Source organism: Amphiprion ocellaris, chromosome 20 (assembly GCF_022539595.1).
Source record: "Amphiprion ocellaris isolate individual 3 ecotype Okinawa chromosome 20, ASM2253959v1, whole genome shotgun sequence".
In the NCBI taxonomy this organism is placed as follows: domain Eukaryota; kingdom Metazoa; phylum Chordata; class Actinopteri; family Pomacentridae; genus Amphiprion; species Amphiprion ocellaris.
In genome coordinates this window covers 30558716-30612364 of record NC_072785.1, presented here as the reverse complement: position 1 = coordinate 30612364, position 53649 = coordinate 30558716, and the positions used below count along the sequence as shown (strand labels likewise).

At 36.9% G+C, this 53649-nt stretch overlaps 2 protein-coding genes across 2 annotated transcripts; both read left to right on the top strand.

Moving 5' to 3' along the window:
* The first annotated feature begins 3168 nt into the window (after positions 1–3168).
* Positions 3169–16228, top strand: LOC129347769 (uncharacterized). Its single transcript, XM_055005979.1, has 5 exons — positions 3169–3180; positions 3572–3842; positions 10733–10768; positions 12478–12578; positions 13008–16228. Exons 1-5 carry the CDS (start codon positions 3169–3171, stop codon positions 13407–13409), a joined length of 822 nt encoding a protein of 273 aa, XP_054861954.1. The 3' UTR covers positions 13410–16228.
* A 1548-nt stretch (positions 16229–17776) lies between these two features.
* Positions 17777–52952, top strand: sgpp1b (sphingosine-1-phosphate phosphatase 1b). The gene is made up of 3 exons (XM_023270636.3): positions 17777–18788; positions 31764–31853; positions 46038–52952. Exons 1-3 carry the CDS (start codon positions 18069–18071, stop codon positions 46587–46589), a joined length of 1362 nt encoding a protein of 453 aa, XP_023126404.1. The 5' UTR covers positions 17777–18068; the 3' UTR covers positions 46590–52952.
* Positions 52953–53649: the final 697 nt, after the last annotated feature.

Genomic DNA, 53649 nt, shown 5'->3' with positions numbered 1-53649 from the left:
CTAATTAAACATTTAATTTTTTAATTAAATGTTTTGACTTTTAAAGGTTTAATAATCTAATTAAATGTTTTGTATTTTTCTCAATGTGTAATATTCTTGTTTAATTGTATTTTTTAAATGTTTGTCTAAAATATTTCATCTTTAATGTTTAATATTTTTGTTTAAAATTTTTTGTTTAATTTCATAATTACATGCTTTGTATCTTCCATTTAATTATCTAATTAAATATTTTGTCTAATATAATTTAATTGTATTTAATGTTTAATTTTCTTTTTAAAAGTTTTATTGTATTAAATGTTTTTTTCCTTTGATTTAATTGCTTTTTTACTGTAGTTTATTTCTTTAATCTTTTTTTTCTGTCAAGATTTTAACCTCAACCTTAAAAATGAAATAAACCCTTAAATCACAATGAAAATACTTCTATTGTCACAATCATGAGTTAGTCAGTTATTCAGTTTATCAATTCAACTTTATTTGTTTAGCACCTTTCACACAGATGACAAAACTAAACAAGCAAAGAGAAAAAAACTGCTAAAACTATGATTAAAACTCCAAAACATTTTTTTAAAAAAGATTTAACATGGTAATAAAATCTGTTGTGTCCAGGGGATGGAGGGAGTTTATTGAAGTCTTCTTGGGCTCACATGGGAAATCATTTAAAATATAAACTTGATATTCAGTCTAAGGAAACTGCAGAGCGACAGAAGAACCAACAATATCTCCTGTTTTCTCCTTTAATGAGTCGACTCTTCTTGTGCTTTCAGACCAAAGAACTACAGACTCTTCACAACCTGCTCAAACTCTTGGTACAGGACCTCACCACACGGGTCAAGAAGGTTTCTGTCTCATTTCTACTCTGAAGCTCACCTTCTCCTGCTCAAACTGCTGACAAATGTTTCTGCTGCTCTAAAGTCTGGTCTCCAGAACTTCCTAAAAACTCTCAAAGTCTCTTCTGCTGCAGGTTGCTTTGTAGAACTGTTCCAGAAAACCTCACTAAACCACATGGAGGGGCCTCAAGATAGTCGTCCAAATGAAACCATACAAAAACCAAACTAGTACAACCTAAACACTAAAGTCTACTGCAGCCTACCAGAGAACCTCTGAGAACAGAGAATCAGGACAGGAACTCTTACCTTCTGGACAACCAACGTTGGTTCACAAACAAGAATACAGAATGTGTCTGACCAAAAACCTCTGAAGACTCACTACAGCCAAGATAAAGACACAACTCAGCTGTACCAAATCCACTAATCACTGCACACATTAGCACCATGTGCTAACTGTGGCTAAAGAACCACATTTACTGAGACAACTATCCAGTACAAAGCCCTAAAACACACCAAGAAACATATTAAAGCCTATTTTACTGCTGGAAGCTGCAAGCCAACGCCTAAAAAACAAACTAAAGCAATGGAGCCAAACCCAGTTGACTGGTGAAGAGAAGCAGAGGAAATGTTTGTCTGCAGCTAAATAAAGCAGGAAGACACTGAGCTGCTCAGGTGTTCCTGATAACACCAAGCTGCTCAGGTGTTCCTGATAACACCAAGCAGCCACCTGGACAGCCAATAGGAACCCAGCTTCCTGGAAGTCCAGAGGGCTGGGTTAGTGAAGGAAATTTAATTTAAAGTTGAAGCAGAAAGTTAACAAAGAAAGTTGAAAACCACCTTCTGATACCTGAAATCTCTGAGTTTTCACACAAAGAACACCTGAACATGTCAAACTGGTTCCATAGTAGAACCATCATTGTAAAAATGTCATAGTATGGTGTGTTGCTCAGAAAACATTAGGACCCGTCTGTCAGGAGACAAACATGTAAGAAACATGAGAACAGAGAGAACCCAACCAGTAGGTCACAGTTTATCATCCCCCAGTCATCTCCTGAAGTCCATATGGTGAGAGACATCAGTATCTGGTTGTTAATTTACCAGAGGATGCTTATAATCATGCTGATGTGGTCTGTACTCTACAGTATTTTAGTGACTCAATAAATGCCTAAGTTGTTTTTTTTAAATGCTTTTTAGTTTTTAATAAACATTTAACAGCCTATATGTAATCAATAAATGGCCTTTGCCTATCTTAAGAAAAATTCACTCAGAACTCTGATATGTTAACAGTACTAAATAAATCAATAAATACATGCATACACACATAAATAAGTTAGTACATTAACTGTGTTAAGATAAGATTTAGGTTTTAAATAAAGTTGTTTATATTTTTGCAGAATCCAGTATTGCTCACTGGTTGGTCATTACATTTTATTAGTTTGATTTCACTGTTTAAAATGATGCCACCTCTTTTCAGACAGAACCTGTGATAATAAAATACAAAATTTTTAGTTCCGTGTTAATAAAGCACTTAAAGCTTTAAGTATGGCTAAATGCTTTTTTCAGAATTAAATATATCACTCCTTAGGTGGTAGTGGCCCCAAGTTCAGTAAAGTTGGAAAGATATTCACAGATTCAGACTTCCAGCTTCAATAACTCATTAGATATAGGTTGTCAAAACATAAACGATGCCTCTTTCCCATTGTTGCAAGGCAGACAATGTGCTACAAGCCCAGTTTTATCAAAAGTAGCTGTCTTTCAAGCTACACGAATAACATTGGTGTCTATGGAGTGAACAGGGTCCGTCTGCAATTTGCAAAACCTCTGCAACAGTAAAGAGAGACAAATATTCAATAACTTCACTCTTATACATTGTAGTGTCACTAAAATCACTGCAGCCTTCAACTGGCTCCTGTTGACAAAGTGTTTTAACAGAAATGTAAATGCTGTAATATGATTCTTTTAATGAACCATGTAACTTGAATGGATGTGATGCTGGTGTGACCACAGTGCACACGTCTGATGTTGCTCACAGTGGTCCAAGGGACGCTCAGGGAGTTTGTGTGTTTGCTCACACTCAGACTGAAAAATTACAGGGAACATTGGTCCTAACCTAAAATTGACCTTAGCTGGTTAGATTTGTGCAATTAGTGGAATTGTAGGGTCTTAAGCTTAATAGTTAAATTAATCTGGTTTATTTGTATTATAAATATTGTAGGGTTTATCCTTGATGTTTATGTTAGGTTAGTCTGTGTATTTATTTCAATTGTAAGGCCTTCACCTTAGTAAACTTAATTGGTTAAATTAATATTGCAGGGACTTCACAGTTGGGTTGAGTAGTATAATGAACGACATTGTAGGGTCTAAACTTCAATTTTTAAGTTAGATAAATTTGCTTAATATTATGGGGTCCAAACATAAATATTTAAATTAGTTTTGTAAATTTGTATTTTATGATATTTTGTCAGATCTTAACCTTAATATTTGAGTTAATCTGTTTTCTTTGCATTCTAAATAAAATGTAATATGATACTGTAGGGTTTAGCCTTAATGTTCATGTTAGTCTTGTAAATCTGCCCAATTATTTGACATGTAGGGTCTTAGTTAGGTGGTTTAATATCTGTTGTTATATAAATAATGGGGACTTTATGCAGCTAAATTAACTCTTGACTAAAATAAAGTGAATTTGAAACAAACTTTAAAACGCTCCTCATTGAAATGGTCTAAATCGTGTGTTTGTGGTTCAGGAGGCAGAAAAAACTCGTTTAAAGCTGGAAGATGCTGCCACGACGTCACTCGGTCTCCTAGCAACAGGAAACATCTGCCTCCGCCCGGACCAATCGGAGGGCGGGAACCGGAGCCTCCTGTTGCTGCAGATCTGGGATCCTCTCAGTCCGTCTGTCCGACCGAACCGAACCGAACCGAGCCGAGCCGAGCCGAGCTGGAGGACGCTGGAGAGGAGCACCGGCAGCAGGACTCACCGGGAATCTACCGGGATTTACCGACACACGTCCGCCGGTAAGAGGCGTTAACGGAGGAGCATTAAACCGGCAGCTGCTCGGTTTGAAAGGCGGAAAACAGCCGCATGGAGCTGCTTTATATTAAAAAACACCGAAAATAAGGAAAAGAGGAGTTAATATGTGAAAATAACGACCGGAATTTAAACTGACAGGATGATGTTTTATTGAAAACTGAAGCTAAAGTCTCTAAATTTATGATTCTGTTAGGATTAAATTCATTAAAGTAGAAAAACGAGCCGTTTTAATTCTCATGTTGTTGTTTGTGTTTAAAATGCAGATTATTATTAATAAGAGCTCATTTTAATCAGTATTTAATTCAGTTTATGTGAGTCTTCAATGAAACTAGAGACTCATCTTTAGTTCTGGAGCCTCATTTGAACATGTTTAATGTTTTCTGACTGTTTTTAAATGAATTAAAGTGAAACTAAAGCTGAGCAGCTTGTTTAACTCCTTCTTCTTCTTCTTTGTGTTTGGATGTGAGTCACTCAGACTTCTTCCCACTCATGTTTCTGTTTCTGCTGTTTGAACAGAAACAAACATCAGGGATCAGATCAGGACGTTTCCTGGAGAACAGACTCAGAATTTAGGCTGGAAAATCTGAGCTTTTATTAGAACAAGAGACACAGAAAAATCACAATTATTATAAATAGACGAGATAAGGTATTTTTTTATTATATTTAGTTTTTTAATTATTTTTTTGACTTTTAAATAAACACATAGAATATATACATTTTTTTAAAAAAAATTTAAAAATTTAAAAATGTATAACATTTAAGTGGTGAATTTTTTGTATTTTATTTTGTTAATGTTCGTTCATTTTTTTATAATTAGTCCCATTTAATTTGCTTATTTAATTATTGTCCTATTTTCTTTTCCCTCTTTATTTAATATTTTTATTTATTCATTTTCCTAATTTTCTTAATTTTGTCATTCATCCTTGATGCCTTTTCATTTTCCATATTTTTTTAAATTTCCTTCTTCTCAAGATATAAAAAAACACTTATTTTATTTTCTCACATTTCATTCTTTATCTATTTTAATTTCAATATTATTCCTTTGTCTTTTTTATTCATTGTCTCACATTTATTTTTTCCATTTAATTGAAAAACATCAATTTACATTTTTTTAAAATTAAAAGTAATAAAAGTATTAAATAAAGAGGGAAAGGAAACTAGGACAGTAATTTAAAAAGCAAATTAAAAGGGAACAATAAAACTCAAAAAATAAAAAAAATGAATGAAAAATAGCAAAATAAAATACAAAAAAATTACCCACTGATAATTTTTACATTTTTGTATTTTTAAAAAATATTTTTAAAATGTATTAATTTCTTCATTTTTCTTTTCTTTACAATTCTAAATAATTTTAATGTGTTTAATTTTTTCTTATTTTTCCAAATATTGAAATATATTTTGATCTATTTTTAGCTTTAATTTTTTGTATAAATTTATTTAAATTTGTTTTAAAAGCCTCTAATTTATATTTTTCCACCCCCCCCCCCCCCTTTTCCAAATTTATAAAAAATAATCTTTCTTTTCTCACATTTTATTCCATGTCCATTTTAATTTTAATATTATTCCTCTTGGTCCTTTTTAATTAATTGTCTCACGTTATTTTTTTCCATTTAATTGAAAACATTAATTTATATTAATTTTTACATTTTTAAAAAATTATTTTAAAACATTTTTCACCTTTCTTTTCAAAAAAAACTAAATTTTAATATTTACATTTTTCTTTTTCATTATTTTGTAAATAATTTAAAATATTTTATATCTTTTTTGCTTTCATTTTATATGTAAATTTAAATGAATTTCATTTATATCTTTCCCTTTTCTCACTTTGTTTCGTCTGTTTTCAGCATTAAAAGAAAACTATTCTCATCTAATTGAATCTGATATTCTCACTGGCAATATACCTTAAGACAGTTGTACTGTCTGTCCAGAATACAGATTCTTCCAGTGGCAGTTGTAGTTCTTTGTTCAGGAGTTTGTTCATTTTTACAGCAACAGCTGCTGCTGTTAATTCCAGTCTCGGGATGGTTGTCTGCTTCAAAGGGGATACTCTCGATTTTCCTATGAAGAATGAACAGTGGATTTCACCCTTTTCATTAATGGCATGAAGGTAGGTAACCACACCATAACCCTTCTCACTTGCATCTGCGAAATGGTGCAATTGTACAGACATGATGACTCCAAAACCGACTGGTTTCAAGCACCTGTTCACTGTGAAGCCATGCAACTTCATGAAATCAGAAAGCCATGACAATGCCTTGCGAGCCAACTCATAGGGAATATCTTCATCCCAAACCAGTTTTCTACCACAAAGTTCTTGCATTATCATCTTGGCTGGGAGGATGACTGGAGACAAGAACCCCAGAGGGTCATATATTGAACTCACAAATGAGAGGATGCCTCGTCTTGTCTGTGACATATGTTTTGCGTTAATTCTGACCTTGAATGAGTCTGATTCAATACACCAGTTTACTCCAAGGACTCTTTCATCAGGTAGTGCATCGTGACAGAGATCTAAATCTTTGATCTCTTTTGCTCTTTCTGACTCATGGATCGAGGTAAGGACAACTCTGCTGTTGCTCACCCATTTGGTTAAGTGGAATCCTCCACTTTCACACAATGATGTTAGTTCTTCAACCATCATACAAGCCTGTTTCTCATTGGACACTGAAAGAAGGCAATCATCTACATAAAAATTATGAAGCACTGCATTTACTGCAGCAGGTGTCATTTTGCCCTTAGCATCCTCAGCTGTCCCTTTTAAGGCAAAGTTGGCACAGCTGGGTGAGGATGTTGCACCAAATAGGTGCACAGTCATCTTGTACTCTACCAGGGGTTCATTTAAGTTTCCATCAGGCCACCACAAAAAACGTAGTAGATCAGTGTCTTCTGGTGGTACTTTAACCTGATGATACATAGCCTCAATGTCTGACATTAAAGCAACATGTTCATGTCTGAATCGTGTCAACACTCCAACTAGTGAATTTGCTAGATCTGGTCCTTGTAAGAGCTCTCCATTCAATGACTTGCCTTGATACGATGATGCACAATCAAACACTACACGAAGTTTCTTCTTCTGGGGATGATACACTCCGTGGTGGGGTATGTACCAAACTCTTCCATTGTCTGTCTCAAGTTGTTCGAGTGGCACTTGAACTGCATAGCCTTTGCTCAGTAGGTCAGACATGAAGACTTGGTATTCATTGTGCAGCTCTTTGTTTTTGAGGAGTTTCCTTTTCAGGTTTTCTGCTCTCTGAACAACTAAATTACGGTTATTAGGCATCTTGACAGATCTGTTTCTAAGAGGAAGACTTATGCTGTAGTGTCCTTCGACTCTTTTGACAGATTTAGCAACAGAGTCCATGAATTGAACATCTTCTCGGGACATTTCCTGCTTTTCTTCACAGGCCTTCTCTGGAAAATCATGGTTAATCTGTTGCAGCAGCAAAGTTTCCACATCAGCAATGGAAATGCGATTCACTGACACACTTGTTTTGTTTTCCAAAGAGAAAGTGTTGTCTTTGTGAATAGGACCGTTGATGACCCAGCTTAGGACTGTTCGAACTGCATATGGACCGTCGTCATGACTGTGGACAACATCCCACGGTTCCATAGCTTTGTGAGCATTGGATCCTATTAGAAGTCCAACATCTGCATCTATTTGTGGCAAATGGATACCATGCAGATGAGGCCACTTTTCCAAATCCCTTTGCACAGGAATACTCTCCCTTGACACCGGAATGTCCATGTGAGTGTATGTTTCGGGTAGGTCAATGTAAACATTCTCGTTCACACCACAGACTTCCAAACCTGTAACAAGGTAACTTGATTCTAACTTCTCCTGGCCCATTGTGTGGAGAAGGATCTGAGTTTTCTTGCCCTCTATGCCAAGCTGTCTCATTAACTTCTCAGAACAGAATGTGGCTTGACTACCATAGTCCATAAATGCATAAGTCTCAATTGTCTTATTACTTTTCTTTACCTTGATGTAAACAGGTATGATTGACAAGGCACAGGTGTTGTTACTGGCCCCGGTAGCAACACATGTTCCACTTGAAACAAATGCTGGTTCACTTAAAGTGGCGTTTTCAGTTGCATGTTCCTGAGTGTTCTCAGCAGTTTCATCCTCTTCTCTTGTGACATGGAGCATATTTGGGTGTCTCTTTGAGCAGTAGTCACAAACCATTCTCCTTTTACACTGTTTACTCAGGTGCCCATGTGTTAAGCACGCAAAGCACAGTCCTTTTCCTTTAAGGAATTCTAGCCTTTCCTTATAAGGCAGTTTTCTGATTTTGTAGCATTCAGCCAGTGTATGTTTTTTCTCACAGTACATACATGACTTCTGGAAGGCATTATTTTCGGGTGATCTTTCCTTTACAATAGGTACTGCACTTGTGGCAAATGTGCTTCCTTTTGGTCTAGATGCTCCAGTTCTAACATTGAAGTAGGCCTTTCTCCTGTCATCAGATTCTTTAATGTCACCAAACAGTGGCTCTAATGCTATCTTAGCTTGTCTGTTGACAAATCTGACAAGGTCATGAAACTTTGCCCTTCTTCCGCTCATCTCTTGGATGTCAAAGGCAGAAACTCTCCACATTTCTCTCAGTTTATATGGGAGTTTGGCTACAATGGCTCTCAGGTTAGTGTGATTGTCTAATTCTTCAAGCTCATCAATGTCTTGCATTGCATTGTTACAGCCACTGAGAAACAAGGAGAAACTGTTAAGCGCCTTAGCGTCATCTGACTTTATTTGTGGCCAGTTGAATGCCTTGTTCATGTAAGCAGTTGCTATTTTAATTTCATTTCCATAGTGATACTTTAATAGCTTCATTGCCTCTTCAAAGCCTTGCTGAGAACTTGTGTGTTGGCAGCTTCTGACAATATCTCTGGGTTCACCTCTGGTGAACTGTTCTAGATAATATAATCTGTCACTGTCACTTTCAGTCTTTTCATAGATTGTGTGTTCAAATGCCCTCATAAATGGTTTAAACTCCAGTGGGTCACCACTGAAAACAGGAATGTCTCTCTGGGGCAGATGTGATAGTCTCTGTTGTTTAACTAGCATCTCAGTTATGTCATTCTGTTTTAGCATTACTTCACACAGGTTTATTTGGGCCTTTTCATCGGCTTGCTGCATGTCATTCTCGTGCTTCACTTGGAAATTGTATAGTTTGTGTGATCGTTCATAAGAGTCTGAGTGGTCATTATTTTCTAATGGAGGTGAACTCCTTTGGTGACTGTATGTTGCACTTGCAGCAAGGAAATGTTCACCTTCATTTATACCTTCTTCACCCTCAAATTCTTCCAATACTTTTATTTTGGCAGTGGAAGCAGCAATGGCTGTCTCTAACTCAAGCTGTTCTTTTTTAGCCTTTATTCTGCATTCTTCCATTTCCAGCTCTTGCTTCTTTTTTAAGGCTGCTGCTCGTGCAATCAAGGCTGCTCTCTCTGCTTCTTCCTTGTGACGTGTGGATGATGCAGATGAAACTTGGGATGCTCTAGATGAGCGGTTACTAACCGCACCTCCACTGACACAGGAGCCTGACTTCCTTCTCACTGGTCCGGTAGCCATAGATGCGCTATCCTCTGGGCGTACATCATCTTGCTGTTGTTGCCTTGACACAATTGTCCACTTTTCAACTTCAGCCATAAAGTTACAGAAGTTCTCTCTTTTAGGTACAAACCAGAATGTTTGATCAGCATTTTTCTCTTCATTAGGCAGTAACCTGAGAACATCATCGTTTGACTGAATGAACTCATCTAGGAGCTTTGAGCATTCATTTAAATGTTCATCAACAATGTCTGGATTTTCGTTATTTTTCATCAAAGCATTGATCTTGTTCGTTTTTAATGTCAGTTGTGAGAGTTTTGCTCTTCTTACATTTACTTGTCTGGTTATTTGTTCTTCCAGACCCTTTTCTGTATACTTTACTGCCCTCTTGTGACCAATGCCGGTACTGCTGCTTTGGTCCTCTTGCCTGTTGTCAAGCGCACCGTCGTCCGCCATGTCTCCTTTGCAGCTCAACGTTCAGCAGGCGTTCTTGACATGAGATGGTCTATAACACAAAGCACTCGGTGCTTTCATTTGCAGTGTCATCTTCTGAAGACCAAAACATCTTTGTTGTGTCATTTTACGAAGGGCTGCGCACTCAGCTTTTACATTCAATTCTTGGCATGAGGCGGCGTGACGATAGTGCTTCTTTCTCGTGTCGTATTCGTCACGTCGTAGTTGTTTCTCATCACATTCACTTTAACCAGGCACTTATCTTCGTGCTTCATGCAGTCTTTACCGTTTACTGCGACTTCATGACGATGCAGTTGTCTCGTTAGTGAGCCTGGTAGTTTTACTTAATGTAGTGGTTATCTTAAGTTCTGTAGCTCTTTCCTTACTTCTCTTCTTTCTTGTTTCCATAACCACTTCATGAGCGAGAGGCGAGATATCGTTTTACGCGTTTATTAAGCAACATCATCATAAGAACCAAGATAATGATGACATGATAATGACAACGGTAAAACTACCGTGTTGCTCCACTCCCCCTCGTATACTGAAAAACAAAAACATAACAACTTCCGGCCACATTCTTCTTCGTGGCTGCATTTACAAGCCTACGGAAGCCTAACAGGATAATAATTAAGTCGAACACTTCAACCATCTCAATTTACAAAAATCTGCATTTCAGCACCGAAGATGATAATTTCTTAAATTATAACAGGACTGCAAAAATGGCGCTTACACTTCCTTTAGGATTACAGAAAGTTTTGGAAGCTCAAATATCATTTTTTGAAGAGTGCAGATGAAGAGTTCTGGTTTCATCTTCTTGTTCTTGTTGTTTTTTTCTCTGCAGGTCTTTAATGTTCTGATCTAAACTCCCATCAGAGTCTCTGAACGTCGACGCTTCATCGTCATCAGCAGGTAAAAACTCAGAGCAGGGGTCCGTTTCACGAAGCAGGTTTAGTGAAAACTCTGAGTTTGTTAACCCTGAAATAAGGGAAACTCAGAGTTTTCCGTTTCACAAAGGGAGGTAACTGAAACCAGAGACAGAGGGGTAACTCTAGCCTGTTTCACAAAGAGAGGTAACTGAAGCTCTCAGTCAGTTACCATAGTAACAGACTCTATGAATCTAACCTGGTCAGGACCAGGTTTTTCTCAGTAAACCTCGAGTCTCTCAGTCTCCGCCTTCTTTCAGTCACACACTATTTCATTTCCTCATTCATTCAGTCATCAGGTGAGTTTTGGCGAAGTCTAGTTCTGCCGTGTGTCAAAATGACGTCCTTTTATGAACGATCCAGTGGATGAAGGAGCAGAATTACTGCACAGAGAATTAAATATTCGTCAGGAGATTGTTATCAGACCGTGCATAGATGTTCTCACATTTCTGGACAGTTATCTTTTACAGCGGTACTGTTTCACGTCACAGTCCATAATCTACATCCAACCTCATCCATCCTTACATTTACAACATGACCAACCACAGTCATGCTCTCACATCCCAGCAGATATTGTGTGTTGTGCTGCGGTTCTTTGCAAATGGAAGTTTTTTATATAATGTAGGAGATGCAGAACACTTCAGTAAGACAACTGTATGCAGGACGGTCAGAAAAAGAGAAATAAATGCTTTAAAAAAAATCTATATATCTATATATATTTTTATATATATATGTGTATATGTATATATATATATATATATAGTTGGCTGAGTAGAAGTCTGTGTTAGTGTAAATAGGCTTAATTGTTTAACAGAACATGATATGGATGTAGACATTTAGGCTGTGTGTGGGATAAAACCTCTGCACAGTAAAACAGCCACTTAATATTTAGGCTACTTTACAATGTAAAACATGATCAGAATGAGGAAGCTCCATGAGATTATGCCGACTTCTTACCTGTTTTAAAAATGTTTTTATATTTCATCTTAAGCTTCTCCCCTGCAGGATTGCACCTAAATGAAATAACTTAATAGTCTACTATTCAAACAGTTTTCCCTGTAATATTATTGTGATTTAAACTTACACATTGACCCAGGCAGCAATGTTCTCCCACACCGTCTCCCTCTCTTTTACAGCTGCAGGTGTTGCACTTCTTTCTAAAAACGTGTTCAAACTCGCTATATAAGCGCATTAAGATTTCCAATTCAAACGGTGTAGTCCTCCGCTTCCCCGTTGCCATGGTGACTCGTCGAATCGGCGCTCCATTGATACTGGCTTTTCAGAGTTGTGGTGCACGCGCTTAACTCTGGGTGAAACTAATCCGAGTTGATTAAACCAACTCAGATCAGCTGTTCTGGAACCAGAAACTCAGAGTTTTCTATCTCAGAGTAGATCAACTCAGAGTTCAGGGTTAAACTCAGAGTTTGTTGAACCTGCTTCGTGAAACGGACCCCTGGTCTTTCATTCACATTTATCTGGATTTCAGTTTCTCTTTCTGAACATTTAGTCTGATGAAGTTGATCAGAGATGATAGAAGGACCTCTAGTGGCCACCGTGAATAAAACCTTCAGCTGGAGGATTTCAGGACAAAACATGAATCTAAACATTTAACGGAGCAAAAAAAAAAAAGAAGCTTTGATTCAATTTTTGCTCTAAATATTCAGACTTCTTGAATGGGTTTTTTTCTGATTCCAGCAGAAAACAAACAATCAACAACGTCGAAAGTTGCTTATTTCAAGAGGAAATATGCGGAAGAGGAGGATCTGCAGGGAGGAATACCAGGATATCTACAAAAAGTAAACAACTACTCTTATTCCTCTTCTTCTTTTCTTCCTTCTGGCTGATTTTCTGTCTTGAGGAACCTTGAACACTTCATATTCTTTTCTTTTTCATCTTCTTTTCTTTTTCATTTTCTTTTCTTTGTCCTTCTTCCTCTTTTGTTCTTCTTTTCTTTCTTCTTCTCTTTTTTCTTCTTCTTTTCTTTCTTTTTGTTTTTCTTCTCCTTCATCTCCTTCTTTTCTGTCTTCTTTCTTTCTCTCTCTCTCTCTTTTCTTTTTCTTTTCTTTCTTTCTTTCTTCTTTCTTTTCGTTTCTCTTTAGATTCTCTTTATTATTTTAATAATAATGATAATAATGACCATGATTGTGTTATTAATAATAATAATAATAATAATAATAATAATAATAATATAACAATAATAATTATTATTATGACTTCTCTTCCAGCACTTGATCCTCCAGGAGGACCGGAGCTGCATCCTGAAGCTGTCGCTGGAGAAGTTGAGGTTTCTGGAGGATCCGGAGGTTTACCTGCGACGCTCCGTCCTCATCAACAACCTGCTGAGGAAGATCCACCACGAGGAAGAGGAGCTGGAGGCCGACGATGAAGAGGAGGAGGAGGAGGAAGGCCAGAGGAGGCCCATGAACCCGGACGGGAAGCGGGTCAAGGTTCTGGTGACGGACTGCTGCTCTCCGGCCTTTGGTCTGGAGGATCTGCAGCGGTACCGGCTGGTTCCCTGCTACCAGTACCACCAGTACCACCAGTACCACCAGTACCACCAGTACCACCAGTACCACCAGTACCAGGACCACCCGGTGCTGCTGTACCACCTGGACGACCACGGCTGAGCCTCGGTTCCTCGCCGGTTTCTCAGAGGTCCAGTCAGGAGCTGCTTCCCTCCTGGTTTCCCTTCACGGGTCGGAGGCTCTGGTTCTGCTCGGGACCAGCGGGTCCACGTGGAACCGTGCAGGAGGTGGACTGAGGCTCGGTTCTGTCTGGGTTCTGCTGTTGTGTTGTTGTTGCTCTGGAAGCTCATTCAGGGATCTACAGACTTGTGGAGAACGTTCTGCTTCTGTTCTGCAGCTGCTCTCTGGGTTCTCACTTGTTCTCCTGAACTTTCTCTGGACTTTTTCCAGCTGTGAAGATCTTCAGGACCGTTTTTTTCTGTTTTTACCCTGCAGCTAGTTGCTGACCTCTGCTGGTCAAATCAATGAAAACAGAAACTCAGCATTCAGGAGCAATATGCATTTAATACGCAGCTTAGAGTGGAAGAACCGCAGATCCAGCATCAGCCACAACATTAGAAGCAACATTAGAACCAACATTAGAACCAACATCAGCCCAACATTAGAACCAACGTTAGAACCAACATCAGCCACAACATCAGAACCAACGTTAGGACCAACATTAGAACCAACATTAGGACCAACATTAGAACCAACATCAGCCCAACATTAGAACCAACATTAGGACCAACATTAGAACCAACGTTAGAACCAACATCAGCCACAACATCAGAACCAACGTTAGGACCAACATTAGAACCAACATTAGAACCAACATTAGGACCAACATTAGAACCAACATCAGCCCAACATTAGAACCAACATTAGGACCAACATTAGAACCAACATCAGCCCAACATTAGAACCAACGTTAGAACCAATATTAGGACCAACATTAGAACCAACATCAGCCACAACATCAGAACCAACGTTAGAACCAACATTAGGACCATTGACAGGAAACAGCCTGAAGATGATTTAACTACAGGTTCTGTTTCGTAAAACATTTGTTCTATCTGTGAAAATGCAAAAACTGGAGATTTCACAGGAGTTTTTTATTACATCTGGACCACTTTAGACCAGGTCCAGATCAAAAACCTGTGAGTTTAGGTGGGTCTAATGTGGAATAGATTGTCATGCAAAGGCTAAAGACCCTTTAAAACATCATTTTTGGTGAGGAAAGCCATTATTTTTATGTTAGAATGTAAAAACATGAAGATTACATCCATCTATGTTCAACCAATGATCAAAATAATGATACTTTACTCGTCTTAAACATCTGAAATTGTCCAAACAGGACAAAGGAGGAAACTTAAAATCCTGAATTCTGAGTTAATTTAATTTAACTACCAAAGTGTGATAAGAACGCGGGGCTGCACAGTGGTGTAGTGGTTAGCACTTTCACCTTGCAGCTAGAAGATCCCTGGTTCGCGTCCCGGCTTTCCCGGGATCTTTCTGCATGGAGTTTGCATGTTCTCCCTGTGCATGCGTGGGTTTTCTCCGGGTACTCCGGCTTCCTCCCACAGTCCAAAAATATGCTGAGGTTAACTGATTATTCTAAATTGCCCGTAGGTGTGAATGTGAGAGTGATTGTTTGTCTCTGTATGTAGCCCTGTGACAGACTGGTGACCTGTCTAGGGTGTCCCCTGCCTTCACCTGAGTCAGCTGGGATAGACTCCAGCCCCCCCATGACCCTAGTGAGGATTAAGAGGTGTATAGATAATGGATGGAGTGTGATAAGAACCAAAACACAGAATATCATGTAAATATTTACAAAAGTGATGACAAAGAAATATTAAATATATCAAACTAAAATAAAAAACAGCCTAATTTTCATATTTTTTGCGCAACACATTGCTATTATTTCATTTAATTGCAAATTGTTGGTATTTTTTGTGCAAATTGAGTCTCAGATGTCTCAAATCCAGCAAAAAAAATTAAAAATAAAGTAAATTTCACACAATATTAAGTTGATGCAACATTATTACGTCAACACAACCCTTTATAACAATGTTTGCAGCTTAAATAGTTGATCTAAAACATTAAATTAGCATTTTTAAAATGTGGAATCCCGTATTTCATTAAATTATGTGAGTGAAGAAGTCTGATACTGATTTGTCATGAAATGATTTGCAGAGAAAATGAAACTAACACAAACTGCGACACAAATTTTACTGAAATTCTCTATTTATGTTTTACATGTTTAATTAGAAGAGAACGTTCCAACATTTATCCTTCAGCGTTCACTACTGGCGACATTCAACCAACCAATTTATTTTATCAGTTTTAAAAACAAATCAATACAGATAATTATAAATAAACTGAATATAACGCCTGATAATGGCAATACAGTAGCTTGTTGTTGTGATAATATGAATGATTGTCTTTAATATTCACCGATGTTCCGTCTGCTCCTTTCTAAAGTGCAGATTAAATGTCGAATTATTGCTTTTAATGCTGAAAGTTTTCATCTTTCTGTTTCCCCTGGTTTGTTTTTCTGTGTTTTCTAGAAAAGAAAACATTTAAAATGTGACTCATGGAGGTTTTAAAGCTGAATTTCAGGATGCAGACGCCTTTAAATGAAAACAATTCATATTTTCTGAGATATTTTAGGATTCTTCATCTTTTCTGTCTGTTTCTGTGTTTTCAGTGTTTTGCAGTCTTTGTCCAGGAAAATGTTTGAAAATGTTGATAACAATCACTACGATGGGGAAAAAAAAAAACACAAACTAAAGGCAACTATTAAAGAGAATCTTGATATTTTAAATTAAGAATTTATATTTTGATGAAAATGAATATTGAATATTTAAGATCAACTATTTTAAAAAAGGCCGATAAACTTTTTTCAGGTGATTGATTATCGAATAAAGTCTGTAAAGTGATGCAGTTTGATGTCTAATCAATAATCTATCTATCTATCTATCTATCTATCTATCTATCTATCTATCTATCTATCTATCTATCTATCTATCTATCTATCTATCTATCTATCTATCTATCTATCTATCTATCTATCTATCTATCTATCTATCTATCTATCTATCCTTGCAGAAAAAGCGCGGTCACGGTGCGTCATGACGTCTCAAGTCCATCTACTGTGCGTGCACGCCCTGTTGCTTTCAGGTGCTTCAACCAAACTCCGACCTTCGAGGCTCAAATCTAACAGCCATCCTCTCTAAATTTCTTTCATTTTTAACTTTAAAATCATTTTTTTCCCCACAGTTTTCAACCAAATTCTACATTTTATAATAAAATGTGTTTTAAAAGAGCTTCATAATCAACATTAATCAATGTAAATTTGTCTTAATATTAGAATTTCATGCAGAATTTCTCTTGAAAACTTCATTTCTGTGCTACAGAGCATGGAAATGAGAATTATACAGTTCTATAATTAAATTCAAAATGTTTGCAAAAGCAAATTGACAATTTATTGGATTAGAATTTATTTTTTTCAGTGTTTGAATTGAGCTAAAACCCCAAACATTCAGTTAACATTATTCATTTTTAGTTAATTGAGTTTTTTTTGTTGTTGTTGTTATTTATGGGACGTTATGAGTAATTTTTTCTCTCTCTCAGCAGCACCTGCATCTCCTCTCCTGGACTATTAAAACAATTAGTGACCCAAATTATGATGAAATAAAATGATTATTATTAAAATTGAAATGAGCATTATTAACTGATAAGATGCATTTTTATATCAATGTAAATACAAATATATTTTTCCTTTAAAATATCTATTTTAAATAAACGAGGATTTTCAATGAACAAAATACAAATGCAAACATCCATTAATATAATACAAATTTAGTTTTATATTTAGTTTGTTAAAAAATTTAGTCATAAATAAATAAATAGTTTGATTTTACATAGAATAGATTTCTATAATTTTGTCAGTGATTTTATTCAATTAAAATATCTTATTTTTTAAATAAACTATATTGTGATCTTTTTGTACAAGCTAAATGTAATTATTAACATAAATTTAAATATATTACTAAATGTACTAGTCCATAAATAAATAAATAAATAAAATGATGTTTTTACAGAAATAGATTTGTAAATAATTTTACTTATTTGTAAATATTTTTATTCTTAAAAATAACTATATTACGATTTTTTAAAAATAAACTAAATCTAAATGTAAACATAGGTTTAAATATATCACATGCGCTTTTACATTTACTTTTATACTTCGATTATTAAAAAAATATTATATACACACACACACATATAAAATTGTAGATCTTTTTTAACCTGAAAGATACATACATAGATATATAATTTTATAATATATAAACATAAATTTTTATTGTTAATAATTTTGTGTGTTAAAAAAAGGAAAATGTTTATTTTTTATTAATTTTGAAGCTTTGATTTTCCGACGGCCTCTGAAGGCAGCAGCGGACGCGCGCTCCCGGCGGCCCCGAGGACCTGTCAGTTGCAGAAAGCGGGACCCTGAACGCAGCATCCGGACTCAGTGGAACCGCGGCTCCGGTTCGGTTAACGTCCGTTAAAGTCCGACCGAAAACGGTTTTTAATGTTTTTTTTAAACGGTAGAAGTCGCCGTTTGAACTTGTTCTGACTCTTCTAACGGTCCGGGCTTCACTTCTGACCTCCGCCGGGATGCGCGGCTCGGCCAGCTAACGTTAGCCGCGCAGCTAGCATCGGTGCTCGGGCACAGAAAGTAGCGTCCGCTGCGTGGGAGTCCGAACCCGGCCAGACATGGAGAAACTCAGGGAGCGGCTTCGATACCTCCAGGACCCGCACCTGGTGGCCCGTTTCCAGCACTTCTGCGGGGTTCGGGGGACGTTTTCTCGGAGCGGCGCGGGCAAAGCAGCGGACCAGACTCCGCCGCTCAACAACGGGGCTCTTCACCATCACAGCGCCGGGGAAAGTGACGGAGACAACTCGGCCGTTACCGGAGCCGGAGAGGGGGAGAAGCCGACGGGGGTCCGGAGGAGAATCGCGGATTTAAACCTCAAGGAAGGCAGCGAAAGTCCTCCGCAGAACGGGGCGGCCGGGGGGGCTCCGGAGCTCCGCGAGGAGAACGGCAGCGAAGCCCCGGTGAAGGTGAAGCCGCTCCGTAAGAACTCTCTGACGGGCGACGCTGGGCAGGAGTTCCTGATCCAGAACCGGTTCCTGTACTACATGTTCACGCTGGGGACCGAGCTGGGCAACGAGTCCTTCTACATCACCTTCTTCCCCTTCATCATGTGGAACGTGGACGTGTTCATCAGCCGGCGGCTCGTCATGGTCTGGGTCTGGGTCATGTATCTGGGCCAGTGCACCAAGGACGTGGTCGGCTGGTCCCGGCCCGCCTCCCCGCCGGTGGTCAAGGTGGAGATGTTCTACAACTGCGAGTACAGCATGCCGTCCACACACGCCATGTCCGGAACCGCCATCCCCTTCTCCCTGTTCCTCCTCACCTACGGCCGCTGGGAGGTAAGCAGCACCGGGACACCGAGAACCGGGGGGAACCGGGGTTACCTGGGTTACCGGGGGTAGAAGGTTGGGTCAGCAGAAGTGGAGCAGTTCCTCCTGGTTTGCACGAAAAAGAAGAAGTTGCTTTTGAGTCATTTCACAACTTTTCTTCTACTTTTTCTCATGCAAAAACTCAAAACTGAACTCAGAACCAAACCAGATGTTTTCATCCAGCTGCTGCTCACATCTGTATCCTGAACCAAACTATCAGAAAATCCACCTGCATCACAATCTGGACTCAATCTGGCAAAATAGCTGCTGAATAGTTGGTGTTAAATTACGCAACCAAATGATTCATCATAATGTAGTTTTTTAACATTTGCACATCTAACATCAACATCTAGACCCCTTTAAACACCAGAGTCTGTTTCCTACCAATGATTTCACATGAATATTTAGTCAAAATATTTAAAAACTGGAACTTTGTCTTGTATTTTTTGCCACACATTAAATTTTACTGAAGTTAGAGCCTCAAACGTTGGTGAAATGTCATCCAAATGCTCAGTATTTAATCATGGTTCTATCTGCTGGACTGATGAAGTTCTGAGGATCAGAAATGATGGAAAAAGTCCATTAAAATGTGATAAATCTGGACCCACCTCTGTGGACTTCAAGAACCTGGAACTCTGGAAGTATTCACAGTATGAAGGCAGAACTCTGATCATTAATAAAGTTACTGTAGATGTAGAACCAGCTGAGTCTGAGAAGGTCAAGGGGAAGTTATTCTCAGATTTAGCAGATTTTAAAAGGGATAATTTCCTGAAAAGACCAACACAACATGAATAATAAATGGAAAATCTTTGGCTTTTAGATGGATGTTCAGACAGAACAACAGATTAAAAGACGTTGCCTGAAGTTCAGGTTGATTACGATGGACTTTTTTTTACCATTTTCTTCCAACCAGCAGAACAAATATTAATTGAAACTCCAAAAATGCTCTTTGGTGCAAAACTCAACCTGTCAGGAGAATAAAATTTCCATCTAAACATTTCTAATAAGAAACAGGCGGATTGAAGTGAAAGTATAAACACAACCTCACATAAATACCAACATAAACACATTTCCCAACGTTTAAGAGACAATTTAACTTTTCAAACATCCTGCAGACAAAAACACCAACTCTTTTAGAGACTCTTTACCGTCGACTGATTTGTCGCCGGACCTGTGATCCTTTATTTCGTCTCACCTCCGTCACCATGTCAACACCGGAGAACAAGAGCCGAGCGCCAACTGCTGCCACCAGATCACCGAGACTTTGTCCTCCGAGATCATTAACAGTTAATGGGTGGTCGGCTGGCTGGGTTCAGTGACAGCAGACCGACACATTTACCCATTTATATTTATGGTTACTGTGAAGAAGTCAGAGTCAAAATGGACATACCAAGAGTAGAAGTCTGGAAAAAGAAGTTTTTTTGGACTCTATACAACTGTACAGATCAATGTAATCAGGTTTTAGACCATTGGTTGGACAAAATAAACAACTCCATTTGGGTTTTAAGGCAAAAAGAGACTAATCTGTTGTTAAATTTTAGCCTGAAGACAACATCGAGGCGGCTCTGCACATATAATACCAACATCTAGACTCTTATAAACATTGTGTTTCTGTTTCCTAGCAACGAGTCCATGTCAACATTTAGTCAAAAATATCTAAAAACTGAAATTTTGTGTTCTAATGCTTTCTATGCATCAGATTCTCCTGATGTTAGAGCCACAAAAGTTGGTGAAATGTTGACCAAAGACTGTATTTTAGTAGAAATATGGATATATCCATTTCTATACACTTACAGGAACTTAGGGTTAGAGTTTGGGCTCTTTCCTTCATTTTCAAGGGGCAATATTTAATCATGTTTGTCATTTTGACCAACTTTGAGTCATTTTGGAGGATTTTATGTGATTTTGGACAAAGTTCAACTCATTTTGGACAGATATTGTTTGTTTTTTGGTCAAATTTCAAGTCAGAATATCTACAAACACAAACCTTGTCTTGCCATACTTACCTCACATTGAATTCTACTGATGTTTGAGGCCTCAAAAGTTTGTGAAATGTCGACCAAAGACTGTATTTTTGGTAGAAATATGGATCCATCCATATATAAACACTTACAGGAACTCTCTGGGGACACAATACCAACTTTGATTGGGAATTTTTCACTTTCTTTCATTTTTAAGGACCAATATGTAATTATTATTGTCAATTTGAACAATTTTGAGTAATTTTATACCGGGTTTAAGTCATTTTTGGAAGTGTTTATGTGATTTTTGACAGATTTCAAATAATTTTTGACAAATTTTTGTGATTTTGAACAGATTCAGAGTCAAAATGTCTAAAAACTGTTATTTTGTCTTGCCGTACTAACCACACATTTAATTCTTCTGATGTTTGAGGCCTCTAAAGTTGGTGAAATGTCGACCAAAGACTGTATTTTTAGAAGGAAATATGGATCCATCTGTATATATACACTTACAGGAACTTTCTGGGGATAAAATACCACTCTATTTTGAAAATGTGGCACTTTTTCCCATTTTAAAAGACCTGCAATGAAAAATGTGTCCTCTGTCGGATCCATTTCGTCATTTGGATCTGCTAGAAACAATGGCATCTGTGTCCAAAATGGCTTGAAACGAGTCCAAAATGGCTGAAAAATTGTTTAGAAAATGACTCCAAATTTGTTCATGACTCCAAAATTGTCCAGAACTATTCTAAAATTGACCATAGTAACTTGAAACTTGTCCAGAAGGACTCAAAAAAACACAAAAGACTCAAAAAATGTGCAGAACTGCTCAAAAACATCCGCAAAAGGACTCTCGAATAGTTCAAAATGACAAAAAATTATCTAATTTGACTCGTATCTCTATTTGAACGTGTCAAAATATCAAAAAATTGGAATCTTGTCTTTCCAACTTGACACATATCCAATTCTACTGATGTTGGAGGCCTCAAAAGTTGGTGAAATGTCGACCAAAGACTGTATTTTAGTAGAAACTATGGACAAATTGGACAAATTTCTGATCACTGATAGGTTTAAAAGGAATATTGATTAACAGAGGTGAAAATATTTTGTCAGTCTGAGCTAAACACCACCTAGTTAGCTGGATGGACGATGATTCGCATCCTGACGTGTTTCTAACATACTTTGAAGTGTCTCATATCCAACCTTCCGTTTTCCAGCTCAGTTGAAGTCTATAAAAGCGTTTAAAGTGTCCTGAATCAGTGGACTGACATTACGCTGGGAGTCCAGTTTAAACAAGCGTCTCTCTGTTGTTCTTTCCTGCATCTCCTCCTATTCACTCAGGAGGAACAACACCTCGTTGTGTCCGGTCTGTAAAGAACAACATCACGTCTGTGGCTTCGCTGCTATTGTCTGAGGAAACAAACTGCACAAAGTCCATCTGATTCTGCAGAAATAACAGCTGAGGGAAAGTTTACATGACGGTTTTATTGTTTTTTCTGTAAATGTGAGGAAGTTGGGACTGAAAATGAAGCACAGCTGAGATAATTAATGCTTAAAAGTACATTTTAGACTTAAAACGCTGGTTTTCTTTGGCCTACATGGCAGCAGGTTGTTGATTTTGGACAAAACATAAAACATACGATACTAGTATCCATGAAAAACACTGAAATTATAGACAAGTTTGTGACCAGATTTGACTCCATAAATCAGCTGAAAGCAAAGAAATATCATAAATTGTCCTTGTTGAACAACAACACGTACAATATTTTCAGCTTTGAGGGAGCAGACGACAAAGACGGAAAGTGGATGAAATCTAAATCCTCCTGTTGATGTTGTCCTCTCTTATTTTTCAAAACCAAAAATACCAACATTTTCTGCCTCTAAAATGCTTTTCTTTGTCATATATGGTTGTAAACTCGGTATTTTGCAGTTTGGACTGGTGGTGTCATAAAAACAAGATATCTGGAGATCTCAATCTAGGTGTTTTTCACAATTTTCTGCTCCGTAACAGTCTTTACTCTGAGCCGGGTATTGAAACGTAAACTGCGTGGGATCCTAGCGTGGTGTGGTTGGAATCACAGCAGAGGTGGGATTGATTTACGCCGCTGGGCCTCCCCGTCCGTCTGCCAGATGAGGAGATAAGAGCCCCGACCTCTGACCTCCGAGTGTGTCGCCCTGAGATAAGCCTGATTCCTGCGTTGTCCTCGCTGTCACCATTCGGCCTCTTTCTGCTCGTCAAACCCACAACACAAAACGATTCCCGTCGAGCCGAATCTATTCAGCGTCTAAAAATGCAAACTGCTCACAGGCTGGAGTGGAGGCAGATAAGACGCCAACCTCTGGCCCACTTTTTGAATCCCATTTAATTATTTATTTTGGTCGTAGAAGACGGGTTTTTTTTTTACTTCGCCCCAACTGGGAAGTCCTGATTTGTTCCCAGAGAGTGTTTTCTCAGTTTAATGACATCTTTACATCCCAGCCACCTCACTGTCTGGATGATGTGACTTTATTGTTATTATCCTCCTTTTTTTTCCATCTTAAATCATCACATTGTAAGACACTTTCTGCTCGACCTTGTCTGATTTCACAATGATTCAAAAATTGTCCAGTTCGACTTCATTTTTACATGTCAAGTACTTACCACACATCAAATTCTACTGATGTTAGAGCCTCAAAAACTGGTGAAATGTCAACCAAAGTCTTTGTTTTTAGTAGAAATTATGGATCCATTTATATCTTATAAGAACTTTTCACCATAGTGTTCACCAAAGATTTTTCACTTTTTTTTCCATTTTCAAGACCCAATAATTAGTCATTCGTGTGATTTTTCAGTCATTTAGGCAAATTTCAAGAAATCTTTGGTTTATTTGAAGTAATGTTGGACAGCGTTGAAGTTAAAATATCTAAAAACTGGAACTTTGTCTTGTCAAACTTTCTACACATTAAATTATACTGATGTTGGAGCCTCTAAAATTGGTGAAATATTGACCAAAGACTGTATTTTAGTAGCACGTATGGACAAATTAGACAAATTTCTGACCGTTGATATGTTTAAAATGTTCACTGTTAGACCTAGCAGCGCAGAATTTTTTGTTTTTTACAGAATCCAGTTACAGCATTCAGTTTAGTTTTACCATTTTTAAAAAAATGAGACATGGAATAAAGTGACTTTTGATTACTGTAAATATTATGATTTTAAGCTCAGATTTGGTTCATTTAACATCACTTTGCAGATGAGTACCATCAGAAAAATAAAAATACCTCGGTCTTCGGTTTACGATCTACAGCATTTTGTTGTTACATTGGAACTGGTTACATGGAACTAGTTGCCAAGTGGAGTGAACGAATACGTTGTCACGCGACGCTATAAGGCTACTTTGTGTACATTCGCCGGTTGTACACCGTCTTGGATTGTGCTGCATTCGCTAACTTTTTGCCCTTTATTATGGCTCCCAAGCTTGATCTGATGGAGTTCCAACTTACAGCGAAAATTGACTTATGTCGGGCCGTAGGCATGGACAAAGTACAAAGATTTTTGAACATCTTTATTTGGTTTTGCATGTATTCATGGAAAGAATGAGCACAGTCACAGTAAGGTACATGTCGAGATCCAGACATTTCATGACTTTAGACAGGACAAAATCAACTTTCAAATTGTTGTTCCGGCCTATGATGTCTTTGAATTAGAAATCTGTGAATCTGGAGGTCGGTGTTGCTTCTCCGTCCCAGAGGAAGACGTCGGAGGAGAAGGGAGGCTTCGTCCTTTACCTCCTATTGTGCTTCGTGGCCGCCTGACGAGGTTTCCTGCTGAAAAGTCTCCTTGGCTGACTTGTCTGAGCAGAGCAGGAATATTTGGCTTCAGATGTTCTGCAGCTCCAAAGCTGAGCCGGTAACTGAGGCCAGATGTGGAAGATGCTGTAATCCAGGTACGAGGGCGGCGGACAGAAAGGAAAAAAGACGTGATGATAAAGTCACAGCAGGGGTTTCTGTGTGATTTCTGGCGTTTTGTCGAAGCAGAACAGAAAACAACCCAGTAAACAGTCTTTGTGTGAGACTTCCTCCTCTGAGCAGGAACATGAGGTGGGAACTCTTTTCCTGCAGCCCTCAATGAGTTTAACATTTCCTAACTCCAGTTTCACATTGTGTGTTTTTAGAGCAGTTTTCCAGAGCTGCCGAGAACTGCAGCCCTTTTGTAGTAACTTAGGTGATGCAAGTTCAACTTTATGTGCTCAGGGGATGCTCACGATTATCAGCGAATCGATTCATTTCCATTAATGATTCAACTAATTGAAAATATATTGATTGCTGGGGCAGAAGGCAAATTAATGCAGGTCAGAAAATGTAGCTGTTGTTCCTGTTAGACCTACTAAAGCGAGCAAAGAGCATTATTTGGGTTAATGTACCATGACAAAGACTTCTGTGACGCTGTCTGTTGTACCTGTTCTATCTACTAAAGCAAGTAATGAGCTTTATGGGGTAAAGCTAGCAGCTGGCCACCATGACAAAGAATTCAGTGACACTTAATGCTCTCTGTTCTACCTACTAAAGCTAGCAAAGAGTGTTAGCGGAGTGAACTACCAATGGGCCACTATGACAAAGACTTCTTTGAGGCTTAATGCTCTGTTGTACCTTTTAAACCTACTAAAGCTAGCAAAGACCATTATGGGGGTTAAACTAGCAACAGGCCACCATGACAAAGACTTTTGTGACACCTAAAGCTCTTTGTTGTACCTGTTGCACCTACTAAAGCAAGGAAAAACCTTTTTAGGGATTGAGCCAGCAGCTGGCCACCCTGACAGAGACTTCTGTGTCGCTTCATGCTCTGTTGTATCTGTTTTACCTACTAAAGCTGGCAATGAGCATTATGGGGCTTAAGGCTGCAACGGGCCACTATGACAAAGACTTCTTTGAGGCTTAATTCTCTCTGTTGGACTTGTTGCACCTAATAAAGCTAGCATGGAGCTTTGTAGGGATTGAGCTAGCAACGGGCCACCATGACAAAGACTTGCATGTTGCTTCATGACCTCCATTTGCCATCATGAACAACCAGGTACTAGAGCTAGCAGAGAGCTTTATGGTGGTTAAGAAAATGGTGAAAAATGTCGATCAGTGTTTCCCAAAATGACTCATTTTGTCCACAACTCAAAGATAATCAGTTAACTGTAATAGATGAGAAGAGAAACTAGAATATAGTCGAATATAGTCTCATTTCAGAAGTTGAAGTCATGGAATTTGGACCGTTTTCCTTATTAAAATTTACTCATGCCGATTAATTGATAATCAAAATAGTTAGAGTTAACAGTTAACCACAGAATTCTTAGTTTTTTGGTGTAGTTTATTGTCTTAAAGTGGTTGAATTGATGAATAACTGGAGTAAAATGTGCTGTTTTATTGTCAGTTTACAGGATTTCTGGTGGTGTAGTTTACTTTTCTCTAAACTTTCTGAGACACTGAGCTGCGAACGTGTGAAGCTGCAGTTTCTCGTCACCAAACTAACAACCCGTAAATAGATCTAGGAGTAATTAGGTCACAGTTTTGGTCCTTTAATGTGGTATTTTGGCACTCAAACGCAAGACGGAAACTCACAGCTTTGGTTTTGAGCGAAGCCTCAGCTCGGTCCTGCATTGTGTCCTGGCAGAGCTGCAAGTGAAACACAGCAAACCCTGAAATCTGTGAGGTTTCCGTGTGGATGTATGTATTTCCAGCCAATGTCTAGCAGTCAGTGGAGCAGCTGTAGAGAACCACAAACCACACAGAAAACACACGACATCCGTCAAACTGAGCACGAATCGACCACCGTGGTTTGGACAACATCGCCACAGGTGGTTTCTTCTCTTTTTTTTTCTGATCTGTCAAGCATCTGAGCGGCTTCACGGTTAATCCTCGCACAGAAAGACGCCTGTTTTCTCAACCTGACCCGGTTTCTGAAGCATGTCACAGCAGAGTTTATAACTGACACTTTAAACTGAGGCCTGTTGGTTAAACAGACACCTGCAATAGAGTCTCAGGAATCTGCTGAAACCACACAGTCGCATATATTCAATGCCGCAGCTTGATTTCATCCTTGAAGAATCTAAATGGCTCAAATATAAGTGCTCTAGGTGCTTTTTTCTTATTTTTCCTCACTATTTTCTCAGTTTTCTCATCTAAAATCTTGGACCTTGATGAAAACAAAACAGCCATGAAGTAGTTACAAATCCATGAACAAAAAAGGCAAACGTTTAATTTTTTATCAGTCATTATGACTCTGCTCATCATCAGTAGAAAGATGTTTCACCATGCTGAATGTATCTTCCAACAACTTGCTCCTCTGGTCACTGTTTCTGAGTCATGCTGCATTTATTTTATTCATCCAGTATGCTCTATTTTCCTCTCAGTCTAAAATTGTCTAAAATTACGTGAAACTTATCCAGAGTAACATAAAATTTCAAAAATTACAAAAATTTTTGTCTAAAATAACTTCAAAGTCACATAAGTTTGTCCAAATTGACTTGAAACTTGTCTAAACTAACCCAAGCAATGTCCAAAAACTGTCTAAAATTACTTTAAACTCATATAAAATGACCAGAAATGAGTACAAAATGAGGATTTTCAAGTTATTTGGGGAACATTTCCAGCTATTTTGGGCATCTTTGAATTCTATAGGTGTTACATACAGTTAAATCCTAAAAAAATATAATAAAGTTTTTTTTTAACATATAAAAAAAAAGACCTGAAATCAGCATATACAGCATTGTTCCAGGTGTCTACAGGTGTTACAATCAGTGCTTTATAAAGCAGAGTATCTCTACATACTGTAGATATTTAACTATTTATATTTTAATTTATTTTCTGTGCTCATTTCCTGTCTGCTTTGTTGAAACACTGCCTGCAGTTCAGCCAAAAACTCAGAATTTTTGTCACAGGACTGTTGGTCACGGCTGAGTCACTCATGATTTCTCAATTACGATAAAAAAGTGCAGAATTTTTTGTTTTTTACGGTACCTGGTTCGAGCAATCTGTTGTTTTTTTTTTTTGCAGTTTAAGAAAAACCACATGTAGAATAAAGGGATTTGCATGAAATATCTAGATTTTAAGCTGACTCGTCTGAACAGAGCAGATGAGTAGTTCAAGGACCGTCCGAAAGTAGTCTCAGGTTCTGTCAAATTATTGTTTTTATTTGATATTTTACTTGATAATAGACAGTTAAACACACTTTAATGTATTTATTTTATAAACGGATGAGACCAAATGTTAGTTCCTACAATCCCTTTATTCTGTCTGCTCCATGAAAACCAGGAGTTTTGTGAATCTGCTGCTAACAGATAATAATATATTACATAAATAATTAGCTAAAAAAATTGAACACAAAAGTTAAACTCAGTTAAAGATACGCAGCAGTAAAGCATGTAAATGATTTTATTTGTTTTTCCGTGACGCACACGTCCAGAATAAATGTTATCTCTGTTCTGTCTGATAAAGTTTTTCTGCAGCTGCTGTTCGTCACATTTCAGTTTGTTTTGTTTCAGTTCTGCACAAACTCTGGTTTCACAAAAGAATCTGACTTTTTTACAACAACTATTTATTCAACTAGATAAGAAGAAAACAAATAATACAAGGACACCAGGGTTCAGGAAGGTTCTGACAGTTAAACTAAAATCACGTTTTATTGCTGAAAAATACTGTTATTGTAGATATCATTCTATATATAGACAGTATTGTTGCTCTACAGTCTCCTAAATGTACAAAATAATTATTTCTATTTCCTGTTATATTGAGATTTTAGATATGCAACTAATTTTTCCACATTTTTGCACACTGCAAATTACATATTGCAATATTATTTTATTTTGTTACTTAACTCTAAATGCTCTGTGCATTTTCTGTGAATAGTTTTTGTACCTGAAATGTTTTATGTTCAGTCGCAGATCATTCTAGTCTGTGATAGCAGCAGCTGTGATTTAATATCTCGGAATTTCCTGGAAAAAAAAAACAATAATCTTTCTAAAACAGGGGTGTCCAACATGTGGCCCGTGGGCCAAAACCGGCCCTCCAGAGGGCCCAATCCGGCCCACACGACGGCTTTGTCATTTTATGGTCTTGTTTGTGTAATTTTTTGTCCCATTTTTGTCCATTTTTTTTTTTGTTGCATTGTGACTTTTTTGTCTAATTTTTTGTTTTGTTTTGTGTTGTCTCATTTTTTTGTCATTTTGTTTCTCGTTTTTGTAATACTTTGTCTATTTTTTTGTCTTTTTTTTGCCTGACTTTTGTTGTTTGTCTCTTGTTTATGTTGTTTTGTTTCTTTTTTGTCTCATTTGTGTCGTCTATTTTTTGGTCATTTTGTTACTCGCTTTTGTCATTTTTTTGTCTCGTGTAATTTTTTGTCTCATTTTTGTCCATTTTTTGTGGCTTTCTAACTTTTTTGTCTAATTTTTTGTCTCTTTTTTGTATAGTTTCATGTCGTTTTGTGTCTCGTTTTTGTAATTGGTCATGTTTTTGTTGTTTTGTCTTTTTTTCTCTGACTTGTCGTTTTGTTTCTTGTTTTTATTGTTTTGTGTTATTTTTGGCTCATTTTTGTTGTCTATTATTTTTGTTGCTTTGTTGCTTTTTTGTGTCTTTTTTGTTTTTTCATCTCGTTTGTCTATTTTTTTGTCATTTTGTGTTTCATTTTAATAATATTTTGTCTTGTTTTTGTTTTTTTTGTCTGACTTTTGTCATTTTGATAAAAAAGTAAAATACTAGTTCCAGATACATTTCTGTTACAAATCACTGTTGACACCTTATAATAGGAAAACATAACAACAAATCCACCAATAGAGCAGTTAAACTTGATTCTAGTTCAGTTTTAGCATCTATTATTTCAGCATTTTGTCATAAAACTCCAAACAAAAGCTCTGTTATCTAAATGAGTGATAATTTCTAACGTCAGGCGGTAAAATGTGAATTATTCAAGCTGTATTTGCAGCTGTTGGAGGAACAACAGGAAACCTGGAGAATAAAACAATGCCTCCATCTAACAGCTGATGCCTGGTGTCCCCTGAAGGCTGCTGTAATTTAATTCTGGTGTCTGAGAGGAAACCTGAGCTTCTTCATGACACTGAGGCCACAAGAACAACAAAAGGCTTTTAGTCAAACCTCAGCAGCTTCATCTGTCGCTTATTTTCTCTGAACCTGACCTGAACGATGAGTCTAGACTGAACGTATCTGCAGCTGCCTCGATCACTGGATAACATTCGAGGGTTTAAAAAACAAAATATCCTCGAATTTTTAAATACTGATCTCTAACGTATAACAAAGTCAGAAAAATAAACCAAATCTAAACTTAAAATCCTGACATTTGCATTGATAACGCTAGCAAGCTAATGTTGAGACGGTATGTTTAGCATGTAGATTGTTCACCTTCTTAGTGTTAACGTGCTAAGTAGGTCTTTGTGAGTCTGTCTGTGCTACCATGCTAATGCCAGCAAGCTAACACTGTGCTTGCAGTAACTATACTAACAAGCTAATGTTTACAAGGTATGTCTTTAGCAAGTATATTGTTCACCTTCTTTATGTTAGCATGCTAACGAGGTGTTTGTGAAGCTTTTTTTTGCTATCATGTTAATGCCAGCATGCTAACACTCTGTGATTGCAGTGACAATGCTAACAAGATAATGTTTAGAGGTCATGTTAAGCAAGTAGATCACAGACTTTGCTACCATGCTAACTAGGTCTTAGTGAAGCTTTAACTGATTTTAAAGACATTATTTTGTTGCTTTTCCATATTTAAACAACCAGAGCAGCTGTTTTTCATGTCGAGCGCCGTTGCTGCAGGTTGAGTGTTGAGTTTCACATCGTCACATGTCAGTCTTATGGCCTCGAATTCAATTTTAAGCCTCATTTTCATGTGACAAAGATCAAAACTGAAGAAAACAAATAATCTGAGTCACATGAAGAAAAGAAAGAAGCTGCAGTCTGAGCACTTTTCTGCACCATTTCCACTTCTCTCCTTGCTTTTTAAGTCAAATTTGGGGCTATTTATTCAAAACTTATTTTTATTCACCATTTCTTTTAATTTTTACCTCACAGCTCTTTTTATTTTTTATTAAACCTCTGTATGTTTCTATATTTCTTTTTACATCCTCCTCCTGATAAAGTTCTCTGCTGCAGTCCGTCTGATAAGGAAACAGCAGAACAGCTGAAATATTTATGAGGTCATCGGAGTCGCAGCTCATCAGCAGATAATTGTCTCCTGAACATCGGCACAAACCCAACAAAGTGTTTTTATTGTGGCTTTAATCAGCGGAGCGATAAAAACCTGAGATCAGTTCACAGAGTTCTCATCAAACAGTATTTAAATGTTTTTATTACAGGACGGCAGGACTTCCTTAAAGGTTTTTGGTGTTGAATGTTTTTACTTAAAAAATGTGATTTTTCCTCAAACTTGCGATGTTTAATGCAGGAATTGTTGTTATAATGTAAAAAAATAAATAAATAAATCAAACATTTGCTTCTTGAAACTCCTCAGATGTAAAGATTTATATAATTTCACTGTAAATTCAACCATAGGTTCCAACATTTATCCCAACAAAACATTTGGTGATTATTTATAGTTTCTATTATTAAAGATGAACAACAGCAAAATAAAAAATAAAATAAATTTACACACAAACATAAAGAAATGATTTCATGTTGATTCATCAAATAAATCTGGAGATTCTCAGGTTTCCAGGTCGTCGTGTTTTTGTCGTATGAACGTTTATGTATGTAGCATGTAGCGTGTTGTTCACCTGTACATATGTGTGTTGTTGTACAGACGTGTGTTGTTGTACAGACGTGTGTTGTTGTACAGATGTGTGTTGTTATACAGATGTGTGTTGTACAGATGTGTGTAGAAGTGTTTGTTGTGTAGTTGTGTAGTTGTGTAGCTGTGCTGACGTTGTGTTTTGTTGTGTAGTTGTGTAGCTGTGCTGACATTGTGTTTAGTTGTGTAGCTGTGCTGACGTTGTGTTTTGTCCCTCCTCAGTACCCGTCCTCTCTGGGGTTCTGCTTGGCTCTGAGCTGGTGTCTGCTGGTCTGTTCCAGTCGGATCTACTTGGGAATGCACTCGGTTCTGGTGAGTCCGATAACACACAACACACACAAACAAACACAAACAAACACGCAAACACACACAGGTGATGCCACCATCGACACCTGCAGCGTCGGATCGTTCTGAGCTTCTGAGCCGCTGGAAAAACGATCTGAGCTCCAGAACCGTCGGGTTTTAGTGTCACCCAGAGAGAAGCTGTGAAGCTGCAGGAAGACGACACTCAGGAGGAAACAGACCGACAATTCTGGTCTGGAACAAGGTGGACATCAAGAAAAAAATTAACATTTTTAACCGTGATGTTTTAAACAAGTTACTTATTTTACAGGTTCTTCCTTTTCTCTGATAATAGCTAATAACATCACAGAAAAAAGTATTAATTAAGGATTGAAAAATTATATTTTTTAAACTGTTATTTGACAGACTTTCCTGTTTTGTAAGCTTCACATAATATCTTATAACATCGCTGGAAGCATGCAATAATTTAAATATTAACCATTAAAAAAAACACACCACAACTTGATGTCCACAACAAAAAAAAATATGCATGTTTGTAAGTTGTAGTTCTTCCTTTTACATCATTTGACTGTAAAATTACTCAATATTTACTCTAATTAAATGAGTAAAGAAAAATCATAAATATGTGCAAAAATTTGAAAGAAAAATAATGGATTTTTAGGACTGAAAAATAGTAAACAAGGAAAGCACTCAGAGCGCAGTTCTCCTGCAAGGCTGCTCAGTCGTATCGTTTCCGACAGATGAAGTCTTTAATAAAAAAAGACGTTGCGCTGAGCACAGGCATGTGTTCTGCATGTGTACGTTATGTACGGATACCGAATCACGTGACCTAAATATGTAGCGGGCGGCGGGAATTGATGGGACTCAGAAACACTAGAGCTGGTCAGATTAGCAATTTCTGGTTTCCGGATATTTGGGCCTAATGAATGACGATCATCCAAATATTCGGCTCGTCTGGGGAGGAGGCAAAAATGACACCTTTACCTATTAAGTATTAACAATATTAATATATATAAATTAGACAGATAGTGCAAAACAGTGGCATATATTTACATGAACAGACATTCCCGAGTATTCGGATCTCAAAATTAATATTTGGATTAGGGCTGGCCTAAACCTAGTTTCTGGGCTCCGGATGTTCGGCCTCGATTAATGACGAATATCTGAATAGTCGGTTCGGTTCATAACATCCGACATGAGGGACAGACGAATTGACGAGTCGAATACCGATCGTGCGACATCGTCGGGGGGTGTGGGGCTTGCAATCCGAATATTTGGATCTCAAATTAAATATTCGGATACCACTGTCATGATCAAATATTCGTATATTCAGGAACCAGCCCTAATTCGGATATTCAAATCCAGCCCTAGGAAACACCCGCACAATTTAATTAATTGTTCCTTGTATCAGTTCTGATGGATAAATCCTGATAAGTCCTCAGCGGTAGATTTGTAGTAGGATCACAATCATGTGATCGTCAGCAGGCAGCTGATGTAGTGTTCACTTGTTGCCATAGTTACAGTGACGCCGTGCTGCTATCTGGCAATAATACAGAAATCTTTAACAATTCCATGGATCCAGACTATAAGCTGCTTCGCTGCTAAAATCTAATCACTTGGTCCTTGTGTCATTTCTGACCTTCCCTGAAAATTTCATCCAAATCCGTTTGTCCATTTTTGAGTAATGTTGCTGAGAGACAGACAGACAGACCAACACCGATCCTCACATAACTTCACGTTGCTTAGTAATTATTATACATGCAATTATTTTACAGGTGCGTGTCACTGTTTCCACCAGCTTTGCATTTTTAAAACTATTCTCTGTCGCCATTTCTGCCAGATTTTCAGAGTTTTTTTTCACAGACTAATTTTTAACAGTGTATTCTATAATTACAGACGTAAACAGACTGAACTTAGAAATTTACTTCTGAACATTTGTATCAATATCTGTAGCAAAATCAGTCTTAAGTCAAGGCCCGCTTATTCTCTTTTTTCATCCCAGAGTTCGTCTGTTTTGGCAGAAAATCAGCTTGGATTAATTTGCTCTCTTCATTTTCTTCACTAAAAAATCTAGAATCTGTGAAAATGTAAAACACTTTCTTATTGTGAAAGTTTTCCTGTTGGTGTTTAACTGGAGTTTACACCCTATGTAGATTTCAGGTGAGTTCAGATGAAAACCAACATTATGCTGAGCTCTGAGTGAGGAACAAAAAGCTACGCTGGATTCTGTGAAGGACTGTAAAGCTGTAACAGGAAACCGTCCAGTCTGTTGATCTTCAGCTGGAGGTGAAATCTGAACTTTAAACTCCAAACAAAGATTCTCCTCAGTTCAAACCAGCACGAAGCAGGAGAAACCCTGCTTTTCTCTATCAGCTGTTTGCTGACGAGACTTCATGGTTATCTGGGAGCGTTTTCAGGAACCAAAGTTCAGAAGAAACTCATATTAGAGCTGCAACATGCAAGAAATCCAGCAGAAAGTAGAGAAAGGAGCTGAAAATGATCAGATCTGAACTGTTTCTGCTGCTGATTCAGAAAAAACACAACTAATCCACAAGAGAAATCATAACTTTATTAAAAAGACAATCGTAGGTTAAACATGACCAAGAAACTGAACGAGGAAAAGGAAGGAAACTCTAAAATAGAGGATTTTATTTATATTTATAGTAGTTTCTTTACAGTTTACAAAATATTCAGCACACTTTAACTTCCTACAATTAAACGATCATCCTCAGCTGCTATGTTGCTAAAAGAAAACAGCCTGTGTCAATAAAATCACTTGGTTTCAATTAAATCTAACATTAAAAGCCCTTTATTTCTGTTTTTTAAGCAGCCACACCTTTAATTATTCACAACTTCTAGCCTGAATACAAATTGGTTTTATATAGTCGTCATGATCGTTTTTCCCCTGCAGAGCTTCTGTTTGGTTTTTAGCCAAATCTGTCTGAGCTGCTGCAGGAACTGATGGAGACTAGAAGCTTCCACTGATACATGTGAGGTGTTTAGGGAACATCTGTAAATTATAGTGGCTATTGATGAGCAGATGTTCAGCTAGAGAGGAGTTTTAGATGCACTTTTACATGTACAAACAAACTAAATGAGAAAAACTAAACACCGCACATGAAGATTTAGTTGCAAAAACAAACACAATATCAGTTGCAAAGCTACACAATTTATTGATAATCCATCACTAGTTTAACTTTATTAAATTAATTACCATCACTGACTGCAATATTGTGAAAGAAACCAGCTCATGTAGATAAAATCACCTGGTTTCAGGTAAATCTGACACTAGAAGACCTTTTTTTCAGTATTTTTTTCTGAGCTGCTGCATAACTGATGGCGACTAAAAGCTTCTCTGTGCATAGCTGCTTGTACTACAGCCTGAATTTGGGGCGTTTAGGGAACATCTGTAAATTGTAGTGTCTATTGATGAGCAGATGTTCAGCTAGAGAGGAGTTTTGGATGCAATTTTACATGTAGAAATAAACTGAACAAGAAGAACAAAACTCAGAAAATTAAGATTTAGAAACAAACAAGCAAATCAGCTGCAGGGCTTCACAGTTTATTGATAATTCATCACAAATTTAACTTCCCACAATTCAATTAACATCCTCAGCTGCAATATTGATAAAAGCAACCAGCTAATGTTGATAAAACAACCTGTTTGAAGTAAATCTGACTTTAGAGCACCTTTTTTCCAGTGTTTGTCTAAACAGCTGCAGTAACTGATGGAGACTAGAAGCTTCTCTGTGCACAGCTGCTTCTACTGCAGCCTGAATTTGAGGCATTTAGGGAACATCTGTAAATTTAAGTTTCTATTGATAAGCAGACCACTGAAAAGGAAGATTTAGTTGCATAAACAAACACAACATCAGTTGCTTGGCTGCGAAATTAATTAAATATTCATGACAATTTCCCATAAATAAATAACAGTCATACACTGCAGTACTGATCTGTAAAATGCTCGCTCATTGAAAATAATCACCTGGTTTTAGGTAAATCTGACATTACATTTTTTCACTGTTTTCAAACTAGTTTGAAAAGGTAAAAAAAAACTAAATCATTTGGCATTTTTCAGTCCTGATATAAATACATTTTCCTTCATAAAACATCAAATATATGTAAAACAATTGTGTATTTGCCTGATTTAATTACAATGAAAAGTAATTTTATGGTCTAACCTTTCTCTAAATATATCTGTAATTTAACAAAACAGGGAAAATTTGTAAAATTTAACAAATGTAAAAAGAGTAAATTGTTGAAAAAATTACAGTTTAGAACGTTTTAAAAATCTTTGTTGAGTTTTATATTCTATTTTTAGATTGCACTGTTTAATTTTAATGTTCTGTTTGTCTTTTTAATTGTTTTAAATGTTTTACTGCCTCCAAATTTCATTACATTGTTGTCCGACTTTAATATAATGACATTAAAACTACTGATACTACAACTATTATACTGAAATATGAAGGATGATGAAGGAAGAGGCATTTCTGAGCATTTTTCTCCACATTTTGAACCTCTGTCTTCACTATATTCTGGGTTTTTAGCATCAGACTGTGTCTAAAGATGGATTTAAAGCTCAGTGTTGCAGCATCTGACTAGTCTTAACGACTAGTTAATCCAAAAATGAAGAGGTGAGGCTGAAGCGGGTTACAGACTGTTCTTATGATGGTACCAAGCTGTCATTTAAAGCAGCCATGCCCTCAATTATGCACAACTTGTAGCCTGAATACAAATGAAACAGGTTTTTTTCAGGAAATCAGCCGAACTGTTGCAGACTTTGTTTGGTTCGGAGCCAAACTTCAGCTCTGACTGATGTGGAGGAGGCGACATGCTGAGGCTTGATGTTCTGAAGCTGCTTTATCAGCAAGATTTCATCGTGGAAATCTTGCTGAGGAACATTTCTACCTGCAAAAACTTGCTCCAGCGTCTTTTATTTGCTGCTCTCACGGTGGCAGAACAGACGCCCTGCAGCTTTACAGGATTTATCAGAGTCTTAGAGGAGTTTCTTCACCCATAAACCTCTTTCTAGTCGTAACTAACCAGCAACCATTGTCATGTTGACTCCGTCTTCATCATGCAAATAGCTAGAAATGAGTTTACGCAAATCTTTTACTGGTCAAAGAAGGAAAAACGAGAATTACAGCTGAGTTATTCCATCTCAAATAATCAAATTTCCTCTGCTTAACAATCTGCATTTTGCAATTTGCATGAAACTTTTATATCCTAAAGTCTGGGTACCTGATTTTGAAACTCTGAACCTTCATAACTCAATTTTACAGACGACACCCTACTCTGTTTTTCTAAGTAGAGCAGTGTCAAAAAGTTGGGGTTTCTTTCTGCTCAACAATCTCTGATTTGCTTGAGTTTTTTTTATCATAAAGTCTGGATATTTAAAATGGTGTCTCTGAAATTTAAGCTTCTTTTATCAAATACTTTCTAAGATAATTTTCAAGAAAAAAAGTGGTCGATCCACTTTCAACAGGTTTTTCACATGTTGAAATTTGAGGCTGAACGAAAATATTTCAGGAACTATTAAAGATAAAAACCTGAAACTTTCACAGTTATTTCTCATCATGACATTGATTTAGAAACTTAAATATTGGACAAGTAGATCAAATAATCTTTGATTATGGGTGAGTTGAAATTAGACTGTCTTTCAATATTTTTGTTTTTGTGCTAGAATTTCATCATACACACTCAGTGAATTATGAAAGTTCAGTTAAGATAACTTTCTTTTACTTTTATTGAACAACTATTTCAGATGACGCCAAAATTGCACAGATAGCTTTTTCAATTTCCACAGTTTATGTTTTGAAAAAAGTTTCAAGTAAATCAAAGATGGTCGAGTAGAAGAAACCTGATTAAAAAGAAAAATAGAGTTGTGTGTCATCTGCAAATGGGAGTTATGAAAGTGAAACAAAAATCATTTTTGTGACCAAATATTTAATATTAAAAGTATTCTATATGTTTGGCTTTGTATTATTGTGACCTGCAGCTACAAATAGTTCAGAAAATATCACTAGTTGACTACATTAGAATTTTTTTGTTACTTTGAGCTCAAAGATGGAACTTTTCATGACTTTTTTTCCATTTTTGTCATATTTCAACTCACACATTATCAGAGATTATTTTATCTAGTCGTCCAATTTTACAGATTCTGACTCAGTGACATGATGAGAAATAAGAGTGGAAATTTCAGGTTTTTAACTTTAATAGTTCTTGAGATGTTGTTCAAACAGAATCAAATTTCAACAGGCGAAGAAATGTGTTGAAAGTGGGTCAACGGGCAATTTAGAAAAATTACCACTGAAAATATTTGATAAATGAAGCTAAAATTTCACAGATACCATTTTAAATATCGAGAGTTTATGACACAAAGGTTTGGAATGAAGATGAGGTGATGGAGCAGAAGGAAGCTGATTGTTTGAGATGGAATAACTTTACTAATAATTCTGAGCGTGGGTCAGAAACCTGTGTTTATTTTCATTATTTTGGTCGATAAACCTATATTAGAAATAAATCTTCTGGTAAATTATTCCCAGCGTTGTTTCAGCTGCTTCAGCGGTTCTTCAGTCCACATGTCGTCACATTAACACCGTTTGGGGGTAAATTCTCTCTAAATGATGTCAGCTGTTGGGGGCTGGGCTGTCTGTCACCGCGGCAACAGTCCCTGTGGTCGGTGATGGATGTTGTCGTTGGACCGGCGGACGTTGCAGAACGCTGGACGTCATCCAGAACAAAGTCCACATCACAGAGTCGGTCCAGGAACATCTGGAACATCAGAAACATCTGGAACATCTGGAGCATTTCCTCCTCAGATGACCTAGAAAGGCTTCAGGATGATTAATTAAGCTTTAATCAGGTCAAACTCTCTGAACATCTTCAGGTCTAAGAGCCTCAAACTGAAGTCAGACGGTAAAATCGTCCGTTTGTTCAGCGAGTCAGAGGCAGTTTATCTCAGTAATTATGGTTTAAATGGTGAGACGGTGTTCAAATCCTCATAATCTCAATAAATAACAGTCCAGAACCATCTGTAGACGTCATGTAGCTTCATACACTTAAAAAATTATAATCTGGAAGCAAAGAAGCCAGAAAAAAATACATGAAACAAGGGTGGGATACTGTTCTGTCAAAAAACAGTTTTTGTCATTTTGTGTCTTGTTTTTGTCAACTTCTGTCAAGGTTTTGTGTCTAGTTTTTGTCATTTTGTCTCATTTTTGTTGTTTTGTCTTGTTTTTGTCATGTCTTGTTTTTGTCATTCTGTGTCTGTTTTTTGTCATTCTGTCTTGTTTTTGTCATTCTGTCTGGTTTTTGTCATTGTCTGTCTTGTTTTTGTCATTTTGTGTAATGTTTTTGTCAGTTTGTGTCTCGTTTTTGTCATTTTGTCTCATGTTTTTGTTGTTGTGTGTCTTGTTTTTGTCATCTGTCAAATTTTTGTCATTTTATGTCTTGTTTTTGTCATTTTATGTCTGGTTTTTTGTCATTTTAGGTCTTGTTTTTGTTATTTTGTGTCGTTTTTGTCATTTTGTGTCTCGTTTTTGTCATTTTGTGTCTCGTTTTTGTCATTTTGTGTCTCGTTTTTGTCATTTTGTCTCATGTTTTTGTTGTTGTGTGTCTTGTTTTTGTCATCTGTCAAATTTTTGTCATTTTATGTCTTGTTTTTGTCATTTTGTGTCTGGTTTTTTGTCATTTTATGTCTTGTTTTTGTCGTTTTTTTGTCATGTTTTTATCATTTTGTGTCTCGTTTTTGTCATTTTGTGTCTTGTGTTTGTCATTTTGTGTCTCATTTTTAAAATAGCAGTAAATATCCATAAAATAATGACATATTTAGTTAATTTAAATATGGTTAAACAGAATAATTTCAAAGGACTGAATTATGATGTGGACATTATTAAATCTACAACTACAGCATATCTGTGTAGTACTTTAGTCCGTATTTAGTCCATATTTATGCACTCGTGTCCTGGTTCTGGTTTCTTTCAGCTGATTATTTGCCTCATGTGGACGTAAACACAGCCTGTAACCATGGCGACAGCCTGTTTTCACTTTGCTTTCTGCCACGAAACCGCCGTCGATGTCACTTTATCTGTTAGATCTCAACGAGTCCTTAAAATAATCGCAAAAATCCCGAAAAAGCTGAGTGTCTAAAGGGCTCCAGTGGAACCATTCAAACCAGTTCAGGATTCCAGCATCATCTGGGAATAATCGGAACCACCTGTTCAGAGTCTCGTTGTTCAGATTCAGGGGTTTAAATTAAAGCCAGGAGCGGTGAACCCTTGTTATTTACAGACTTACATAAAGCAGACCTGCTATATTTTGTTATTTTTACCATAATTTTGGCTGCTCTGAAGTTCTTCTGTTTATATTTCAGGTCCATTTTCAAAGCCTAAAATAGGGTTACACCATTAAAAACTCAGTTTTTGAGTCAGTCGAAGCCCTTTTTAAGACATTTTCTGTTCATCTAAACGTGTCTGAATGCTCAGTTTTCTGTAAAAGTCACAAAAAAAAACCCGAAATGACAAGGTTTAAAATTTAGTATCACAACACCTTGGTCAAATTAACAGATATACGTGCACAAGTAACATGATTTGAAATGATTTTTAAGCTTTTATTCCACATTTCAGCACCAATATTGGTTCAAGACAGTTTAAAAATGAAAAAGCACGTTTATTATTAACTTTGTTCTACAGTTTCATATCTATTACAAATTAAACATTCATAAAATCAAACTTTATTGCCATGAAGACACCAATAATTAATGTAATCCAGGTTTTAACTGACAGAAGTTTAGTTTGTTGCTTCCAGTTGTTTACGATTATTTCCTCTGAGTTGATTAAAAACCTGCAGCATCCGACAGCAGCAGGATCAATATGAGCGGCATCCAGAAGTGGAGGACATTTTACATTCCACCCATGAATTTCAAATAGTACAAATCCTAAAACATGGAGCTGTTGTGTAAATGTTCTTGTCCTGAGACCAAATCTAAAAAAAAAAAAAAAACTAGGAGAAAAGAATGTTTGAAAATATTTTCAAAATACCAAATAAGTGTGGAGTTCCCCTGAAAATACAAGACCGAATCTCAAATAAAACAGTTAAAAAGCTTCTTTTTCATTCATTGTGTTTTTTTCATTGAGGTCTCTTGTAATTGTGAGAACATTTTTTAATTAATATAATATTTTAAATAATAATAATTATATATGGAACATGTGTCCCACAACATGTTAGCATAACCTGCTGACGACATTTTTGTCATTTTGTGTGTTGTTTTTGTCATTTTCTCTCAAATTTTGTCATTTTGTGTCTTGTTTTTGTCGTTCACATCATCAATCAGTTTTCCTAAAAAATGAGTAGAGCAAAGCTATGCCCTCGCTTCTATTTTTCATATTTTCATCACATTGTCAGCCTTGATTGAATGTCTCACTCTACCTCATATTATCAGGATCAGATTAATTCTTTGGACTGTTTTCCATCAGTCAGTTTGTCCTCTTGGTCAGCAGTAACATCTAGCTAAATATCTAGCTTCTACTGCTGAGAAAAAGATCACATTAGCATGGATTAGCAACCCTGTTACTGTGATTAGAGTAGGGTTAGCAAACAACACAGAAAACATGGAATAAAAATGCTACCATTGATGTGGAAGCTGAGCCAATCAAGCCTTTGATAGTTTATTACTTATTATTGATGAATATGGAGCAGAAAACTGGAAAAGAGAAGGTTTATTTTTCAAACATTTGAAGCCCAAATGTCCTCCAGTTCTGGAATGACCCACGAAAAGAAAGAGATTATGCATGTACAAAGAACAGAATTAGCTTTAAATGAATTACTGACAATGCATTCTTTGTTTTAGTTAATAGGTGCAGAAGCTTAGCTTGTTGCTTCCAGTTGTTTAGAACTATTTCCTCTGAGTTTATTAAACACCTTCAGAACTGAACTGAACTTTTCACCTGCAGGTAAATTCTAATCTGTTAAACAGCAGATTTAGACTTAGATTTTAGTTTCTTGGTGCATTTTTATGTCTTATTATTATGATATTATGTATTTTTAGTAGAAATATATTGATGAAGCAGTAATAATACATAATTAATATTTAAACAGGGACTTTCTGAGGGTCACTAATGCAAAAAAAAATACAGACAACACAAATGTTTATGAAATTTTACTCTATTGTTATTATTTCATATTCTGTTTCTTACAAATGCAGTTACCATAATGCTTTGGGCTAATAAATTATAAATACAACATTAAAGGTAGCTGAAATTAGCAGATAGCAGCTCCTGAAGACAACTTACAAACATCTGCAGTTTCAATTTCATTTCTACGTAGATTTCTGGACGTTTATTCGTGACCTAGAACCTCGAAACATTTGCATCTTGTCAATTTGGTTTCATTTCTAGTAAACAGGGTGTGAACTTCCAGGTGTTTAATGGATTAAATCACCACAGAAACCAGTGTCATGTTTTCTTCAACTACCAGGTTCTGTTCTAACCAGATCTCAGGACGTTCAGGTGGAGTTCTGTGGGTCAGATCGGTCTGTAGAACCTCGTGTTCTCCTGATAACTCGGTCTGCAGATGGACTGTTGTGATTCAGGAGCTGTAACCTCGGCTCTGTTCTGCCTTCAGGCCGTTAAATGTGTTCTGGAAACCATCACGCCCAGTAAAACCACTTCCTCCTCCTTTGTTCTGCAGGAAGAGGACAATGTTGACGTCTTTAAACCAGATTTCACTCGGCAGGGTTTCCGCATATATCAGTCCAGATAAGAAACACCGAACATTCAACACCGTAAGATTTATAGTTTCAGTCAGTACAGGAGATTTAAGTGCATGTTTTCATGTTTCCGCAGCTGAATAATTTATTATCAGCTGATGGATGATGCATTAAATCATCAGATGACCAGCAGACGTGTCCTCATGGTTTGTATTCACAGTTATTCGTCCATCTGGGTGCAGATTTAACAGCATTAAACACTTTATTTCCTGCATTGTAGTGAATTTTATGCAACAAATTGTATCGTTTTTGCATCAATTTATAACAAAGACGTCATTATTTTTATGTTAAGTAGAGCCACAACTCCAGATTATTGTAATTTTCGGTTATTTTCTGAAATAATCAATTACTTGTTTGCTCTCTAAATTGTCAGAAAACTAAAAAATTGTTCCTCATAGTTAAAGATGACAAATGTCTTGTTTTGCCTACGACTTCTCAAATCATCAGACAATTTCTGCTTAACCATTTTTGATTTGCCTCAGTTTTTGTAGCATGAAATATGGATATTTGTAAAGATATTTGTAATTAATGTATCAAATACCCTGTGACAAATGTTTTTATAAAAAAGCCACTTTCAGAAGGTTTTTCCTCACATTTTTTGTCAAATTTCAGGCTGTTTGAATGACAATATCTCAGAAACTATCGAATTCAAAGACAACTCCCCCATAATCAGATATTATTTGATCTACTTGTCCAGTATTACAGATTATAAATCAGTGACATGATGAGAAATATCAGTGAAAATATCAGGTTTTTATTTGTAGTGGTTCCTGAGATATTGTGGTTCAGACTGCCTCAAATTTCAATGTACAAAAGACCTGCTGAAAGTGGGTCGATGGCAATTTTTTCTTGAAAATTATCCCAGAAAGTGTTACATAAATCAAGCTAAAATTTCACAGCCGTCATTTTCTATATCCAGAGTTTATGATCTCAAAATTTCAAGTAAATCAGAGATGGTGAGGAAGAAGAAACCTGATCGTTTGAGATGGAATAACTCTGCTTAGAAACATAGAGTAGTGTCTCATCTGAAAAACAGAGTTACGAAAGTTGAACAAAAACAACTGTATTTTCAATTTTTGTGACAAAATATTTCATATTAAAATAATTCTACATGTTTAGTTTTATATTATTGTAACCTGCAGCTACATGTGGTTCACAAAATATCTCGTTAACTTCTGAATTCTACATTTTTCTTTTAATATGAGCTCAAAGATGTTACTTTTTATGACGGCCTCAATTTAATTTAGATTTCAACTCATCCATAATCAGAGATATTTTATGATTGACTTTTAGGATATGACAGATTCAGAATCAATGACATGATGAAAAATAAGAGTGAAAATTTCTGGTTTTTATCTTTAATAGTTCCTCAAACAGACTAAAACTTTTGGCGACGGGCAAATTTTAAAAAATATATATAAACCAAATAATATTTACTAAGCTCCAACCAGAGAATTTACACTTTTTCCTGAAAAAAAAATTACAAACTCGTCTATAACTTATCAAAATAGTTGAATATATCCTGCGCCCTAATTAAGATTACACTTATGAATCTACTAACATAAGATAAGATCATCCTTTATTGGTCAAACAGTAGGAAAGTTTGAGGTATTAAAGCAGCAAAAGTGTAAAAATAAATGAAATAAACCAGAAATAAACACAAGTTCTGTTGATATTGTGCAGATTCGTCTACATGCAGTAAATCTAGATCTAATTCAGGGTTATTCTAAACACTGATGTTGCCCAGACTTAGTAGAAAACATTGAGGCCACCCATTCAGATGAAAGCTTTTCCCAGATGACGCTGTTCAGTCTGTTGCTGCTTCGGGCCAAACTTTCATTCATTCGTTTCTCTTTCTGGACATTTTTAGCAGCACATTGTTTCTCTGCTGTCGGTCGGTGGAGGAGAAAATTACAGACGGCTGAAAGTCTTCCACGGAGGATAACGGAGCTGATAACGGTCTGTAGGCAGCAGCAATAAAGCGATAAATCACCGGGTTCCCCTTCCTTATCTCACTGTTGAGTCGCTTTTAACGGGTCCGACAGTAAAATGTGTCCTTGTTCGGTCGACCGAGGAGTTACACCCACCTCGACGTGTATTTAAGCAGCCGGACAGACATTTAAACTCCACCAGGACTTTGGTTTGTTGGAGTTCATTGACCCGCCGGTGGCCGAACTGCTCCTCTGGTGTACAGTTACAGTAAAACCTGCATTGATTTCTGCTGCAGGGAAAGTAGACGCTGATTAGACTGAACACAGTAAATACTGTTCACACCCGACTCACAGCCAAGACCAAGTGCTGATTTACAGTTTACACCAACTGAGCTCACAAACACAATCAATACTCAGCCTGCAGACACGCAACAAACACAAATATCCAGGTTAAAGTGTCCAAGAAACATAATTCTATCAACAGAAATCAACCCGTGTCTTGTAAAATTCTGATTATTTGCAGTAACACACATAAGATACAATAAACTGAATGTTTCCTCTAATAATCAGAATGTTTGCAGCAGGAAATACACAGTATTAAAGGTAAAAATAGAAAACAAGACATACTATCACAAAATATCACTGATATCATTTTCCCCCTCCTGTAAACTGGATGAGGGAGGCCACCAAGACATCTATGACTCCTCTGAAGGAGTTCCAGCTTCAGCAGCTGAGATGTTAGAGACTGTTCATACAACAACTGTTGTCTGTTCTTCACCAGTCAAAGCTTTATGGAGACAAAGAGAAAGACTCTGATGGAAAAAGTTCACATTAAATCTGGACTAGAGTTCAGCAGAAGACATGTGGAGACTCTGAAGACACCTGGAAGAAGGTTCTTTGGTCTGAGGAGACCAGAATGGAGCTTTTAGGATGTTAGATTAGACACTATGTTGTGGTGGTGGCAGCATCATGATGTGAAGCACGGTGGTGGCAGCATCATGACGTGAAGCATGGTGGTGGCAGCATCATGACGTGAAGCATGGTGGTGGCAACATCATGACGTGAAGCATGGTGGTGGCAGCATCATGATGTGAAGCATGGTGGTGGCACCATCATGATGTGATTGAGACCAACAGGATCAATGATGGAACTGAAGCTAAAGGTTCATCTACTAAATACTGACTAGAAGGAGGTGGATACTTGTGGAATTGCTGACTTTCCGTTTTATATTTTTAATTATTTGCTACTACTTTGGGGAAATCTGTTTTCACTTTGACATGAAATAGTCTATTTTGTCCAAAAAGTCAAAACATATTGACCATGATTCAGTGTTGAAAGCAGTTAAAGGGGAAACTTCTGTTGAGACTGAATACTTCTTGTAGATCACAGAAAGCTACAAGTATCAGAGGTAGAAGTACTTACGGGCAGCAGAAAGTTACTGTTTATTTCGAGGTGTCTGACTTTATCTCTGTTTGGTTTTTGTGTTTCCTGCAGGACGTCATTGCCGGCGTCCTCTACAGCGTCCTCATCCTGATCTTCTTCCTGCCGGCGTTGGACCTGATCGACGACTTCAACCTGAACTGCCGCTTCGCTCCGCTGGTCATCATCAGCCTCCACCTGGGCCTCGGCCTCTTCTCCTTCACGCTGGACACCTGGAGCACCTCCCGGGGCGACACTGCTCAGATCCTGGGCACCGGCGCCGGCGTGACGTTGGCATCCCACGTCAACCAGCGCCTCGGCCTGCTGCCCGACCCCACGCCCGACCGGCTGCCCCTCAGCTTCCCGTCCCTCGGCGCCGGCCTGGTGGCGGCCGCCGTCATGCGCCTGGTGGTGGGGGTTCTGGTTCTGGTTGCCACGAGGGCGCTGATGAAGGCCGTCACCATCCCGCTGGTGTGCCGGGTGTTCGGGATCCCCAGCGACGACGTGAGGAAGGCCCGGCAGCACATGGAGGTGGAGCTGCCCTACCGCTACATCGTGTATGGGACGGTCGGGTTCAACGTTCTGTTCCTGGTTCCGCTGCTGTTCAGCCACCTGCAGCTCTCCTGACTGAAGTCTAGACTCCAGAATTGATCTAATCTCCAGACGAAGGCAGGTTTGGGACCGAAGAAGCTGAATTAAAGCCTCAACGCTGATCTGGACGCAGAGTTTTTATCAAATTCGTAGTTTTTAGTCGTGAAATCTCTCAACTCTTCAACCTGTGGTTCTGTTCTTTGGTTATTTAACGTGGAATCTCGTTTGACGGTTTCACTCGTTCTCGACCTTAAAGAGCAAAAAAAAAAAACAACAATATTTCATCAGCGGCCTCTGAAGGACCAGAAACGTTTTAGTTTTTTGTTATTCCTGTTGATGTTAAGAGTTCAGACGAAGAACCACAAGAAGAGGTTTTCAGGTAGAAAAAGTTGACACTCAAAAGATGTGCAGAAACGAGTTTTGAGAGAAAACGCGTCAATTCATGGATCGATTGTTGCTCAGCTTCGGTTTCAGTGTCGAAACTTTTTGTGGTTCTTTGTCTAGAAGCTTCTTAATGTTGGAGTTTGATCTCAAAGCAATACGATGATTTTCTAAAGGGCTCTTCCACTGCTTCTGTCTGCTCTGTGATTGATTGTTTTTCCTGCCATTGCCACATACTGTTGATCCACCAGGAAGAAGGAAGAACTCTGTTTGGGAGCTGTACAGAGATTTTTTATTCTATTCTGACAGGGTGATTAGATTTTCTGCACTATAAACAGACTTCCTGTCTGGAGGCGACGGCGGAGGAAACGCTGATCTGACGGTTAAAAACTGGATGAAACTTAGTGTTTTTAAGGGAAGAAATTTCGGAATTTATAGAATAAACTTGTAATATTTTCAGAACACGGGAAAATTTACACAAAAAGTTTTTATTATTTAAAGAAAAACTACATTTTAATACTTCTTTGTAGAAAACAGTCAAATTTTTTGACTTTGTTCTGGAAAATCTCAACTTTTTCTGAGTACCATTTTTTTCCCAAAAAAATAGTTAAACTTTCTTCTGGAAGTCTTTGAGCTTGATTCATCAAACTTTTTAACTTCCTTCAAGGAAAATTTGAGGTGATCCTGGGAATACTTTCAATGTTTTGAGGTAAATTGCGACGTCATTCTGCATATATTGCAGCTAAAATTGCGACTTTATTCCAAACTTTTGATACATAAAATTATTTAATTTAGGAAATATTGCAAATTTTTCGAGTTAAATTACAACTTAAACAAAATTTTTTGGGTAATATTACAACTTCATTCAGGATTTTTTGTCCATCTAATAACTCAAATCTAAAAATATTTCAGTTTTTCTGCATAAAAATTACAACTTCACTCATCAAACTTTCATAACTTCCTTTGAGCAAAATTCAAGGCGATCCTGGGAATACTACAAATATTTTAAGTTAAGTTGCAGCTTAGTTCAAGACTTTATACAAGAAATTGTTATGTAATTTAGGAAATATGAAAAGTTTTTTTAGTTAAATTATAACTTTAAAACAAATTAATGTGTAAAATTGGAATTTAATTGAGAAAATATTACAAATTTTATGGGTAAAATTCCAACTTTTTTCTGAGTTTTTTCTACATGTAATTATAATTAAATATTTCAGCTTGGCTGGGTTAAATTGGTGACTTAATTCTCGATGTTTTGCGGCTAAGATTGCGACTTTATTCACAACTTTTTATTCATAAAATTGTTATTTTATTTTGGAAATATTCCACATTTTTTTTTTCACTTATGTTTTTTGACATTATTAAAAACTTTTTATGTACAATTAAATCAATTAAAGTCTAGGAATATTTTAGCTTTTCCTCATGAAAATTAAAACTTAACTCATCAGACTTTAAACTTTTTTTTGATGCATAATCCGGGAACTTTCACAAAACTTTTAAGTAAAAATGCGACATTATTCGCAACTTTCTTTTTTGCCAGCGATTGCGACCTAATTCAGGAATTTTTATAAATCTTTTGAAAAAAATGTAGGAATTTTTATGCTTAAATTTTCGACTTAATTCAGGGAATATTTGAGCTTTTCTGCATAAAAACTTTCTACCTTTCCTATAGTCTGTTTGTTAAAAAAAGGGCCTGATTTGAAGCTTTATTTTTGTAAATTTTTTGTTTTACTTCCTGTTGTAAAAAGACAAACTAGAACAGCTATTTAATTTGTAAAATCTCAGGAAACATTTGCAGGTTCTCGTAAATGAATCAGTTATTAACCGTCAGAAAATAAAACATTTCTCCGTTGTCGTCCTTCAGTTTAATAAACGACCGTAAACCGACTGTGGACTTTTAGACATGAAGACCTTTTAAATTTACACCATTTTTGTGCTTTAGAACACAAAAAAATGACACGAAACTCGGTAAAAACATCAGAAAATGTCAGTTCAGTGTCTCAGCAGCAGTTTTTAAAGAGAGAAGCTCAGAAAATAGCTTTTATTAAGAAGCAAAAGTTCGTTTTTGGTTTCAAAACTGCAGAAATTTGACCTGAAAGTTGATTTTTATTTGGAAACGGTTTGACTGAAAAATTTCAATTTTCAGGCTCCTGATGAAGATTAGGGCATGTGGCTGAAAGCTCAACGTTTGAGCTGAAAGTTGAATTTGTAACCATGACTTTATACTCTGGTTTTAAACTCAGATATTTGACCATTTAGCAGCTGTTCTGGAGCTTTCAGTGAAACCACATGAGCTTCCTCAGCAGCTGGAACTTGCTAAATCTTTCATTCACATGGTTTATATTTAAAATTCCTGCCAATGTTAGCTCGGAAGCAGGATTTTAAAGTTTGTCTTTGAGCTTTGGAATAGTAGTCAAGAAAATTGTGTCATTTCAGAAGCCATTTAGCAGCTGTTGTGGAGCTTTCAGTGACATCCCATAAGCTTCCTCAGCAGAAAACCTTTTGCAGACATTTCTATTTCCATTTTTCTGAGCACATTAGCTACAAAAGAGGAATTTAAAGTTCGTCCTTGAACTTTGACAGCAGTTTGACAAAAACATGCCACTAAAGACACCATTTAGCAAATGTTTTGTAGCTTTCAGTGGTGTCTCATGATCTTCTTCAGTAGAAAACCTTGGTTGGAGTTGCAGATGTTTCTATTTCCACTTTTCTGAGAGCATTAGTTTTGAAACAGGAATTTAAAGTTCGTCCTTGAGTTTTGAAACAGCCTTCTACAAAAGTAGACCACAAAAGAAGCCATTTAGTAGCTTTTATGGAGCTTTCACTGATGTCACATGGTCTTCCTCTGCTGGTAAAACTTGATCTGATATCTTTAAAATGGTTTATAATTCCATTTTTTGAGCACATTAGCTACAAAAGAGAAATTTAAAATTTGTCCTTGAGATTTTCAACAGCAGTTGACAAAAATATACCGCTAAAGAAGCCATTTAGTAGCTTTTCTGGAGCTTTCAGTGATATCACATGATCTTCTTCAGTAGAAAACTTTAATTGGAGTTGCAGACATTTCTATTTCCATTTTTCTGAGCAAATTCATTATGAAACAAGAATTTCAAAGTTCGTCCTTGAGCTTTAAGACAGCAGATGAAAAACACGCCTCTAAAGAGACTCTATTTGCTAATTAGTAGCTTTCAATGATGTCACATGAGCTTCCTCTGCAGTAAAATTTGCTCAAAACATCTTTAAAATGGTTTATGATTCCATTTTTCTGAGCACACAAGTTACGAAACAGGAATTCAAAGTTTGTGCTTGATCTCTGAAAGCGCAGTTGACTAAAATATACCACTAAAGGAGCCATTTAGTAGCTTTTCTGTTGCTTTCTGTGATATCACATGATTTTCTTCAGCAGAAAACTTTAGTTTGAGTTATAGGCGTTTCTATTTCCGATTTTCTCAGCACATTAGCTACGAAACAGGAATTTAAAGTTTGTCCTTGAGCTTTGAAATAGCAGTCAACAAAAATATACCACTCAAGAACCCATTTAGTAGCTTTTCTGGAGCTTTTCACATGAGCTTCCTCTGAAGGTAAAACTTGGTAAATTTTTTCTGGAGTTATAGATTTTTATATTCAGTTTTCTCAACCTTAAATTATAGAGTTTGCTCAAAAGTTGGGTTTTAAAGTTTGTCCTTGATTTTTGAAACAACAGTTGACAAAAACACGTCTGCGGAGGTCTTTGAGTAGCTGTTTGGAGTTTTTGGAGACTGATTGATAGCTGCAGAAGAGCTGTTGAGTGGAACTTCAGCAACTTCAAATATCTGAACTGTTTCTTCAGAATAAGATTCATCAACTGAACCAGAAAAGCCACAACGTCGACTTTCTGCTTGTGTCTAAAATGTTTTATGTTTGGAATCGAGTCCACTCAAAGTTCAGATTTCCCACTCAGCCAGGGTGAGTGAATGTCTCGTTTTAACCACTGTAGATGAAGTGCCTCCTCCAGGGCTCTTCGTTTGGTCTTAATTTATCCGCTGAGCTGATTTGTAGCCTCTTGTTGTTGTTGTTTGTTGTTGTTATTTGTTGTTTACGGTACTGTCCTAGATATGATGCACTGTCCCCAGAATGCACTGCTCCCCTTCGAGCCGAGCAGGAAGTTGGTGTGACGTGAAAAATCCAACTGAAAGTGGATTTTTAATCAGTTTAGTTGCAGCCGGATCAGTATTTCTGATTAAATCTGGTCTTTTTTGGGGCTTTTACTTTGGTAAAATGAAAGAATGACAATATTTCCTGCCGCTGTGGAGACCAGATGAGTTTATGATTTTATGGCACCTTTTATTGCTTTTTATATTCACATGATCACCCCAGCAGCAACAACAAATGCTTTTATTGTTGGTTTTATTGGTTTCCAGATTAAACTGTTTGCTGTTGTGGCTGTAAAATGTCAGAAAGTGAAAATTTCCATAATGACCTAAAAGACAATCGGTTTAAAAAATAACAGAAAACATTTTTATCCTGATCATCGACCTGCTGCTCGGCTCGTTTCACCTCCTGTGGCCTCGAGTTCGTCCTGTTTTTTGTTTTTGTTTGTTTTTGGTGAAAATGAAAGTTTAGCGACTCGACTGTTGATTCTTCGGTTGAATCTGATGGATGAAGACAAACAGGAAGTGGAAAAATTAAGTTGAATTGAAGTTTAATCTGATAGAATCGATGGTTTTATGTTCAATGAGAGAAAAAATGAAAGTTTATTCCACTTGTTTGTTTTTAAGCAGAGTCGACCTCATTATTTTGCTTTGTTTTTTTGGTTAAAAATCACTAATAGAAACAAATGAATGGTCAATAAACTATTTTGTCCTTACTGATGAATGAAGAGAAATACATTTTTCCATGTGGTGGAGCATCTGATGAATTAGTTTTATTTAATTTAGTTGATTTTATTTTTCAAATTATTGTTTTAATATTCTGGGGTTTTTTTGTCCTAAATTTCTTTTTTTTAATTTGGTGGAAGCCAAATATTTATGATAATCTTCATTCATTTTATTTTATTTTATTTATCTTTCATTAATTATTTGATTTATTAATTTATTCTTTTACTTTTTAAAAAAATCTGTTTTTTTTTTTAAATTTTATTTTTTAATTGATTTTTCTTTTCAAATTATTGTTTTCATGTTCTGTTTTATTTTGGAACTTAATTTCTTTCTTTTTTTTTATTAGGTGGAAGCCAAATATTTATGATAACCTGCATTCATTTTATTATATTTTATTGTTTGATTGTATTCATTTCTTTCTTTTTTTTCTAAAAAAAATATTTTTTTTTCTTATTTTATTTTTTAATTGAGTTTTTATTTTATTTTATCAAAACAGAATTCCATGGTTTGTTATTGGATGGAAACCAAATATTTGTGTTAAGCTTTGTTAATTTTATTTTCTTTTGCGCTTTTGTTCATTATTTGGTTTTATTCATTTCTTTCTTTTAAAAAAAAGTTTTTCCTATTTTATTTATAAATTGATTTTATCAGGAGGATTTGATGCTTTTTGTGTTTTAATATTTGGATTTTTGATGGTTAAAACATTTCAGTTCATCTTCAGCTGTCCTTTCGAGGTCGACTCTGCTGGTTTTTGTCTTTTTCTTTCCACCTAATGTGTTGAAACTGTAGCCGAACTTCCTCTTCAGTGCCTTTAATTGACCACGATCTAAACTTCTCACTGCGTCTTTTTGCCTTTTGCACTTTGTAGCTGCAGAAACGTTTCCAGATGAAAAGTCAGATTTTAAAGTTTCACTGAAGCTCAGATTTAGTTTTTTTCTCCTTCAATGATTTAAAGGTTTTATTCCAAAATCAGGAAACCAACTTTTAGATGATTATTTTCTGATCAGACCTTCATGATTCCTGTTTTTTCTCTGGTCATGTCCGGATGTTTCAGTATTTTTTATTCTGTATAAACTGCAGATTTTATTTTTGATTCAGAACCAAACTCTTGTTTCTGTTTGGGTGAAAATAACGAAATAAAAATGATGATAAATGGAAAAAACTGACCCGATACCCCTGTTTTTATAGAAAAAGTAACCATTTCAACGTATACTGCTTATACACTGTAAAATATGATACTGCCACCACCATGCTTCACCTTATAATGCTGCCACCACCATGCTTCACATCATGATGTTGCCACCACCATGCTTCACATCATGATGCTGCCACCGTGCTTCACATCATGATGCTTCCACCACCATGCTTCACATCATGATGCTGCCACCACCATGCTTCACATCATGATGCTGCCACCACCATGCTTCACATCATGATGTTGCCACCACCATGCTTCACATCATGATGCCACCACCGTGCTTCACATCATGATGTTGCCACCACCATGCTTCACATCATGATGCCACCACCGTGCTTCACATCATGATGTTGCCACCACCATGCTTCACATCATCATGCTGCCACCACCATGCTTCACATCATCATGCTGCCACCACCATGCTTCACATCATGATGCTGCCACTACCATGCTTTACATCATGATGCTGCCACCACCATGCTTCACCTTATAATGCTGCCACCACCATGCTTCACACCATGATGCTGCCACCACCATGCTTCACATCATGATGCTGCCACCACCATGCTTCACATCATGATGCTGCCACCACCGTGCTTCACATCATGATGTTGCCACCACCATGCTTCACATCATGATGCCACCACCGTGCTTCACATCA

Bases quoted from the DNA above. Each gene is read 5' to 3' on its own strand.
- LOC129347769 (XM_055005979.1), top strand. The intron at 3,843-10,732 runs GTAAGAGGCGTT...AACTCCCATCAG, and splicing joins TTACCGACACACGTCCGCCG to AGTCTCTGAACGTCGACGCT. The intron at 12,579-13,007 runs GTAAACAACTAC...CTTCTCTTCCAG, and splicing joins TACCAGGATATCTACAAAAA to CACTTGATCCTCCAGGAGGA.
- sgpp1b (XM_023270636.3), top strand. From the start codon at position 18,069: ATGGAGAAACTCAGGGAGCGGCTTCGATACCTCCAGGACCCGCACCTG. The intron at 18,789-31,763 runs GTAAGCAGCACC...GTCCCTCCTCAG, and splicing joins TCACCTACGGCCGCTGGGAG to TACCCGTCCTCTCTGGGGTT. The intron at 31,854-46,037 runs GTGAGTCCGATA...TGTTTCCTGCAG, and splicing joins TGGGAATGCACTCGGTTCTG to GACGTCATTGCCGGCGTCCT.